The sequence below is a fragment of the Colius striatus genome, chromosome Z, assembly GCF_028858725.1.
Source record: "Colius striatus isolate bColStr4 chromosome Z, bColStr4.1.hap1, whole genome shotgun sequence".
Taxonomy (NCBI): domain Eukaryota; kingdom Metazoa; phylum Chordata; class Aves; order Coliiformes; family Coliidae; genus Colius; species Colius striatus.
This window is the reverse complement of record NC_084790.1, coordinates 19,788,651-19,860,739: the sequence shown is the minus strand read 5'-3', so window position 1 is coordinate 19,860,739 and position 72,089 is coordinate 19,788,651.

The following is a 72,089-nucleotide window of genomic DNA, read 5'->3' as shown; positions in this document are numbered from 1 at the left end:
AATTGACACACATAACAGCTGAACGTATGTGCACTGCTTTGAAATGGTGAAATTCAGACGTTCTCAACATCCTATAAACTCTTAAAGATAATAGACTAGATAAAAACAGAGATTCCAAATTTTGCAGAGCTTTGTACTGTAGGTTGTCACATCGCAATTTTAAAATCAATTTGTTGTTGAACAGGAAGCCAATGTAATTCTTTCAGAACTCAAGTTTCATACTGAGAGCTCCTTGTGCATACAAAATCACAGCATCTGTATTTTGTATGCTTAGGAAGAAATTGCATTTAGGGGAAATACTCAGAAAGTCATGCAGCAATCTAATTCTATATGCTAAGATACTAAGACAACATATGGTAGCATACACAGTAATGACATTTTGTGAACTGTAGCTCAGTAAACTAAATCTGATCTTGAAGTTCCAAGGTCATATTCTTAACTTTGTTATTTATAAAGAGTGTCACTTTAATAGTATTTCCTTTCTGAAAAGTCCAACTCATTATTGTTAGTTTCTCTGTATACACTCTCCAGGAGGAAAAAAAAAGAAAAGTAAAAGCATTAGAGGAATAAAAGCCTACCAATTGTCATTAAGCACAGTCCAAAGACCATATGGTGGGTGACTCGCACTGAGATTCAAATTGTAAAGTAGGTGAAATCTACTTAGAAAAATACTATCTAATGCTAGCTTGCTGATCAAGAAAAGACAATTTGTGAAAAATATAGAAAACAACATTATGAAATATGTTACTTGTCTGGGGCAATTTCTGTAGTTTAACACTATTTTGGTACAATTCATTTTGACATTTTTCTTTGGCTTCATTCAGGATACTCAGCTCCAGCTAAATGAAGGTGGAATATGCTCTTTCTCTGACAGGCATCTCAGCCTTGGTTAGATGAGATTTTGTTAAATCATGTTGGTGAATTCACTTTTGGTGAAACATTCACTTGACAGCATTACTGAATAAAGATTTGATTTTTTTTTTCTCTCCTTTTCTCTCTTGTGGTTTAGCCTAAAACTATTATAATAGGTTTCCCACCAAAGTGTGAAGGCAGCTTTGGTTACTTTTTGGACCAAAAGCATTACCCAAAAGTTTTTATTCAGAAAAATTAATACTGCTTTTTGATCAAATTTCTTTGTGCTGGAATCTTAATGTATATTTCCAGATGTCTTAAGTAACACTGAATGACACTGGAAAAGCTGAAACATCTGCCATAAAGCTCTTTAAGGAAATTCATTGTGATGCTGGCTCTTAAATGCTTCTCTTTTTTCAAGTTGTTAATAAGTTGGATATTTATCACACTTCAGAATGACTGCAGCAGTTTTGTTGTGCTTCAGAACACACATGTCTGTTTTTAGATAACTTATAGTGCAGCAAAGATGCAGTATTCTTCCATGTTCTTTCTAATGCTAAACAGTTCAAGTAACTATCAAAAGTATCAAACAAGCATAGACATTTATGTCACTTCCTTTCTTAATTGGTTGATATCAGTGAATCGTTTGGACTCTTGCCTTCACTTTTACTCATTCTTCACTGAAAATGTGGTCATTGATAGTTTTTGTTTTAAATCTTCTTTGAGGAGTAGGTGAAGTGTTACTTTTACTTCTTTACTTATATTATACTACACTATAGTGTAGTAAACACTTAAAAGCGAGAATAAAAATATTTTTTTAAGTTAAAGTTCTGTATGGCACTCTTAATGATACTAGAAGAAAGTGTCAATCATATAACTGAAACAACAGTGTACAGTCTAATGTAAGACAGTAGATAATTTAAGATAGAGAAAAGGCATGAACTCTTCCTTTCTTCAAGGACTTAATACAGATGAAAAATTTCTCAGTAACAGAGGTGATTAGACTTAAGAATATCATGATTCTATGATTCTATGATAAAAGATAGCAGAAGAATCAGAAGGGTGTTGGTGTTAGCTCCTTTTTTAATAGCATGAGCAAAGGGTGAAGCTGACGTTAAGAATGAGAGACTTTCTAGTAACTCAGCTTTTCCGTGGACCTCATCATATTTTTTTATCATTTCTTTCCTAAATGACATTATTAGTTATGGAAATTGGTGACGATATCGATCAGCAATTTCTTCAGGAAAAGGGTTGCAATGCATCTTTAAGTTAGCCTGCCCAGACAAAACGAAGTCATAGAATCATGCAGTCCAGCCCGCCCTGCAGAAGCAGGTCCACCTAGATCAGGTGGCATAGAAAGACCTCCAAGCAAGGAGACTCCACATCCTCCCTGGGCAGCTTGTGCCAGGGCTCCCTCACCTGAACAGTGAAATAGTTTTTTCTTATGTTTAAATTGAACTTTTTCTATTCCAGCTTCATCCCATTACCGTTTGTCCTGTCACTAGATACCATAGAAAAAAAAGGCATGTCCCAATATCCTGACATCTTCCATTTAGATATTTGTAAATATAATGAGAATCCCCCTCAATCTCCTCTTCTCCAGACTAAACAGCCCCAGTTCCCACAGCCTTTCCTCATATGAAAGATGTTCCAGTCCCCTGATCATTTTAGTGCCCCTGAGCTGTATTCATCTCCAGTTCTCTGTCCCTCTTGGGCTGAGGAGCCCAGAACTGGATACAAGACTCCAGATGAGACCTCACTAGGGCAGAGGTAAGGCGAAGGAGAACCTCCCTTGACCTGCTTGTCCCACACTTCTTTATGTATCCCAGGATGCCATTGGCCTTCTTGGCCACAAGGGAACATTGCTGGCTCATATTCAGGTTATTATCAACCAGGACTCCCAGGTCTCTCTCTGCAGAGCTACTCTCAAGCAGGTCAATCCCCAGCCTGTACTGGTGCATGGGACTGTTCCTGCCCAGGTGCAGGACTCTGCACTTGTACTTGTTGAACTTCATGAAGTTCCTCTCTGCCCAACTCTGAATCTGATCAAGATCCCAATGAATGGCAGCACAGCCTTTTGGGGAATCAGCCAGTCCTCCCAGTTTGGTGGCAACAGCCAACTTGCTGTGGGTACACTCTGTCCAGATCATTGATGAAGATGTTGAACAAGACTAGCCCTAGAACCCATCCGTGTGGAACTCCACTGGCCACAGGCTTCCAATTTGATTCTGTGCCATTGATCACCACCCTCTGGGCTCTGTCATTCAGTCAGCTCTCAATCCATCTCACCATCCACTCATCCAATCTACCCTGAGCTTTCTGATGAGGATGCTACAGGAGACAGTGTCAAAAGCCTTGCTGAAGTCAAGGTGGATGACATCTGCTGCTCTCCGTCTATCCAATCGGTTTTGCACTCATAGAAGGCTATCAGGTTGGTCAAACAGGATTTCCCCTTGGTGAATTCGCGTTGACTCCCCCTGATAACCATCTTTTCCTTCATATGTTTAGTAACAACATTCAGGATGAGTGGTTCCATCACCTTTGCAGGGATGGAGGTGATGCTAACCAGCCTGTAGTTTCCCAGACTGTCTTTCCTGCCCTTTTTGAAGGCTGGAGTGACTCGATGATTGTTCAGAAATGATGGAGAGGCTTAGCAATCACATCAGCCAGCTCCTTCAGCACTCTCGGATACATCCCATCAGGACTTATTGATTTAGGAACTTTAAGCTTGCCCAATAAGTCTTTAACCTCTTCCTCATCCACTCAGAGCAAGTCCTCTGCTGTCCAGATCATCCTTCTAGTCTTGCTGGACTGGGCTTCCTGTGCTCTGGCCTTGGCTTTAAAGATCAAAGCAAAGAAGGTATTCAGTAGTTCAGCCTTCTCTTCATCCTCTGTCACCAAGGTACGCTCTGTGTTCAGGAGCCAGCCCACATTCCCTCTAATCTTCCTTTTACTGCCAACGTGCCTGAAAAAGGCCTTATTACTTTCCTTAACTTTCCTGGCTAGATTTCTCCTTCTTAATTTCTCCTATGAAAATAAATAACATGTCCTTGTTGAAGTTTTCTGAAGGTGTGGGCCCTGCTCTTTAATTGTTGATCTGAAGGTATAGCAATGCATAGACCTCAGTGAACTAACCCTCTTGAGACAGCATATTGCAAGAGTTTCCTCTGGAATAAATATTTTCTCATGGACTAGCTTCTTTTGCTTAAATAAGTCCTCTAACCAATTACGACATCTAGTGTAGGTCTATTTTGAAAGAAAAAAAAATCAAAGCAAAGCAACGAAAATATGTTTTGTTATATTCCCATTAAATAAAATGATAAAACTGACATTGTTTTCTTTATGAACAGAGATAAAGTAATGAATGCTTTAAACTTCTTACCTGAGTTTCCTATTTATTATTAAAATCTGTGAAGTTCATTAAAGCCTATAGATTCCATCACATTTTATTCTCTGCTAACCATGTAGTATGAAGGACTGCAAAATATATTTAGAGAGGTACTAGTCAAATAATAGTGAAAATCCTATATTGAGAAGCCTGAGACATGCCAGGAGGTCATGAGGTAATGCCTGATCACATGATTCTTTTTTAGTAGTGTCTTTGATAGCCGAGACATCCTCGTTTCTATCACTCCATTTGGTAAAACAAAGGACAAGAAATTTTTAATTAATTTTGTTCTTATTCTTTGCACCTAAGTATGATGGCAGAAATTAATGACAGTAACATACTTGAAGAATCTCACTGACAAATAAATCTAGAAATACCACATGGAATTGGCATATATATTAGTGTCTTTTCTGACCTGGATGAACAGATGTAAAAACAACTGTTTAAGCAATTTTCATTCTCAGATATTTACTGAATGTTAAATCATTTCATGCTTATAGTCATAATAGTTTATACTTCTTTTCTACTGCTTTTAAAAATAGTTTCCAGGAGACTAACGGGATTACATGAAGATACATTAGGAATTCTTGTGATGGCCAGTAAAATAATTATTTTGTCATTCCTCCATTCCTACATTTCAGGCAAATATGTAACAATTACATATTTGTACATAAATCAACAGGAAAACTTAAGAGCTGAAGACTTTAGAAGAATTGAAGAAGGAATGCAAAATATTCAGCTGATACTTGTTAAAAAATGCACTCTGTCCTTCCAGCTTTCTTTGTAAAGACAGATAGTAAAATGACTGCTCTGGGATTTGTACATACTGTATACTCATGAATCAGCCTGTGATATGGAGCTTTCTGCATAACAGAAAGAGTGAAATGTTGGGAAAATAGCAGAGATCCTGTTTTATCACTTAGTGCAAAAGCAGTGCAAAAAAAGTGGAGTAGAGTCAAGGGAATACTCCAGAGAGTAGACAGAAATACAAATGCCATGCAGATGTTAGCGTAACTGACAAATTTTCCAATTTCTTTGAAGTTTGCTAATAAATATCAAGGCTAGAACATACTATTTAGTTAAAAACGCTAAATCAGATTTTATCTTCACAATTGTTAGAGACTTGAGAATAATAATAAAAAGAAGTTATTTTTTACTATGTTTACCACTGTTACTTTAATATTTTTAAACATTGTCTGATACCATTTGCTTCTATGTCCTTTATCTCCTGTCCTCACTTTGCAATGGTCATAAATCACAGAACCCTCCTATTGCTTTTCCTGGAAATCCTGTTAATGAGAATTAATGAGAAAAGATTCTGTGAATACTTGAAGCTGAATATTCTGTTTAAATTTCTGCATTGCTTGCAAGGACCTCTTTTTCTTTTCCTTCCAACTGTTTCCCTTGCCACTAATAAAGGGCACGGAGAGTTTTATCATTAAAGCAGATTAGTTATAGTATCTCTAAATTCTCTGCAAATGCATAACATCTTAAATTTAAAGCTTTTATTTTTTTATTGTTCCTATACTACTTGCATCCTGTGATATTCTGCAGAATGACTATACTACTAAATATTATTTCACATTACAAAAGAGTTTTCCATATAAATTAGTTGTGTCCTTTGATTGTACCACCAATGTACAGATATCAGGTTGTGGTGATTAATTCTCTCTCATTCTTTCCCCCTATTTCCCTCTTTATTTATGTAACAGTCATGTTCTGTCATGGGAAAGATATTGTTGTCCATGACATTTCTTTCAGATTCCTAATTTAGGAATGGACAAGCAGCAATACGTAAAAGATTGGGAAGGAGGGGGATGTTATATATCTCTAATAGATTTTTGATGGAAACTGTATCATATCCATTTGTCTATCTGGTACTTTGTAAGACACTGTCCTTCTTCCATTTCAACAGTAGATTTCAGTAATCGTTTGATGCAATCCCCAAATCTTGCTTCAGCCTGCACATTCAGTCTTGAGTTATGTGCTTGCTTTCAGCATACAAGTTCTCCAGCACTAAAACAACTGCTATAGAAAATCACCATCAACCCAGACATAATACAGAAAGTAAGTCTGAAAAGCAGACATTTTTTCCAAGATTTGTGTCTCTGCTCAGGTATGAAGTTTGATCAACAGAATTGTACCCATCTTGGAACTGTAACACCATTCATAAAAATTTAAAGTCAAACCTGACTTCATTTAATTATTTCCAATACCAATTTCTGATACACACTTAGAAAATCACTAGGCTATAATACTAGATATCTATTAGCAAATACATTAGCAGTATGGCTTTTGTGCAGTAGTGAAACCCATGATAAACAAGAAGTCAAATCTTATCCTTCTGGTTGATTACTGGTGCACATACATTCAGTGACTGTTTTCCTTGGGGAGTAACAAAAATATCAGTACTGCTAAGCAAGTAACAGGAGTGAAGGTGAAAAGTTGAAAATATTAATGCAGAGGTTTATTGGATCAGACTTTCTTCTTGTTGCTTATATGTCTAAATATATAAGGAAACTGAGCAAGGAGAACCCTGTGAAAATCCAGGCTGTATCTTATCTCTCTTGAATTTTAGAAAAAGCTTTATTGTTTCAGTTAGCTAGAAACTGTTTCAGTTAGCTATTGTTTCAGTTAACTATTATTAGCTAGAACTTTTACTTAGAAAGACTAACCAGTTTCTATCTTGACCTTTGCAGTAAATTTTAAATACAATAAAATTGCCACAGTATGTGTTTTGAAAGAACATGATAAAATGCTAATTTTTTTTAAGAAATATATCTGACTGAGGTAATAAGGATTTGAAATAAGGTGGTGAGTGTCACACAATCCATGTTTAAACACTTCGAAAATGAAAAACTATGAACAATACATTGAAAACTATGGGATCTTGGTCTCATTTTTCAGTCTGGAGTAGCAGCACAGACTGTACAAGTTTAATCTGATTTATTAGGGTATTTAATGTAATGTTTAAGTTATTGACACACATTTTATGTAATTTTTATGATATATTTACAAACCTTTGGATTGATTGTTTGGGTCATTTTGACAACTAACCAATTTAGTAGGCCAATGTGGCTTTTGATGAATCCAGACTAATGAAGTAGGTATTACTTTTCATATTAGCAAACAATAACCACATGACATTTTAATATAAATTCATATAAATTACATCACAATATGCAAATCTGTTTTGTCATTACTGATGTAGGTCTGTGAAGCCCAAAAGTACAGCAAATGCTAACATTTTGTCTCTAAGTGTTCAAAAACATAAAATAAATGAGACATGGCTATTGATTGTCTTTGGCCTACATTATCTGCACAAGAGCTATTAAGAAAGCTTTTATATCTTCCTTTCATGCCTCATTTTCTCATACTGTCTAATGAAGAGCTTCACTTAAACTATAATGTGCTAATGTCTTAAAAGTACATTTTTATGGCAATAAAAAGCTATAGTTGTGTGTTATGGACTTTTTACTGCTGTTTTTATTGCTGTGTTGCATTATATAGAATAATAACATTTTGTAGTGTGGGAGTTACTAGTTTAATTAATTTTTACTTTTAAATTATATATTGTCCACTTTAAAAGCAACCTAGAATCCTGACGTCAAAAAAATAGATTGACAGCAATAGCTCTGGATTTCAGCTTGTCACACTTAAAAGACTTTCTATGAGTAAATTGGAACTTGAAACAGTCCATCTTTTTTTCCTTTGAAGGTGTTACTAAAGTTTCCAGACACAGCTTTTTAGACTACCAATGAAATGTCCCTCTTGCACTAATAATAATTGGTTTTGGTCCTATTTTATTGCAATTCAAATATTCTGGCAGATGAAAACTGATTTTGTGGAGAACGTCTCATGGCAAGAAAAAAGGAAAGAAAATAAATAATAACTAATTTCATTTAGAAATCTGAAAATTAGTTTCAGGTATTTAGCAACCACGTGCATGCACTAAAATATTTTGTCAAAACTTACATGAAGTAGTATTCTTACTGAAGCAGGTGATAGCATTTAACCTTTGCAGACTATTTTGAAGTATTTTACTGACTATAAACTCTTGCTGTAGGCTCTTTAATTTGTCATGCTCTCTAAATACTTACTTACTAAATGCCCTTCAGTGCTGAGTTCTGAAGTTTGTTACCCATCACCTGAAGGTTTTCACTAGAATTTGCAGAACATAATCTGAAGAACTGAAGCTTTTGATATGACATAGAACATTCCTCAAAAATAAAATGCTGTAAATTCTTCGAAAAATAAGAAATGACCGGTGTTTGGAGCTACAAATAAAATCTCTTTCTGCAGATTTTATTTTGTCTTCAGAGCATGTAACATACCACTAAGTCCTGTAAGACATAAAGTAAGATATAAAACCATAATCTGGACTGTTTGGTTACAAAGGAGGTTCCCTAGGTAGCTCAGTAAAGCTTAAATTATGAATCTAAGCTTTGGGATTTTATGGTACTCACCTCTTGTGGGCATTATAAAATCCCTGTTTGTGCATCTTCCTGAGAAGATGAGGAATAAATATTTGGCATTCTAAGCCCTGCCTGGAGCAATGTGATTTCACTTGGATAAATCTAGTTTGTAAGCATGTAGATTTTAGGCTGGTGATCTCAGAACATAAATCAGTCTCGTAAATTCAAGTGAATTATATGTCCACATCCCTGAATTTGAGGAAGTCACAATTGTCTTCAAGATTAAAAAAAAAAAAAAAAAAAAAGGAGGATGAGTCACTAATGCAATTTTAACATTTTGTTGTGCATAAACTTTCTAAGTCAACAAATATGAAGTTGGCCCACATTTTTTTTTTCCAGATTTTCGTTATAATCCTTGAATGTTTTACTTTCAAGGATGATGATATATTTTACTAGATGTATCTAATGTATGTGGTTAAGCATTATGACCACAATTTTGGAAAATAAATTCAATTTGCAGCAGGACTTCAAAACTCTGTCTTTGTAGAAAACAAGTTTTATGCATGTTCAGATGTAATAAAATCATAAACTTCAGTTTTAGTCTTACAGGTTCTGTTATTGTTGAAGATATGTTTAATTTTTCAGGTTAATTTTTTATTTCTAATGAACATGAAAGGGGTAGACTCAAGTGTCCAAGATCTTGAAGCAGGCTTCATTATAGCCAAGTCATTTCTGAAAGATTTGTGTCATGATTCTTTTTTCACTCTCTGAATTCTCTCTCTCTTGTATATATTTTCTAGAGATTTTATCATTTCTTAATTAGCATCAGCTCTCAGTATGTAAAAATATTTGTAACAAAAAAAGTATTGCTAATATAAATATTAATAATTACATACAAGCAATTCTATTTAAGATATAAATCTAGCAGGAATGTAATATGCAGAAATGTTTTTAGCTCTGTTTGTTACAGGAAAATTTAGGCAAATGAAGAACAGACTAGAACTGAGCTGGAGATGAAAACCTGCAGAAGTATTAATTTAAGAAAGACCTACACTAAGAATATAGCCTGCCTGAATGAGTATTTAGTGTGCAGAAAATTTAAGCTAGAGCTATAAAACTGTGAAGTAACCCGTATGTGGATATTTACTAGTTAGGTTATGGTATCATTGAAAACACAAGCTCCTATGTAACAGACAAAGGAATAACAGACAAAGAGATAATCACTAGGCTACTGGTTAAGCTACCTGCACAAAATTCTTGTTTGGTAAGAAAAATATCGAAGATTTAATGAATTGTTTATGAATTACTTTCAAAAAGGTCTACCAATAAAAATGTTTTAAACCATGGATTAAAATTACTAATTTTTTAATTAAGAAGCTGCTCTTAAAAATAATTTTCAACATCTTAAAATGTGAGAATGTGGAAGAGTGTAGTTACTTTCCAACTTTGTAAATAAAAACCTTGGTATGATGGTAAAGATAGAAAATCTTATGTGCTTTAGACAATCATCCTGGGAACAGACTTGTGTGTAGTAATCAGGTTTATTGTCTGTCTGATGGCCAGAGCAATGGGATTTCCTAGACAAGACAAATTGTACGTACTTCTATATGTGATACTTACATGTCTGAAATTTAATATTGAGCAGGATCTGTGCTGAAACTTATTCTGCATGTGTGTGCATGGATTGTATATCTAGATATGTCATGAAAATAGAGATTACATCACTGAGAATATCTGATACTGATAAAATGTTAGTTACACTATATATTGATCAGTACTGTTAAATCTGAACAATTTTTACATTTAAAATCAAAACATTGCTTAATTCATTCATTAGCAGTATGCTCAGTACTAATGTTTTGTTCTCTACACTATTAAAACATATACAAGACTTATACAAAACATGTCCTAGAGTAACTGTATGTACAGAGTCACAGAGCTGATTCACTATAATCTCCTGCAGAGACATGAGAGGCTGAAAGTGCTGAAAGTCTGAACTTTTCATTTATTGAATTCAAGCATCAGTATTTGAAGACTTGTGTATGCTGGCAAACTTCTCTCTTGTGATGCTTACATTGAAATTATTGTCCATAATAGGAAATATTAATCTCAAAAATTATTAAGATAATGTTTTAAGAACCAATTACATTTCTGTTTATGTTTTGATAATGGAGAGCCAAAACTCTCAAATTTTACATTCGCTGTTTATTAGTCACCAACAGTTTAAGTTCTGCTCTTCCTTCCAGAAATGCTACCATTTAGATTATAAGATGAGAGAAAGCCAAGTCTGGAGAAAAAGGTGAAGGTCTTTCATTGAAAGAAGAAAAAACTTATGTTAGTATCTTAGATAGAGTCCTGATGATGAAATCTGACATACAAGAAGGTAAAGGTGATACAAGAGTATAAAGAGGCATGATCCTGAGCACTCCAAGTAGAAAAAAAAATGGATTTTCAGCTTAACTAGCGTGATAGCAGAGTATAAGATGTTAGAGTCAAGAAAGGAATTAATAAATGCAAGTATATGGTTGGACATTAAATAAACTTGAGCAATATTTAGTTACTGTGGTACCTGATGTAATAGATCAATGGAACAGTCTCAATACTGTAGTTATTACAGTGAAAAGTAAATAGGAATCTGAAATGATAGCTCTATCTGAAATAATCTTCAGCTTTTTTAGATAAATGTGATTAATTTTCAGATTTCTCTGTATACAAAATATAGGCATAAGTGCTACACTGACTGCAGCAACTAGTGTAAACCGGGGAGTCTGCTTGGAATATCATTGTTGCACATCTTAAAATTATTGAACTTCAAGACATCCCTGAGTAAGGGCTTTTGCAAAAATGCTCTGGTATCTTTCAGAGTTGTCATAGTGCGAAATATCAGAGAAGGAAACATGAAAAATACAAATCATGAATGTAAGATAAACTTATATTGTGAAGTCAACTGTTTGCCAGTATGAGCTGTGAATGAGTAGAAATTTCTGTGTGTCTTCTACCTACCTTTTCTCCAAGGATAAAATAGTACCTGCTCATGGCTGCTTTCAGTGAGCACCCCACCCTTCACCATGTCAAAGACTCAAAGAGAATTTTGTAGCATTTGTACTTTCCCTTAGCAAATTCTTAAGTAAAGATGCTATCTCTTAAAATAAAAATAAAGTACTTGTTTAGTAAGTGAAGGGGATGTAGATGGGAGGTAACCCCATCATGAGCAGGAAGGAGAGAGTTTGAAATTTTAAAAGAGCTGAGGTTAATCCTGATTTAACAGTTTGTGAAATTATGGACAAAGACAAAACACATGTGAAATAGAAGTGCATTTTTTCCTCTAACACTGGTAAAACTAAATAGTGCAAGATTAACGTGGTTGGTTGCCATTTTGTCATTACTAAGAACAATTCTAGATGGTGTTGTTTTTTCTTCCTCCAGTCTCCCTAACCCAGTGTCAGCAACATAAGAATTTTATAGTTGAAGTTTAATGCTACTTTTGTTGTGTGCAAGCTCCATAATGTAACATATTTTCCTAGGTCTTTTACTTAACACAAAGCTTCAATTGCACAGATCTGTGCTGTATCTACCTGGCATATCAATATCTTGTTGAGTGTTTGCTGCAATTTTTCAGGTTCTTCATTTCTTTATTTATATCAGAACTCACTTAGTTTTTTCCATAAGCTTTTTCAAAATGCCTGTAGTAGACCAAAAAAAAGCACTTTATCATCAGATAGTCTATTGCCTTGCAGACGTATACTGCAAGAAGCATACTGTGGTGTAACAATATAATCTATTAGAGTGGTAAAAATTTCAAAGGAGAAACAATACACTAAAAATCATTTTTATTAGATAAATCCAGGTGTCTAAAGATCCACTAGCATATGTCCCTTTCAAATGCTATCTCTGTTTTTTCAGAGATATCTTTGCTGTTTCTGTTCTCCAGAAACAAACATCCAAACAACATATGTATTATTTCTGTGGATAACTTTCTTTAAGCTTTCTCATTTCTAACAATATTAGTGTCATGTGAAATAGCAACTGGCTTTTTAGGGTAAGAAATTGTAGGTAAGGAGATACTGTGTTGAGAAAGAATTAAAACACAGTTGCTTGTAATGACTTAAAAACTGATTTACTGTTTGTAGGAAACCTTGCTTGTTCAACTATTTTCAAACATATGGTAGAATTCTTCACTTGTATTTAAACAAATCATAGTTTATGATACTCAACACCTGAAAGCCATTTGATTCTTCAATAAAAAATTCAGTGTGTGCATACAGGTAGCTGATTTAATGCTATATTTTTCTAGCCCACTGCCCTTAGGATATTTCTTGCGTCTTGTTCAAGTCATAACCTGCATTTCAGTTACACATAGAGACAGCATCTTGTCCTTTCAACTGAGATGTATACATGTACACTATGTCCTTAAGAAAGTATGCCATCTATATTTAACAAAATTAGCATGATCTTTTCTGTTCAGTGAAAGAGTGCTCAATTTAATTAAAATATTTTGATAAATCAATTAAGGTATTTGTACTTAGTTGTTGGTAACTGGGGATTTTGGACTGTGGATACTCAAAGTTCTGTTAACTGGTTAATAGCTTAATAGTGGATCTGCTGGTGATTACTGCTATTTCTACAAATGTCATCTCAATTTCTCTGTGGCAGACAATTAAAGTCAAGCCTCAACATTCCTTGATTACACTGAGAAAGTATGTTTGTGTCTGAATACTCCCTTTTAAATGAATAGGTACTCTTTAGTAAGGTAACAGATTGCCTCTCAACATTTCTAGTTGTGATAGGATGCACTTACATAACAGTATAAAAAAATATAATCTTCAACATTTTAATCTCATTCAAATGATTATCATTTGTCACATGTTTCAGTGGTAAGATATTTCTTAATTCTCAGCTGGGAAGGCACCTAAATTACTTAGAAAAAGTGTTATATTCACCATGAGGATTTCTTTATTTGCTCAGACCAGATGTTAAGCTCAGCTGTAGTCTGTTTCCAGTAATGCTATAGGAAAGTGAGGATGCATATATAGATGGAGCAATCTCTTGATAAACTCTCCTAGATTTCAGGACTGGTAGTTGAAAGATGTGAGCTGAATGTCAGTAATAGGTTTAATAAATGCATTTTTAGTAGTAAAAAGCATAGTCAGAAGAATATGGTGCTTGCTCATAAGAAATTATCTTACTTCTGAACCAGTCATGTTTTTATATCTATAAAACAAAATTAAATATGATTGGCTATTGAGGATCTGTGTTGGTGTTATTCTTTCTTCAGAAAAAAAAGAAAAGGAAAAAAAAAAACAGGGTCTAATAGTACTAGTATGCACTATCATTGACTTAAGATACCAAAACCTCTATTTTGTATCATGAATGATACAAAATCTTTTGATTCTCTTGCCCTTTTTTTTTTATTTTGTTTTGGGTTTTTTTGTTTTGTTTTGTTTTGGGTTTTTTTTTTTTTTTGTCTTTGAGTTCTTTTATTTCATTACGTTCTCCTTATACTGTGACTCTTCTCTCAGTCTGATGAATTCCAGTCACATATTAGGAAAAGATCTGGATCTTTTTCTATTTGCAAGATTTGTAGTAAGTGTGTCCAGGAACAAATGAATATTAATTAGCTTTGGACACAGTAAACTGGAAATTAGATCTCTAATATAATAAAAGCATGTATCCGGAATGGTGTTTCTATTAGTCCCATTTGTGTGGAGACATCTAAGTTAATATTTAGATGGACTGTGTAACACAGCTACTTGGAGATGAGGCCTAGAGGAAATTCTTCCTGTTACTGTTAATCCTCTAGGAAAATATGATGCCAGATAGTTTGTATCTGTGCATTGGTGTTCACAGCAACAAAGCTGGTAGAGGTTTCTACACTGAAGCTTTCTTTAGAGGGAATTAATTTTGAGAATATGTGTCAAATCTTATGAAAGAGATTGTCAAAAAATAAATAAAACCAAACATTATAGAAGTGATATTCATAGAGTTATAAAGTTACTGAAATAAGCTGCTCAACTACATACCAAGGTAATAAACCAGCATTGCAGTAACAAGTAAATCATACTTTGCAGTGAATTATCAGATCTATCATTCATAGTCATAAATTATACAGAAAATTAAGAAGTCCTTCCATGGTCTGTTTGAGTATATAAATGGCATAAGCTAGGTGAAAATGTTATAATTCTCAAGTGAAATGTATTTGAAAAACATCTCTCCTTCTGTATGTAAGCAGTCATGATTTTTAAATTAGACATTACCCCAAGCAAAGATCTTTCACACATTAGCTATGGTTATTAGTGATCAATGTTTCTCTTTTGCTTGTTTCATTTCATTTTAACTCATTGTTTTTGCTACAATTTGCCTCATTTCTGAGATGTCACTCTACATCACATTTTCAGTAGTAAAATATTTACAGAACAGTAAAAATAATTTTCTTTTGGTAAGATTAAGCCTTTTTGAAAATGTTGGTGGTCTTCAGGATAGGGTGTGTTGGGAGACGGTGTGGGGAATTGCTGTTTCTTTTTTAGTGAGAAGTACATACTAAAAAATATTACTTTTTTTTTCCCCACTTATTCTTTACTTGGTGAATAGCCCTTTCTGCTTAGTTACTGGCCCAAGATCAGGGAACATAGGAAGTTGTCTTACAGTCTTGACTAGGATTATCCTCAGTATAGAACTGCAAATTAGACTTGATATTTTCACTGTATCTTGCCCTTTCCCAGTGACACAATAATTTATGATTGATCCTACTCTAATGCCAACAAATATGCAATGAAGCTAGAATTGAGCTTAATTCTTCTTGTACCTGATATGTCAGTATGAAAGAATACATGATATTAAGAGACATTTATGTTTAGTGTATCAAACTTAAATCTTTTATCTTAAGTAGCTCTGTATGCAGAGTCCAGAAGTTGAGTTGTTGAATCTTATGAGAAGAAATATGAAAGATCTTTTCTGGCTCACTCCCAAGTCCTTGAAAATAAGATTGGGAGTTTAAATGCATCCAATTTTTGTCATTTGTGTTCTGACTCTGGAATTTTGAAATTCATTTTTTTCTTTTCTTCTGGTGTTTTCAAATAGAACTATTTTAATTATGAAAGAAACAAGATATTTTTCTTAGCTGAAGATTCCAAATGACTTTCAGGACTAAAGCAAATTTAAGGTATAAATTGGTACATAAGGTTGTAATTGTTTAGGTATGTCAGGAAGTTGAATGTGTCCAACTGTTTGAAGAATAGTCAGTTTCAGTCGTGTCAGAAAATGTGACTTCATTGCAGATATTCATACTGAAAAACTAGAATGTCTCGGAAAATAGATTGCATGTCTCACAAGACAGGGCTGAAATATTTAATATTTACATTGAAGAGCTTTGACACTCTTTTGACTTAATCTTGAGTCTTCAAAGAAAATCTAAGATATCTTAAATAACAGTGAAGCACATAGCATCAAAGTCCCAGGTGATTTTCAGTAATTAATCAAAAAAAAAAAAAAAAAAGAAAAAAATGTGGCATAGCACACAATAAAATGATGTTTTTCTTTCTCTGTCCTTTTCTGTCATCCTTCCTCAGATAAATCATATTGCCTTAAGTTCAAAGTGGGACTCTGTTACCGCTCTCTCAGTGGTAATTCAGATTGGAGGCGTTCATGCACACATTCTTGTTTAACTTCTTTCTTCCTGGTGAATTGCTGCTATCACGTTTCATATATCTGGATTAAAAGTCTTTAAAGAAATCTGTAATTTGCACAGAATTAAATTGGTATAACATTAAATTAGTAGTCATAAGTTTGCCATAACTTTGCTGAGATATTTCAATAATAAATCAATATGTCTCCACGCTACTCTTCTGCTGAGGACTGGAATAGATACGAGATGATGTACATAGCCTCCAATAGTACGTAGCAATGCTACCCTGTCATCTTCACCAAACAGAGAACATACTTGTGTTCTAGCTATTCCTGATTTTCCTGCAAAGCATAGAATATCTGGGGAATACATTGTTTCCCTTTTATTAGGTACACAGGTAATTAATATTTTTCTTCACTGTGAGGGTGACAGAGCACTATAAGATGGGTTTTTGAGTCTCCTTCTCTGGAGACATTCAAAACCTACCTCGATGAGTTCCTTTGTGACCTAGTCTAGATGGTCCTGCTCTAGGGAGATTGGACTAGATAATCTTTCAAGGTCCTTTCCAATCCTTAAGATTCCGTGATTTTCTTCTTGGAGTTGCATTTACTGCTTCTTCATTTCCTTATTAGTTGAATTTAGCCTATGACTTTTGTCAAAAATTCTACAAAATGCTTCAGAAGTAGGTATGCTTATAGGCTCCCTCGATAATATACTGTGGGTATATAATGCAGGTTGATGTAAGAGTGCCACTTAGCAGTGAATATCACACAACATAAATCCTCATAATGATTTAGCAGGAGCATCAAATGGTTTATTGAAAAGTGTGGAAATTATCTAGTGTTCCTTATTTATAACAGTAATAGAATGTTCTCCAAAATTAGTCATGAAACAATAGAAATCATTCTCTTAGCTTTCATACATTCTAAATAGATATTATTAAAAATAACTACACTTAGAAAATATCAGATTATTCATTAACCTTGCAACTATCATTTCTTATAATAAGAATGAAGTGGTTATTCTGTTGTCTTTAAAAATAGCTTCCAGGAAAAGCTTATTTGTCATATAAATTTGGACTGGGGCAAATTTTAACTGCATCATTGTATCCAGATATAGAGGCAGTGATATATAAAAATGGATGAATAACCAAAACATTTCATGTAGTGAATTGCAAGATTATGACTGTTGCCTCTTATCTTCAGAATGTTTGAAATTGCACTAAATTAGAGATAGCAGTAAAGTAATAGAAAAACATACAAGAGAATTAATTCCCAAGGAGTCAAACCAAATAAATAGGGGTTAAGTTGCCCTTATAACTTTGTACAAACTGCATGGAATTACTAAAGTGATACCTCTCAATTTATTTTTAAATTAACTGTATAAGGAAAATGTGTTTTTCAATACCTAGCAGAACTAGCCCTTAGTCTGAATTCAGTCCTGATCCTAGGCCATGAATTCTCATATTGTTCAAGAGATCTTCTCATATCTTTCCAACCAGTTATTCCTTGACTTTATGATTTAAAAACACTGATATCATTGGTCCAATTTTCAACATCAAACACAGTCTTATGGCTTTGGAAAGCTGTGAGGCAACTAAACGTAAGAAGCGGAGAGTCTTCTCACTTAAGCATTTATCTTAACGAACAGCTTAAGGACAGAAAGTCGAGAGCTCAATTTAGTATTAATTGTGAAAAAGAAACTTTGGAAACATGTAGGTGAGTTTTACAATTCCTAAATCAACCCTCTGGCATTTTTCAGCAACTTTGTGATTTAGAAATGCACAGGTTAGAATGCACCTGGAGGAAAATATATCATTACTTATCCTATTTTAAATAACTTTACTGCATGTATATATCTCAGCTTGTACAGTTTTCAGAACAAAGAATTTTTTTTCCCTGACTTTTCCAGCCTCTGAAAATGAAAGTAATCCTAAGTAATCTAAGCCTGCCCAGTTAATGTGATAAACCAACACAGAATATTTCAGTGAAAAAACTCTGTATCCGTTGAGCTATTCTTATAAGATTTATCAGTTTGGTATTCATTTTTGGTGCTAGCACTTAGCACTTTACAAATCCAAACCAGTTGAGATTGTTTCAGGTGGAGAATCCAAAACAGTAATTTTATTTTAAAAGAAAGTATGGAAGCTTATTTTCATTTCCTGAACTAAATATCTGGATCACCAGTGTCATGGTTTGACATGACAGCCTTTTGCGGTAAGGAGGAAGATGGTTCCTGTAGGATGTTGCTCGAAACTCTCCCCAGCTCTGAGCCAGACCCACTTCTGGGGCTGAGCCAATTAGACACCTCCACGATCACTTTTTAAGAAAAAGTCGGAAGAGGAGGCTTCGTCCTCCTTCTTCTTCCTGTTTCTTCCTTCTTCTATCCCTTCTACTTCTAGCTGGTGGTTGTGCAAGGTGTAGGAACAGTGAGAGAAACAACCATGTGGACTCCAAGGTCAATGATGAAAGAGAGGAGGAGGTGTGCTGGAGTAGTGACTCCCCTGCATTCTATGGAGAGAACTGGTGAAGCTGAGATTTATTTTCATTTCTTTAAAGACCCCGCATCAGTGGTAGAGACTCATTTTGATAATGAGCCCGTATCAGGGGCATAGACTCATTTTGATAAAGCTGATCCTGGATAAGGGGCAGTGATTTACTTTATTAAAGGCCCCAAGCCAGGGACAGTGACTATGGCCAGAGGAGGCCGTGTCCTGTGGGAGGGACACAACCACTTCACCGCAGACCCCGAGCCAGGAGTAGTGATTTTCTTCTTTAAAACTATGGCCGGAAGAGGCTGTGTCCCAAAGGAGGGACCCAATATCCACAGCTGTAACTGTAGGGAGGAACCCACGACAAAGCAGCTCATTAAACTTATGCCCAGAAGAGGCCTTGTCCCAAGACAGGGACCCTATGGCTACAGAAACTGCAACTGTGGCAAAGAATCCACACCAGAGACATTCACCAAGGACTGCGTCCTGTGTGAGGGAACCTGTATCAGCAGAAGCTTCAGGTGCTGGGAAAAACCCACACCTGAGAAGTTTGTTAAGGACTGTGTCCCAGGGGAGGAACACCGTGTTGGAGCAGGGGAAGAATGCTAGAAGTCATCCTCATTTGAGAAGACAGAAGCAGCAGAGCCCATCTGTGAGAGACTGACCACATTGCCCATTCCCTGCCTCCCTGAGCCGTTGAGGGGGGAGGAGGTAGAGATATCGGGAGCAGTGAGCTGGACCTGGGAAGAAAGGAGGGATGAGTGAGGGAGATCTTAAAGTGCTGGTTGGAATTTTCTCATCATCCTACTCCCTTTTTGCTTTTATTCTGTTCTATTTCCTACTTTCCCCTCTGAGTACTGGAGCCTGTTTTGCCTGGAACCATGATTGTCAGCGAGCCCTCCCTGCCCTTGTCTCAATCCACAAAAACTGTGCTTATCTTTTTACTCCCATTTTACTGGGACCTCTGACATCCTAATGAGGATGAATGGAGGCACCTGGCGAGAGAGTGTGGTGGTGCTGCTATGCTAACTGGGCCAAATCACGACAACCAGTTTCTCTCTACTTACTTTTAACTTTAAAAATGATACTGCAGCTGATTATATAAGCAGAAGGAAGAGGGTGGCTATTCACTAAATTTCAGGATTTCAATGTTGTCTGGTTTAAATAATAGTAAAAAAACTCCAACTCCTCACCTAAATAAATAAACAAAAAACCAAACCAAAACAAAAACACCATGTTTGTGGTTTTTTTTTTTAATGAATGCATGAGTGCTATAGCAATTTTGATGTTCTTCCTCAGGTAATACCATCCTGCAACACAAAGTAGACTTTGGAAACTAACTTTATCCTTACATTTGTACCAATGCCTGTCAGAATTTAACTCCTGCCATTTGTGACTACAAGATTTCTAAGGTTTCCATTATTATTTACTAACATTCACACCTGAAGTGTGAGCAATAAGCGACTTCAACCTGATAAACTTCTGATGACATTTTTCACATCGGTGGTCTTATTTATGTGTATAGTAACATCTCAGCTGCTGTTGTTTCTTATTCTTGTTCTCATATTTCTGTGTTAAATGTCATACACTTTGTCTTCTGTGTTAACAAAACACAGATACTTAGTATGTCATTATCTCTTTGAGATGCAGTTTTGTCATGGATCTAAATATTTCCAGTCCTCAGCCAATGCAGTTACTACAGAAAATTATTTTCTAATCCTTTAAGTATATGCAAAATACTCCCAAGTTGTGCTCACTTTATTTTGCTTTATTCTATTTTATTTAATCTAGAAAACATATTTGTGAGTTTTTAAAATACAGTTCTAGAGGTTCAAATTGTATTTTTAAAGCAATTACTTTTTCCTACCTTATTCTGAGAAATGTTTGCTTCAAGTGAATTGTCTTTTTATAAAAGAACTGTTTGTGATTTTTTTTTTCTTCCCTGGGAGAAAGTCAGTGAATTTTAGTTATCTCTTTTGAGAGATAAAGCAGTTAAAAACATTTAGGGACAATAGTCTCTGAGCTACCAAAGGGAGTGGAACTAGTCTTGCTGTTGTTTATATACTAGCATATCAGTGACAAACACATTTGGGTAGTATCATGCTAGGAAGTGGTGAAATCGTTTTAGATATTTATAAAGAATTCAGATGAGCTGTAGCATTTAATACAGTCACATGATCAAATTTATAACCTAAAAATATTTTTAAAAAAGACCCTGGTATCGAAGACCTGGTACATTATATGCCTTATAGCCTAAGAACAGATTTATAAATACATCAAAATTTTCAGTGAAGAAGTATGTAATATGGAGTTGCAATCTTCTGCCAAGATTGCTCTTACCTGATCTTTATTTTCATATACATGTATTAATGTGCTCACTTACTATATCACAGAATCAAGTAATCTGTGTTGGAAGGGATCTTGAAAGATTATCTAGTCCAACTCTCCCAGCAGAGCAGGACCACCTAGAGATATTTGAGTTTGATTATTATGCCAGTACTGAAAATTCAACTTTTGCTATTTATCATTGCAATGATTTTAAAAGTATATCAGCTAATAATGAAGAGATAAATACTCCATAAAAAATAAGTTTTGTGACCACTTTGTAATGTGACCATTGGTAGGTATCAGAGATATCAAAAATATTAAGAGAAATATAAAGAATATGACTTTTCCCTCAGGAAGGATGGGTGTTTTTTTCATATGATGTTAACTGACTTGGACTGTTGGAGTTCTCCAAGCTGAATGATAAGTCCTCTAATATTGTAAGACCTATTCTGATTCAAACCTACCTCCTGTCCCATAAACCCGGCCACCATCACTTTCACCTTCAAGGCACTCTGAATCTATTCTGACTCCCCAAAATACTACTTGTACTACATCTAGGTATTTATAATTTGTCTCTTTCTTACATATTTGCAAGGAAGATGCAAATTCTGGGAACTAACAGACGTTGAGTTATTGCATGTAGTGGAAGATGGTCTACTATGAGCTCCTGCAAAGCAATTTTTTACTTGGATGCATTTGCTTTGGTCTGTTTTTGCTGTTTTGGAAGTTGTTTTTGATCCAGATTTTAGACTTGGGATTTTCTTGCCTTAATAATACCACTTAGAATCATAGAATCATAGGATAGGAAGAGATTAAAGACTTTTTGGCCAAGCTTAAGGCTCACAAGTCAATGGATGTCATCCACCTTGACTTCAGAAAGGTGTATTCTCTTCCTAGTTCTTGTTACATCAATTAGAACATTGAAGTCTTGGTGATTGCTTCCAGTGGATGTTTTAGAAATTTGTAAAAACAGACATTTTCTTTAAACTATTGCTTACTGACATAAATGAGAATAAACTAGATGTTCCTAGTTACCAACAGGTGCCCGTGGATCAAATTGAGGAGCAAAACGTTGTGTGAACGATCAGCTTTTTTTAAGTTTCCGATTTGGACTACTTTCTCTGACAGCAGAAATGCACATAAATAGAAGATAGAATACTGTCATGCTAAGTCTATAATTTCTTTTTATTGATGTTACTGTAAATGATCTCTTTCTGGTGAACTAGCTAATGTGGATTTCCTTAAAATACATCTGAAGGGATGTCTTTCAACTAAGTGAAAAATAAATGTTTCATTCACACTTAGCAGAGACAGTCATAAGTGCTTAGTAGGTTTCACTTTATCAAAAGGTAGTTGGAAGAGACCGAACTGCAAAATCTACTGAGAGGAAGGAAATAGAAGTTTTAATAGCTTTACTTGGTTAAGATCTCTTTGTCTTGTTTTTGGAACAAGCAGCAAGAAAGAATACCGTAGGCAAAAAAGAAACATGCAACAGAGGAAAGAGCTTTCATCTTGAGTGTGAGAAACAGAATCAGAAAGCTCCCAGGGATAAACAACACTGAAATGAAGATCTCATCTTTCAGCATACAAATTGTCTAAAATCATGGATCAACTAAGAAAAAACACTTACTAAGATTCTGATTTTTTCTCATTTTTTTAAAAAAATTCTTCCAAATTTGTAGTTAAGAATGGAATTCTTCAAGAATGGAATTCTTCAATTTACTTCAAGAGATTGAAATTTGTGTTAAGATGGGCAGTGTTTAAAGTTTGTTAACAAGATTGTGGCAAATTATTTTAAAGTAAGGAATTAGTGTGCAGGCACCTAAAACAAGTAGGAGAATATCAGGAATCTTCATGAATACTTTTCAGCGCTAAGTTTTTCAAACACTATAATAAGAAGCCTCTGTTGTTGGGTTTTTTTCAACGACATATAGAGAAGAGGCAGCAGTAATGAAGCAGACCATGATGTTCTACATTTTCACAGCTAATATGTATGTTTCCAAACACATTAAAAGGAAAACAAAAAGTGAAGAGCAGGCAGATATATTTCTGGAAACTCTACCAGAGTGGCTGCTGGTCTTCAGCTTTATGTGAACAGAAGCTGAGATAGATTGAAGTAAAAGTAGACATTTTCTTTTGTAACATACAATTAATTTTTGTCATCTCTGTTGCCTGTGATGATGGGCATATATTGAAGTTTTTGTACCTTGCTTCAGGAATGCAGTAAGAGTAAGAACATGTGATTGAATTTTGTCACCACTTTCATAGCTCTGTTGGTTTTATTCTAATCACTGAGGCAGAATTTTGCTAAAAGTATGTACAGTCTACTAAATACAACAAATTGCACATAATGTTTATAACAAGACTCAAAGCATTAATAGTGCAAGGTGATAGATTACTGGCCACATGCACAAAAGAGTTTTTCAGTTTAAATGAACAGCAATTTGTGTTTATGTTTGTAGTGAGGAAACCTTGAGCAACCTTTTGTGAAGAAAAAATAGAGAGACTGCTAAATTATCTAAGAGCTACATTTCTCCCACGAAAGAAAAAGATTTGAAGTGTTCATATCTAGATAGACTTGCCGTTATGAACATGGAACAAAAAAATATTAAGGTGAAGTTATGTTAGGGGCTTGGACATCAATACGTTTTTCTGTTTGTTTTTTTTCTTTTTCACCATTTTGGGAACCCTAGCAGCATAGATTTCTTCTACAGGTTACAAAGATATCCTACATGTTTGTGAAGTGTCTTTTTTTTAAAATAGAGATGGTTACATTTGACTTCATGAGTGTATAACACTCCCAACCAGAGAAAACCAAAACAACTACAAAACTAAATATTCAGTTCAGTATGGACAGTTGTGATGTAAAATTTCGAATTTAAAACTGAAATAATAGTTAAAAAAAAAAAAATAGTAAAGAAATGAGTTTAAGTAGAAAAAATACAGCAAAATTAAAGACTTCACTTGGTTTTAGTCAAGGACATAAAGTTACAAAGAGATTCAGTTGGAAGATTGGCAAGGGACTTAAATTATAAGGAAAAATAGTTCAACTTTGAAAAGATCATATGCTCTTAGATACTAAGCTTTTATACCATCTAATTTCTGTCACTCATCTTTTCAGCTCCTGCCTGTATGAAGAAGTGCTAACTTTTTTTCCTGACCTTGATCTTCTTTTGGCATTTCTAAAACACCCGCCATATAATAAAGAATTCATTTCCAGCTGTAACAGTGATTTAGAATCATTAGCTTTTTGGCTGTCAGTGTGTTTTTAAGCATGCTAATTGAAATGAGAAAGAAAAGGTGATCTGGGAAAACTGTATCAGTAAACACTATAATTAAGTATAGCATATTATTTATTTTCATAGTTTAAAATTATTATCAGTTTCATTACCAGCATTTCAGATGTACTTTACTATTTACTATTGCTAGAAGAAAATATAAGATTTCATCTTAAAATATAACTATAGTCTTTTATATACAAAAAAGTTTTATTACATTACTGTAGCTAGTAGTATTATCAAGATTAATTCTTGTTTGTTTATTCCACTATTCTACCCTGAGAAAGCAGAAGTAGTGCACTTAGATGTCTTACCACAAGTACAGGCACAGTTTCATAAACAGCTTTTGCACAAGGAAGGAACCTATCTTGGAAAATGCTGTGCTGAGACAGATTTTTATTTATAACTTATCTATTTCCTTTGTGGTGTTCTGGTTGGGAAAGCATACTGTTTAATGTACAGGGTTTTTCCAGAACCAAATGTTACTGTAATTCTTTTGAGTAATCTAAATTTTTTCCCTGGCATCAGTTGTGGTGAAGTGTAAATATGACTCAACAAGATTAAAGGTTACTGGACTTCTTGTATCTACTTTCCTTAGTGGAAAAGAGCAGATAAGCCTATTTGACTATTACCATGTTAAGTATATTAATGTATTTCTTCAAAATCAGTTTCACAGGGGGCAGTTTTGCAGGGCAAGAATCAGGTACCTCCCTTTGTATTCAAGATCTCCTTTATCCCCAGACTGGTTAACTGGATGCTTTTTGATCCAAGTAGCATCTACAAGAGACTTCTGTTAAGATATTTACTTCTGCATATTAACTTGCAGAAGATGTAGCTATGAGTGTTCAGTTTCTCAGCTAGTATAGGCTAGTAGTTTTAACGTGGTCTGAGAAACTAAGCCAATTTAGATTTTACTCCTCTCTGATGCTGTGTTTTGATGTACATTTCACAGAATCACGGAATGTTAGGTGTTGGCAGGGACTTTTAGAGATCATCTAGTCCAACCTCCTTCATATTTTCAGATGCATTAAAAGTAGAGCTGAAGAATATCCCGATTTCTCAGATTCTTCATTATTTCAGTTTGATTTCTTTATTTTATATTCAGTTTTCTCTATCTGTCTTTAAGTCTTTCTTAGTTGTCTTTCTCTTTGACAGGGCAAGTGTTATCAGTAAGGGACAGACTGCTCTCTGATCGGCTAATTTAGTAGAGGGATGAAAAGCAAAAAGTGGGAGCCATAAAAGGCAGCATAGAAGCTCTGAAAGCAGAACAAAGGCAAGAGGAAGTAAAACACAATACAGTGGGAAAGATAATGAAGGCTAGACTGGTAAAAATGTTATGAAGGTGATCAGAAAGAGAGAGAAAAGTCTGAGGTTATAAAGCATGTAATGTACTTTCAGTGTGTGGATACTGCTGCACATTCCCAGTAATTAATTTAGCTGTGAATTAATCCTGTCATAAATATCTTAAATCTGAACATATTGGAGTTAAGCAAATGACAAATTAAATTATTTAACAGCATTTATCCATTGTCCTCAGCTTTTAAAAGATTGACTTTCATCAGACCACAGAAGAGTGAAGAAGGTAACCTCAAAATAGTCCATAAGTAGTCCAGAAATACAGAGGTCACAGACTTTAAGTTAAAATCTCATTGAGCTTTTGACTTCACATGCTTTTCTTGGTCAGTTTGACTACTACTTCTGTTCCATCTATAATGAGGTTAGTCAATTACCTGAGCCATTTATATTGATTTTTTCCTCAAAATAAAACCTTAATTAAAACTCTGTGAAAAAAAATCTGATTCAGGGAAACTCTCATTTTACTTTTAAGAATTTCTTCATATTTTGTAGTGTTGCAATTAAATCTTATTGTATTATTCATATACTTCAGCATATTGTTGAATTATGCCCAGTCTTTAACTGATTTAAAGAAGAATTTATATCACTCCAATTAAGTTCTGATGAGCATTTCCATGTAATGCATGAAGACAAGAACGTCCTGTTCAGGCAATAATGTGTACCAGGTTTAACTACGGTGTCTACTTTTTATAAAGCTGATTTTCCAGGTAGAAAAATTTCTATTGTATGAAACTGCAAAACGTTTTTTATGTCTATTCTGGCATCTTTATCACTATCAGTATACTTTATAATAAAATTCAGCTTACCAACTAACTGTTCAATACCAGGAAAATAAGCATGTTTTGTCCATTGCAGCAATAAGTTAAGATCCACAATCTCATGTCAGGACTTACTAAGCACATAAGTGTACCTCTTCTACTTTATTATTGCTAATATTTAATTTTACAGTTACTGGGACCTGATACATAATTATAATTGGTCTATGCTTCTCTGACTTTCAAATACTAATACTGAATGAAAATTTTAAAAGAGATTACTCAATGTAGATTTTTTGTAGTTCTGAGACAGAGACTCACTCATGTTAGTAGAAATCATGCTAATATATAGAAAGATAAACAAAGTCCTGAGAGACCTTTATATTGCAAAGCATTTTAATATTCCAGGCCTTAGATATATGCTGCATGGTCTGTAAGTTTAAGGGTGATTTACTGCTCTATTAAAGGTGTAGGCTTATCAGTTCGCAAATATATGCTACAACAACTTCCCCAACAGATTTCTCCCTACCTAGAGGAAATCCTGAAAAGCATTGCTCAAAATCTGCAATTACGGTCCTCTTTGTAATTCTTCTTGTAAAATATTCTTGTTGAAATATGCTTCGTTGTACTGTGTCTAGATAGTTCATTCTTTTCAAAGAGAACACTTAGCTGAGTTATGTTACTAATCTATGCCTCTAGCAACCATTTATACAATAAAATATCATAAAATGTAGAAATGATACAAAGGGAGATGAAGCTGTAATAGCAAAACTGTACACAATGTTGATCCTTTTGATTCTACCTGACAGGGAAAGGTTTTATTTCCAGCAGTAAAGTATAAATTAGCTCTCTGGATGGCAGGATGGTAATATTGAAGACAATTGGTGACAACAGTGAAGATTTAAGTTTGCACTTCATAATTTAACATGGTGAATTTACCAATAGGTTTTTATTATTATTCAGTAGCCCTATATATTAAAGCATTTAATTAAAGCAACTTTTTAGTTTGCTGCCTCGTGACTTGATGCTTGAGCTGATTTATTCTTTGCAAATTAAGCACTTCTCACCTTGTAATATATTTGCAGAGAGAAAAGGAATATTTTCCCATCTTGATGATAAACAATTCATCTTACCATTACTGGCCAAAGTATTATCTCCACAAGTCAATGCTTTCCAATGATATTGTGTGAAAAACCAGCACCATTGGCATAATAAGATGATGTTTTCCTAAGATAAATGTAATTAAAGAAGAAAATAGAAATATTTGGCAGTATTTCCTCCAGAATAGAGAAGAAGTGTCTTGGATGAAGCACCCTTAAGTGATAACTTCAGGATAGGTTCAATGAGGAATCTTTGTGGGGTTCTTTTTTTTAGTTTATGAGTTTATGAGTAGTTTTTGGTTTATGAGTAGTAGAAAGTACTTCCATTGAAATACAAAATATTCTCAGATCCCTGTAAATATTTCTGATAGCACAAGTATTTTTGTTCTTGTCCTTGTCTCTCTGTTCTAAAAAAAGCCCAGAGTGCTTTGTTTGCAATAAATCAGTCCCATGGCTACTACAAGCACTAAGAGAAAACTAACCTCAGAGCAAGACTAAGTGTGTTGGTAATCCATCTGAATAACCAGAAGAAAAATCATTGAAGTTGTAGAACTACTGCATAGATGGAACTGAGTGAAGAAAGAGGAGTACCATCTCATGAGCAGGGAGAGTCCATATATCTGTATGCTCAGGACAATCCTGCAAGAAGGAAAGGAGAATACACTCTCAGATGCCTCCTCACCTGTTTGGTTGTATGACCTAGACCACAAGATACTTCAGCTTAATGAATAAAGCACTTTCCACTACAGGGCAAGTCTGAGAAGGTTCAGATAAATGATAAATGTGAGGACTACTTCATCAAATGTGAGATTCCTGGAGTCTCAGGTTGCTGTCCATCTCTATGCTTCATTAAGGTAGCAGAGAAGCATTCAGGAGCCCTTTTTAAGCATTTCGAATTAACTACATTAAAACTGTAAAATGTGAATGCTTCTCTTTCCTCTGCATTTTTCTTATCCCTTTATCTTCCTTTTCTACCTCTGTGGATCTTGGCTCAACACATTGAGCCTTATTCCTGATGCTTCTTTTGGGGATATTACAAGTAAACTTGCATTTTTATCTGCTCAGATAACTTTAAAAAAAAAAAAAAATCGTCTCCTGCACTCTCTTGCCAGCCGCTCTTTCCTTTCTAATGAACCGTATCATAATTAAAATTACAAATCTACCTCACCTAAAAGCAAAAGAATTCATTTAGTTAATGCAGGACTAGGCAGATAATGTGTAATAATTACAGCTAATGTGTCACAAGAGGCAATAAATACGGATAGTAAGACATACAACAGATATTTCCAGTAATGTGAAAGCCACAGAATATATTACTTCTATCTCTTCTAGTTTGTTTCAGTATGTAAATTTATCCTTTTAAGGTTATGCAGCTGTTGTCAGATTAAAAATTTATCTGCAGGCTACCAAGATACAGCAGAATTTTCCAGCAGTAAATGTCACAGAGAGCAAACAAATAGAATTAATAAAATCAGAATATTCATTGGAAATAATATACCACTCCATATGAATCTACAGATGTCTAAAACATACACAAACACACCTACATTCATAGATGCATGCATATTTCCTTTTGTGAAGGACCAGCTGCTCTCTAGGGTGATGACGTGTCTTTAGGAAGCTGATCAGGGTCCATTTCTTCTCTGCTTATTGATTGTGGGAAAAGTATCAAGCAAAACAAAGGAGGTTTGCTTATAATTATGCATTATTATGAATTTCAAATAGAATGTTAGAATTGTATCTGAAGGAAATGGGTAAAATCCTTTGAGAGTTTTTCATGAGCATGTAATTTCATTAGAATTCATTAAATCACTGCAGAGAGAAGGAAAAAAAACCTCAAAAAAACAACCAAAACCAAACCAAACCAAAACAAAAAACTCTAGGGAGATTGTTTCTTTTATCATTTTTTTTCCTCCTTTGAATCACACACTTGAAATAATTTTCTCAGCTTTTCTGTCATCTTTCATGACGCTTCACATTGCCATTTCAGGGTAAGGCAGTGCAATCGAATCTAAAATTTCAATCAAAATATTCACAAGCTCTGATGAGATACAAATATAGTTTTATATCTAACCTCTGCACTTTACTGAATGTGGTTTGGTTTTGTTTAAAATAATGTATACATATATATATATAAAATACTGAAGGATTGGTGCAAATCAAATATCTGCATCACTAGCAAATAAGATTTTTTTCTTATATTGACATTCCAAAGGATTAACATTTACCTGCAAAAGTTCAGCTACTTCACAGAGGTTTTATGCCTTTTTTTTTCCTTCTTATTGCATTGCTGCTGTCTTCAGAGAACACTGAAATTTGAAGAAGTTTTGTATAACCTCACTACTCTTATTTTCTGTATTTTCTTTTTTGTTTTGTTTAGTTTTGAACTGAATTGTAATTCCTTTGGAAACTAAGACTGCTGCCTGAATCATAATGTTAACGGTGATTAACACTTGTGCTATGTTATGTGCAGATAACTCTTCTGTAATACTTCATCTTCTAGAAAAATAAAATTTTGTAAGTAAGTAGTCAATGAGTCCTATCTGGCTGTAGATTTAAAGTTTTTCATTTGCTACAGTGGAGAAAAACTAGCTTACATCTTTGGAATGATCTATTAATTGATATCAGAAGTTAAGGAGCAAGGGACTTGATTTCACAAGACTGATATTGTGATAGCCTTTCTTCATTTCTGTTTCATTTCCACGAATTTCTTAAGAAAACTGCAGGTGTAAAAGAGTACGAATTAAAGAAATAGCCAAGCAAAACCAGGTTTTTGGCTTGTTAGTTTCTTTGCTTTAGGGAGATATTTAAGTCTGACAAACTTTAAACTCAGCTTTTGTGCACCTCAGCATGCTACTCCCTTAAAATGAAGTCAGGATATTTTATTGTAGAGCATAAGAGCTCCAGAGAGAGTTGCTTCATTTACTGAGTCAAGCAATGAAACTGAGGAAATTCATGTGATGAAACAGCTTGGAGACAGACATAAATTTTGTTTTATCTTGCTGCAAGTATTGGCATACCCATGAGCAGTATGGTTATTGTATGAGCTGGAAAAGATGAAAATTGTTCTATCACTAATCAGAGCGCATCAAAGAAAAAAATGAAAGAAAGAAAGAAAGAAAAAAGTAACTAAAAGCTTTGGTTTTGTATTATGAATGTTTAAGAAACATTTATTTGGTAGTAATATTCGGTTGTTCCGTCAGGAAATATAGAGCCTCTGTAGAACATCTAGGATCAAATATTATGACTTTTGATTTAATCAGTGTTATAGCACTGATTAAAAAATGTAATAGTTAGAGATGAGCAAAAGATAACAGACTGAAACAGAAAAGTTTGTCTGGTAGAAGAGATGACAATTTTTATCTTCCACATTCTGAAAGAGATTTTTGTCAAAAATGTCTTTAAAGGATTTTTTTTTTTTTATTCACAAAATCATTTCAGCAGTCACTTGCTGATTAATTTTAACATAATCTTAGATGGGAAGACAGTAGTTACATACTCTCGTCTTTTATTCCTATATGGGAATATCTATAAACTGCTGAGTCTTATGTCTTCTTTTGTAACTGCAGGAAGTATTGCAATCTGTAAGTCTCTCATCCCAAATGATACAAAACTGATAGTGAAGCCCAGAAATAATATCTCCCACATCCGTGGAAATTTATTACTAAACTGGACAAAAAATATTTTGATAAAATACTTTACTCATGATAAAAGCTGATAACACATTCTCAGAGTGCTTTGCAGAATTTTGTCAAATTCTCATGGTAAAATGCAGAAACATTTTGTCATCTCTACGTGTTCTTTGAAGTGATAGACTGCAGAGTATGACATCTGTAATTAATCACGGGTATAGTTCTCCTTTGGCATTCTGGCCATCTTCTTTTTCAAGCTTTGTGAAGGATCAACAAATAGCACTTAACTTTTCAAATACAGCCACTTAGGAGCATCTCAATATCTAAAATTACTCTAAGTTAAAAACCTTGCCTCAAAACTTGAACACTTGGCTTTCTCCTGCTGCTACTGATATTATTAATAAACCTCAAGGCCTTAAGCTTTCATCTCATTTATACTTTCTCTTCTTTTCCCCTGTGAATAGTGTGTTCCAGATGAGTGCTCTTGCCTTATCAAGGCTATACCCACTGCATTCCTTCTTTATTATAACAGACTGTAGTTCAATTTCAGTAATTGCTGGAGACAGCTAGGCAGCAGGGCCTAAAATGATATGTGTGGAAGCACAATATCCTATCCATTGTCTTGTTACAAATTTATGGCTGCAGTTCTTTCAGAATCAGGGCCACATTTGTTGATGAAGTTGTTTCTTAATGTTTCTTTTTCGTTTTTTCTGCAGTGTTTTTTTGATGTTTGATTAATACTGTTATCCTATGCCACCCTAATGGTATTTCTGTAGAACATGAGTATTTCAACTGGGTCAGAAGTAAAAAGTCTCCTTTTTATTGTTGTTGTGCTTCCTGATCGGGAGTCGTTTTTTATAACTATCTCAACTTGTATTTCAACTCTTAGTCTGAGATGTCTTTCATTCTTAAGACATATCATTTTAAATTTAAGATTAAAAAGTCATGTTGAATGTTAAGAATGTGTAGTTAAGCTGTGATCCTATGAGCAGCCTTTCTGACCCAGAAGTAATTAGTTATTTCAAGTTCAAATTGTGGGTTTTTTCTACATTTATTCTTTCTGTATTCTAATTCAAGAAGAAAAAACAGTTTAAAACTTCAGATATTTTCAGCTATGAAAGCTGGATTGATCTGAGGGGCATTTACTTTACATATGAGAGACATTGTCAAGCTAATAGTAGCTTCTGGTTGTCTGTGGTATTCCATTGCAGAAATGAAAATAATTTGAATTAAATTGAAATGCCAGAATTCTCATGTCTTGAAAGTGAAATTAATGTACTTAAAATGTATCTTACAACAGCCTTCTGCTATACAACCATGATTTATGTGACAATAAATGTAGTGAAAATAAGGATGGACTCAAATTATGAAAGTGCTTGAACTCTTCTTCGTTAGTTCTAAAGCTGTAATCACATTAGTGTATGTGAGTTAATTTATTGCGTATGGATTTGAGCTGTCATTAAATCAATCACGGTTAACCTGTGATGAAAAAGATTATAGCTGCTACTCAAGCAGTGACAGCATAAATTGCAATACACAGGTTCTAAATTGGCAAGTTCCTTATTCCAAATGCAAAAAACCCCCTGGGATTATGGTACAATTATGGCATATGGCAAATATGGGATGCCTCACAAAATTCCAAATATTTTACTACCTATAATTGTTTTTTTAACTTTTTCGTAGACATAATTTAGCATAAGAAGCTAAGATAGTCATTAGACTTAGCACCAAATTAATTTGAATTAATTGTAAATATATTTTTCTTTTAGTTTGCATAGAATATTCTGGGATTACATATTCTTCACCAGGTAAGAGCTCTCTAACTTCTTCAATATTTAGAAAGCACCTGTACTAAGAATGTGAGTGAATGGGCTTTATTTTGAGGTCAATTAGTGCTAAGGGGTTTATAAGCTGATGTTCTCATTGAAAAGCTACTAAAGTCAGTTTTAAAAGTTCCTATTGACTTTGGAGGGCTCTTTCACTTTGCTTCCAGGCTTTAATTAAGTGTGCTCACTGAGACCCAGTGCAGAGGTAAAATGGATTGCAAGACAACACCTCACAGTCTGGTCACATACTGCTCCACATCTCCTTTTTCAGCTATCGCTGCTTATAAGTACCCTGGCAATTTTTCCTCATAGTCAATTTTTCTGCCTCTAAGGTGACAGAAAGTCCGAGATCAATATTTACATGCAATTAAATTCTAATAGATATCAAGTATCTTAATCCCAAGCCATTAAAGTCCACTTGCCCAGATAGTCACTGGAGTCAAAGCAATCATCTGTATTTCTGACCTGAGTATTTTTAAGGAACCCTTGTGTTTGCCTCCAGATATAAACATCCTGGGGTATCATTTTTGTAAATTAACATATATATGAGGTCCAGCCTTTTACATTCAGTCAATTTACTTCTGTTGCATTATAAGAATTAATTTTCAAAAGTTTCATTAAAACATTCATGGTGATGAAAGTCTCAGTTTTCACAACAAATGGAAATGTAGTAATTTTTACTGTTATTTAAAATACTTGATATAATAATATTCATTCTTACTGAAGGAAACATTCTGAAAAGTAGGTTTAATTCTTGAGATTAATTTTTTGCTTTTTATTTTTTTTCTTTTTCTTCTAAATATTCTTCTTCTTAAATATTTTCTTCTTAAATATTAATACATTTTCCAGTTATGATTCTGAAAAAATAATAAATTTAATATTTCTATTACTAACTATATACCAGCACATCTGTGATTTCCAAACTGCCATTATGTTTAGTATTTCCAAGCATGCTTTAGTGTGAGCATTGGCATATTCCTATATTGGTTCATAAAAGATTGAATTTATGGTGAACGTGTAGAACTATTCAGCTGCTTCTGTTACAACAGCATGCTTGGAATTTGCAAGTCCTCTTGAATATGTCAACGGGCCATCAGTAGATTTGTAATGCAGTGCAATTATTTTGTTTTCAAAGAATGATGTAAAAATTAGGTCATAGTCAGATTCTCACAGTGAAATGTTTCTGAAAGAATATATTTTAGTGTACCCTCTGCTCTTCTATGCTGTGAAAGCCTGTATAATAAAACATGATGTTTCCCTTCAGAGCTTGCATGCTGGTTGACTGGTACTAGTAACTTTAAACTTGATGAACTTTGTTGTTGGTCTCTTGAGTGTGCAGCCTAAAAATGACACAGGATCAGCATAATTTTATGGTCGGAATGGATTCAGGTCTTCCTAAAAAAATGTCAATCAAGTGTTTTGCAGAACTGAACAACTTTTATTTTGGAGGAGTAGCACAAACATTTTATTTTTCCATTCTAAAAATAAATGACCAAAGACTTCAAATTTGCATCACTATTAGTTAGTGGTCAGTGCCAGGCAACTCTGCTTGTATTGCATGAAGAAAGACTTATTAGTTCAGAAGTCATTTTTTCAAAGTTTGGGCTTCATGAAGTTGCATGTTTTTGGTCGTTGTTGTTATGTGTAAATATAATAGGTAGGTTATTTATTCTGGTGTAATACTTTCCGTTTCAGCTTTTCTCTTCCATGCATAATTGTTGTATAAAATATTCCATTTAATTATTGTTTTAAATGGATGAATGGCTTCAAGAACCATCAAGCAAAAGATTAATTTAATATAGTTGCATTCATAAAACAATACCTATGTGTGACAAAATCCAAATATGACTGAAAATAAATAAATGAGACAATAGTACAAAAAAACTTCACTTGCAAATGAAAAAAAAAAGATCAAAAATGAATCCAGATGGCAAAAATGGATTCTAATTAATCTAGAGGGAAAATAATTAATGAGACTAGTGTTTTCCTATGTGCAGATGGTTGGATTTGGATGAAATGGTAAGACTGGCACAGACGTAAAGCAGGGAACAAACAAGAAAAGAGATATCAGCTGAAATAGTAACAAAGAGGACAATGCTAAAAAACCTTACTGTGAAACTAACAGATGATACTTGTCGGTTTGGCTTTTTTGTGACTGTGCTTCTATCAAGTCACTTTCAGTGACTTTCCACTTCAATCTTCTCCTGCTTATCACCTTCTGACTATTATCAGTAAGTCAGTAAAAGTCATTATTTCTTGAATATTCACTTCCATTTCTGGTGTTTCAGACAACCTCAGTTCTTGCTAATACACCACAGGATAGTCAGTCAAAGAAGCAAAAACCGGTTAAGAAATATCATATTTCAGTAATTTGAAAATGCGTTCAAAAAAATAATTAGTGATAAGAGTATCACTTCAACAAGACTCAGAGCGTAAGTTCTCAGTGATTTCAGGGTAGATGAGGTAGAGTAAAAGAATTGGTCTCACTTTTGACCTTGTCCTGATAAGACTTAATGTTGATATTAATTTCTTTTGCTGGTAATTTAAATAATGGCAGCTTAAACCTGTCAAGTGAAGAAAGTCAATTTTTTCATCTTCTAATATAAAATACCGAGAGAGAGGTGAAGAGCAGGCCTGCTGTAGCACTTGAATGGCTATGGGCTTCAAGACTGTTGTGTTGACATGAGGGCATTGAGGGGGGAGGTGCTTTTTTTTCCTTTTTTTTTTTTTAAATACAATACAGACATTTTAGATAAGGTTTTTTACAAAAGTAAACTTTATCTGTAAGTCTCAGTCCATATGTCTGTTGTTTTCATGTGGGCTTCTCTCTGAATTCCAACTGGAACAGTTAGCATTCATCTAGTATATGGATGGTATATGTGTTTCATAAGAAAAATAAAAAATGATAGCACCTTGCATTGTAAATTTATGGAAGAGTTTAATAATGTTCTTCATTGTCGTCAGCTGTTTTAATTACAAAACATTGCTACAAGGAGATAGAGTCATGGTAATATGCATCATATGATATTTAAACACATCTACACATCTATTTTCTGCTTGTTGTATCTTCACATCTTTAATTTGTAATATAAATTTTTATAAATAATACCTTCATAAATAGTACAGCTATAAGATGTATAACATGTGTAAGATGTTATGGTTTAGGAAAAACAAAGTAAATTACCATATTCATTGCATATTTGTACTCTTTTCCTGGTGTAGTCTGTTTATGCTAAGGATCCAGAATTGACATCACTATTATTTTCATTATAAGTCTTGTTTCTAACAAACAACTGTTTGTACTTGTTTTGTTGCAACTGAATCATAGAGCCATGTTCTGAGATTTACTGTCCTTAATAGAAATTAAAATTGCTGTGAATTATAATACTTATTAAAATGTTTAATATAAAGCATGCAATATAAAATATTATAACTATGAAATATCTCCCATTCAACATATTAATATATAAGAATTCCTCAGTTTTTGTCAGCATACTCCTGATGTTGAAACTAGAAAGATTTTAACTTGCTCTTTCATCACTGTTTCTTCCATTCTTTACAGAGCCTGGCTTAAATTTTTGCTTACATCTTACCCTGTCCTGCAGAATGTTTCTTGCATTCCTGGTTATTTTTCTCTTGAATGACCTTATACATGTAGCAAGCAGGATTATATTATAGGTCATTTTTCTGCTGCAGTAAAGCTAATGTGCTAGATTTAACTAAAACACTCACTACACAGGTGCCCACACATCATTTCAATGATCGTTCCTGAAGCATCTCAGAATTACAAAAAATAAGATTGAAACAAACAATTACAATATAGACATAAGGTTATTTTACTTTCTTTAATTATGTATTTTCAATTATTGGAAATAAAGCAAAATATTGATCATCTTTGTCAAGTTTTCTTGAATTCCACAATACTGGGTGGTTTCTCTTTGTGAAACCTTCTCAATACCTCCAGGCGGGTCTTGAAGATCTCCAAGCAAGGAGACTCCACAACCTCTCTGCGCAGCCTGTTCCACTGCTCTGTCACCCTCACAGTGAAATAGTTTTTTCTTATATTTAAGTGGAACTTTTTGTGTTCCATCTTCATCCCATTACCCCTTGTCCTGTTGCCAGATGCTATAGAGAAAAAGGGATGCCTCAACCTCCTGACATGCATCATTTAGATATTTGTAAATGTTAATAAGATCTCCTCTCAGTCTCCTTGTCTCTAGGGTAAACAGCCCCAATTCCTGCAGTCTTTCCTCGTATGAAAGGTGTTCCAGTCCCCTGATCATCTTGGTGGCCCTGCGCTGGACTCTCTCCACAAGTTTTCTGTCCCTCTTGAGCTGAGGAGCCCAGAACTGGACACAGGACTCCAGACGAGGCCTCACCAGGGCAGAGGAGACAGGGAGCAGAATCTCTCTCTGCTGGCCACTCTCTTCTTGATGCATCCCAGGATGCCATTGGCCTTCTTGGCCATGAGGGCACATTACTGGCTCATGAATAGTTTATTGTCAACCAGGAGTCCCGGGTCTCGATAGAGCTGCTCTCCAGAAGGTCAGTCCCCAGCCTGTACAGGTGCATGGGGTTGTTCCTTCCCAGATGCAGGACTCAACTTGTCCTTGTTGAACCTCATGAAGTTCCTCTCTGTCCAACTTTCAAGCTGGTTGAGATCCCACTGAATTGAATGTCAGCACAGCCTTCTGAGGAATCTGCCAGTCTTCCTAGTTTGGTGTCAGCGAACTTGCTAAGGGTAACCTCAGTCCCCTCATGCAGTTCATTGATGAAGATGTTGAATAAGACTGGCCTCAGAATCCATCCCTGTGGAACTCCACTGGACACAGTTCTCCAACTTGATTCTGTGCCATAGATCACCAGAAAAATAGTTAAAACATAATTAAGACTTGAGGTAACTTGGTTAGAAATTGTGATATAACAGACTAAGGCACTTTTCAAAGAGGAATAAAGGAAACTTCAGAGTTTTTACAGTAATGTTATTTCTGGACTTCTTTTTAATAAGCTAATAGTTAGAACTTTTGAATTGAATAGTTAGTTGGAAACTTGCATATTTGGAATTGTTTTTTAAATTTTTCTCAGAACTAATGAACATCTTCGTAGGTAGAAAGATATTTTTGCAAACAAGTAGAATGTTACTGAAAACTCAACTTATACTTTTATTCCATTTTTCTTTTCTACATCATATCCTGTGATATTCCAAACAATGAAAAAATTACAACAGTGAGCAATGAAAATACAATCTTCAAAAATCTGTCTACAGTAAAAAACATCACTGGATTTTAGAATTTGACATTTCTCTTGTTTTAATACTTCTTGAAGTACTTTTTTCCTCCCAATTTTTTCATAGGCAAGACTACACAAAATTCCGAACAATCTGTGAAAGCACTCCTTGGGAAAGTAAAGGTAATTTGATCAGTTAAACTAAAGAAGGTTGCACACTTCTGAATTTGAACTGAGGAAAAATTACAATTAAATTTGAAACGGTATGTGAAAATTGCAAGAAAAAAAAAGGTAGAAACAAGCATGCCGTAGGAAGATACTTCAAAACTTTAGCTGAAATAAAAAATAAAGAAATCCAGTTTCATTGCGGAGACTACTCCTCTTAAGTTTCAGGATAGTCCTTCTTCCCAGAACGTGCAATGTTGTGTTTGGTTTCGAATATCATCCACAAACATGAACATCAGTTTCCTCATGTGAAGCCAAAGGCCAAACTCTTATTAACTGAAGTGAGATACAGATTTCAGCCACCCTCCTTGTCCATATCCTTTAGTTTTCGTGTGGGTTTTTTGTGTTCATTATTTCATTATTAATATCTTAATATTTAATTATACTTGGCCTGTAATTTTCAATGTACTGCAGGCTGACATATTCCAAAAGAGCTTTAGACAATGCTGGAAAAATCTGCAGAATCAGGAGTCTATTAAATGAAAAATTTTAATTTTGTTCTATGTTTGTATTATTAATGAAGCTATGACACCTCCATAAACGACAAAATCAAACCTATAAATAATCTTTCTCATGTATGAAGTAGCATTTTTAAAGTGCATTGACATATTGATGGTGAATTTAAGCAGCAATCTTGTTTTATAAATTATTTAGATTTTCTAAAAACCGTACCATTAATCAGATTTAGTCTACTGTAGGATAATGTAGTCCTACCATGCAAATGTATGACATGATTTTTATGTTTATATTTTACTCTGAAGTTGTTTTGAGCATTGAATCAATGTTTCCACCTGTGAAAATTGTTTGTTTTTAAACAGTAGTGAAATATAGATGTGTCTTTCATACATTTTAATCTTGTTTAGTTCATCAGAGAAAACCCCAAGCAACTGTTGATCTGAAAATCTGTTATATGCCAAGCATATGCAAAAATTTTCTGTTGGAATCAATTACTGGACTAAATGTCTGACATTCTTTATCTCATGTATGAGATAGAGAAGTGTGAACTTGGTAAAAGAATTAGAAAGCTTTCCTTTTATCTTTCTGAATCTCTAGGTGCTGGAGGAAATGCATTTATGAAATCATTAAGAAAGTTCACCATATTTAAAATTAAAATTTTGCATAGATAGAAAAACAATTGCACACGAGTAATAAAGGCAGACCTTTTTGCACATGTGGTGCCTAATGAAAATAAATTTTTTTAACCTTGAAATTAAGCCTTCCTAAAATAAAAATATATTCATGCTACTTAATTCCACCCTACAATAGCAACAATTTCATTCTGTGATTTCACACTTGATGCTATGGGATGCAAATCAATAGGCTCATGTCAGTAAATTTGTAGGTGCTAGCAAGAGGCTACTGATCACACAGTAGTATTAGCTGAAGGCAAATTCCCATGAAAAGTCTACATAAGCAATTTCTACCTTTTTCAATGGATAATGTTGTGATTATATGCAAAAGGAAAAGATTCCTAATATATGTGTCTCTTCATAAAGCAACAGTAAAGGTTTTCTCCCATGTACTATTCATTCATAGTGAGATAAAAGAAAGAACTTTTATTGTTCCAACTTTAAAATACATTTAAAATTAATGCTGATAATTTTAGTTTTCTTTTTCTTTGACTGGTAGAAAGAAGCCTGGGTTCTCTTTGGCTTTGTAAGGCAGATTTACTTGGCAATGCATGTGACTAAAAGGACCTTCAAGTGACTTAGAGGGAATCAAATAATCCAAATGTGGAATTCAGAATTTATCTCTGTGGAGAGTAAATCAAAGCTACCAACATTGAAAGGATGTTTGGTCTTACATCCATAAGGTCTGCAAACCAAAGAAAACTGCCAAAAGAACAGTCAGCGTCACTTCCACTATTTGCTGCCGTGCATCATGATAAGGATGCAGGATTGCTTTCTTCTGGTTATCACAGAAAGCTGTGGTGGGAGACCACGGAAAATCTGTCAAGCTCTGTGGCCATGCAATACCCAGAATTTATTACATCACATAAAATATGTCTGATAATAGAAGGACTTGTCTTGTAACAGTCGAAGAAATATGTCTTATGAGAACTTTTCTGGAGACTGTTAGCTCCTCACTCTCCAGTAGAGAGGGTTTTGAAGAAAAGACATAGTTATGCTTCATGTTTTGGATTCAAAGAGGGCTCAGCTTTGTAGAAAAAGAGGACAATCAAATAGTAGAAAACAAGAAAGAGTGAAGAAATATTGATAAGCTGTTATCATAGGAAAGCTGACATGGTGAAAGAAAAAATGAAGTATTGAGGCAAATGTATCAGGAATGAGATCTTTTTTGAATCTTAAATGATGAACTAGAGAAAAAAAGAATAGCTGGGGAAAAAAATGTTTCTATGTTGAGTTTAGCACAAAGCATTGCACACAGCTAGACAAATTAAAAACTGTATATGCAGAGTGCTTATAATTTTTTCTGATTGTCTCCTTAAAATCAGTGATTTGACCTTTTAAATATTCATTGTTAAAATATCGCCTGCACATAAACTGGAAGAAATTATGGTTTCAGAGAACTGTCTTCTGCAACATTCTCTGTCTTTATTCAAACAGATTGATACTTGAAAAAAGTAAAGTCAGCCTGAGTCTATGAAGAGAGCTTATAGCAGACAATGCTAAGTGTTTTGATGTTTTAAGTCCTGAAGGATACTCCTTGTGATGAAAAGAGTTATTTCTACATTTATTTTGTCCAAATGACAGAAGAAAGAAATTTTAAGTGTAGTGTTTTCACTGCATAATGGAGCTTTCTGTATTCTTTCCAGAGCATACACAATACGTTCTGCAATTGGATTCCAATTTTCTTGGTTATGTGCATTTTCTTGCAGATGTATGGTAGGCAGATCATTCCAAGATGTTGGTAGATGCTCAGAGAACAGATATTTCTCCACACACCAGCTATGTTGACATCTTTCAGGAACCTTGAATGCTGGTGTTTCTTTAAGTACAACTTGCTATACCTACCAGTGGATACTTGATCCAGGAGTACTTCTGTTCACTTTCTGAAAGAATTGCCTGAAAAAACCCCATACTTTATCCTGAATATATACAATAAGACATATATTGTTTACAGGCTGTGAATCTTAGGGGAATTTCAGCATTAAGTGCAGACTCAACTAGCTTATTTAGTAGCAGGTTAGCTTTATGCATTTAAATGCTCCAATTGGCATCTGCAGGCTTGATTGCAGTTTTACTTTTAACAAATAGTGAGCACTTTTATACATCAGAGACCAATAGATATTATTTGTGTGTAAAACTTTGCAATTAGTAGCAGTTATTATTTCAGTATATTCTTCTTGTCACATAGGTAAGGCCTAAGAAAACCTATTTATTTTCTTTGAAAGTTGATAAATTGCTAAAATAATTCATAAATGTTGTAGTTATGACACACTATTGTCCTTTTTGTACAGTGAATCTGACAACCTGTATGCTGTGAAGTGAAACAAAAAAAGTTATCCAATTATTATCACCAATATTTTGTCTTTTCAAAGCAAGACAAAGAAAGGAAGGAAAAATGAATTGTGATAGTAGTTGAAATGCCAAAATTTGTATTGCTTATCTTTACCAAAATAAGACATTAATGGCATATGCTTCTTTGAATGCAGACTTCAAATATGTAGAATCTGTGAACAGAAAAACAAAAGTTTCCTTTTTCCTGTATTCCCTTTAGCTGTCTCTGATAAAGACCCAAGAAACCTGGGATTGGTAAAACTGCTTGGAAATCAGGCTTTACTGCAGTTCTCCTACTGAAAATGTGTTTAGTGTTTTGAGGAAGTGAAATGTCTTGTTTCTTTAAGGTCTTTTGCATAGCAGTTATGTCCAGCTTCTGGAAACAGTAAGTGTTGACATATTTTGAGTCACACAAACCATATTTGAAATACAACCTGGACTCAGACTACTTAAGTATAATTTGCATCTCTAACCTTTTCTATAGAAGGAGCTGAGTTACAGTCTGAGCTCACATACAGAAACACAAATGCTTTAAGACAAGAACTTTAAAGAAAAAAAATAGAAAGAGAAAATAAAGTCTCCTGAATTCAAGAGGATTATAATGCATGGGTTTGGATTCTTTAGAAGTCTTTTGCCAGTTCAGGATCAACTTTTCTTATTTTTGTATTTTAATTTAGTTATGTCCATATTTGCCTCCTAAGTAACAATGATAGTTGTATAGCTCATACTTTTCTTGTTTTTTTCCTCCTTCTCTACATATCTGTTCTGCTGCCTAGGTATGTCACCGTCAATTTTCCCCTTCCATGTTCCTTGTTCATTATGTAACATGCTTAGGAAATCTCCTCTAATTAGTAATCTTGGCTAAAGCAGGACTTAATCGGCAGTAATAAAAGAGATACTGATTTTCTGTGATCCAGAAGCCTCCTGCAATCTGTCATTTTTGGTCATTCTTTTCAGCATCCTTTACCCTTTAAGAATTTAGAAGTTGTGTTTGCCTTTAGTTCAAACACTAAAGATGGTCAGGTCCAAAGTGTCATGGTCAATAGAGTTAAATCCAGTCAGCGGCTGATCACAAGTGGTGTCCCCCAGGGCTCAGTACTGGGACCACTCCTGTTTAACATCTTTATATGAAACATAAAAAAATCCCTCTGAATGAGGGAATACAGTGTATCCTTAGTAAGTTTGCAGATGACACCAAACTGGGTGGAAGTGTTGATCTTCTCGAGGGTAGGGAAGGTCTACACAGAGATCTAGATAGGCTGGATCACTGGGCCAGGCCTGATGCCATGAGTTTCAATAAGACCAAGTGCTGGGCCCTACATGTGAGCCACAATAACCCCCAGCAGCGCTACAGGTTTGAAGAGGAATGTCTGGAAAGCTGCCAGGGCAGAGAGGGACCTGGGAGTCTTGGTTGACAGCAGCTGAACATGAGCCAGCAGTGTGCCCAGGTGGCCAAGAAGGCCAAAGGCATCCTGGCCTGTATCAGGAACAGTGTTGTCAACAGGAGTAGGGAGGTGAGCCCTGTATCCGGCTTTGGTGAGGCCAATTTTAGGCCCTTCTCTTTAAGAAGGACATTGAGGTGCTGGAGAGCATCCAGAGGCAGACTGCCAAGCTAGCAAAAGGATTTGGAGCATGTCTCATGTGAGGAATGGCTGAGGGATCTGGGACTGTTCAGCCTGGAGAAAAGAAGGCTCAGGGGAGACCTTATTGCTGTCTATACCTGAAAGGAAGTTAGAGCAAGGCAGGAGCTGGTCTGTTCTCCCTGCTGATAAGCTATAGAACAAAAGAAAATAGCCTCAACTTGCACCAGGGCAGGTTCAGGGTAGATATGAGGAGGAATTTCTTTACTGAAAGGGTTGTCAGGCATTGGAACAGGCTGCTCAGGGAGGTGCTGGAGTCACTGTCCCTGGAGGTGTTTAAGAGATAATTGGATGTCACACTTAGGGAAATGGTCTAGTGGTTGATAGGATTAAGACAAAGGCTGGACTCCGTGATTACAAAGGTCTCTTCCAGTTGAAACGATTCTATGATTCTGACACAGAGAATTGTACATAAACTATATGTTATTCACAGTGTATTTATTCTGTGCTCACTTTTCCCCCCGAAGTCATAAAATACATACTTGGTATATTCATATTCTTCAACTGAATAAAATATTAGTTTTGATTTTCTTCCTCTCTTAGAAATATATATATATATATATGTTTTTGAGACTCTGTTGACAGTTCTCTGGTGCTTCTGAAGGCAAGTTCAGATAAGCTGGAATCAGTAGTCATTGAGAAAGTAACATCTACAACAGAAATATTGGTGTAAACTTTAGAGTCAAAAAAAACCCACCATAACTTTCTGTAGTGCATCTTCTATTAGATACACTTGAGATGAGACATGAAATTTGTGTTTAAATGTTCCCAGTGACTTGGTGACTCAAAAGACATTAGTTAGGCACTGAAGTCTCGCATGAATCTTGCATTGTTGCTGTACACGTGGAAGCCAAGTAGGAAGAGGTTCTTTTAATTAGAATTAGATGAGTCTTGGAAAATGTTAACTGAGCATCAGGTGTCTTTCAGGATCTCTTAGAGCATTGTAACTGGAGAAGAGGAAATCTTAAATAATGACCCTTTTTTTTCCATCAGATTTCAGGAATTTGGTGGAATTTACTATTTATTTACTTCAAAACAGCAAGAAAATTTCCACATCTGGTCATACAGAAGAAAGCACAGGCATTAGATTTAGTTCATAGCTAGGATTCAGACCACAACCTTTTTCAAAATTTTTGTTATTTAATATATTGGATCATCATCTCATACAATACAGTCTTTGTAATAAAGAATCATAGAGTATTTACTGTATAAAAAAAAAATCCTTTGGCAGATGTTGTAATGGTGATGTTTTTTGATACTCTATACCTCTGGCATGGTAAGTCTTACATGGAATATGAGAATAGGAAGTAATCTTATATTTCTTATATATATGTTCATAGCCAGCATGGGTTCATGAGGGGAATGTCACCAATCTAGTTGACCAAGGGAAGCCAGCGGTTGTGGTGAGTTTGGATTTTACCAAAGCTTTTAAACAATATTCTTCTGAATAAAAATGACCAGCACAGTGCTAGATAAGTTCATTATATGTTGTGTGAGGAACTGATTGACAAATGGGGCTCAAAGGGCTCCAGAAAACAGGGTTGTATCAGACTGGTAGCCAGTCACCACTAGGTCCTCATGGCTCAAAATTAGGGCTGGTGCTCTTTAATACTTTTATAGATGACACAGGAATCAAATATTCATTAAGGAAGTTTGCCAGTGATACTCAATCAGGAAGAACTGTGGGCTCTCTTGAGAGTAGAAAATTCTGGATAGATTAGAGAGCTGGTTATTCACCAATGAAATGAAAATCAACAAGAGCAAACGCCCAATTCTCCAACTAGAATGGGGAAATCCTGTTTATACATTCAAACTAGTGGATGAGAGGCTGGAGAGCAGCCCCATAGAAAGATATCTGAGGGTGTGGGTTGATGTCATGTTGAATATGAGTCTAAAGTGTGTCCTGGAAGCCAAAAGGACCAAGCATGTCCTGAGATGCACCAAGCACAGCACAGCTAGCCAGTCAAGGGAGGAGATTGTCCGACCATCACTACATTGGTGTGGCCCCATCTCAAGTCCTGGGTGCAGTTTTGTGCACCTCAGTATAAGAAGGACATCAAACTGTTAAGAGTGTGTCTAGAGTGGAGTGACCAAGGTGGTGAAGACCTCAAGGGCAAGACTTAGGAGGAGTGACTGAAGTCACGTGATTTGTTGGTCATGAAGAAGGATGAGAGGAGACCTCATCACAGTCTACACCTTCCTCAAGGCGGGGAGCGGAGGGGAAGGTGCTCATCTCCTCTATCTGGCAACTAATAATAAAACAAAAGGAAATTAAATGAAGCTGCCTCAGGGGAAGTTCAGATTGGACACTAGGCAAAGGTTCTTCTCTGAGAGGTTGGTCAGTCACTGGAGCAGGGTCCCTAGGGAAGTGGTCATGGCATCAAGCCTGTCAGAGTTCAAGGAGTGTCTGAATAATGCTTTTAGCCACATGACTTAGCTTTAGTTAGTCCTGCAAAGAGCAGAAATTGAACTTGATCCTTTTGGATTTCTCCCAACTTGAAAAGAAATATAACCTCTAGAACCTCAAATGTAATGTGCTAAGTTGAAGCTATGTACTCTCAAATAAAATGGGAGATGTTGAGGAAGTACGACCAGTTCTGCGTGTGTTTGGTTCAACCTCAGTAGAGCTCTAAATGTTGATACTCATAAAAAGGTGACAGAATGCACTAGTGCTGGAGATCCTCCAGGATATAGTAATTTAAACTAAGAAGGTTGTTTAAGTATGATAGATATGGAAGTTCAAACAATATAATAACAAACAGTAAACACGTCCTGGTTTGGTTTTTTTTCAGATTTTTATTAGCATGCAAAGGATGTCTTGTGTAGAATGAACACACCAAACATTCATCTAAACTTTTATTCAAGCGGTGTCTTTGAAGCAAAGTCTTCCCAAGCCAGTATGTTTTATGAAAAACATGTATGGGTCTAGAGTATGTCAAATATATATTGCAGCAAGGTTACTGTATTAAATTATGTTAGCTATATTGACCTTCTATCTCCATTGAAGCTGGTATTATTTTATCCAATTCAGATATTAAAATTATAATATGGAAAATTGTTGCTATCGATACCAAAAGTACCCTTGCTACCAACCCCTTTTTCCACTCTTACCTGACACTGCTGCTATGGGCTTTGATATATTCCCAGTCAGAGTACTTGTCTAAATATAGTCAGTAGGCAGTTTGCCACATTACTGCAAAATAGTACTTAATGGAATATGATGCCTGTGCCTAATTGTGATATTTAAATTTTTAAAAAGAATAAAAGCACAAATTTCTGCAAGAAGGCGTCTCTTCTTCTTTAAATAGAATAATTCCTTTACTGAGCTAGCAGAAGTGCAGCATTTGGTCCTCAAATCTGTTCTCTTGCACCTCACAGTTTCTATAGCATTTATTTTGCACTCTTTTCAGTAGCAAGTGTTTCTTCTGGGAATATCCTGTGAGATGCAACATGCAACTATATGGAAAGATTTTTTTCTTTTTTTTTTCTTTTTTTTTTGAACTTGTGGGAAAAATATACTCATTAGCAAAGGATACAACTTAAATAAAGTATGTGTGGAGTAAAGTGAATGCCAAATCCATTTACTTTTCTGGAAAGGTCAAATTATCTTCTAATGATTTCCCAATGCAAATAGCTAATATAACTTTTCCAGACCCATTTAGGGAAGAGATCTGGATTTTTTATGAAGAACTGGCTTGCATACTTATGAGTGTCTCAATGACAAGTTGCTGATATTTCACTAACTTAGAAAAAAAAAAAACCCACAAAAAAATATAAATAGGGATTTGTTCTCAGAATGAAGTTAGCAGCAGCATTTCACACCAGTTTTAAAATAACTGAGAGCAACTGAATTTAGTACTGTTAGACGTGTGTCTCTATCACTAAGGCTTGTGATTGGTATGACCTACATCAAGAAAAGATGTTAGACAACTCACATTCAACTTCTATGACATTATCTGACTATTTTCATATATTACCCTACTGTACACTACATGTTGATTGGTGTAAATGAAAGTCTACTACAGCACATACAGGCTCAATTCAACATAGTTTTATCTGCAAATTCTCCAATTCCTTTTGCAAATTTACTTAATTTCCTAGTTGCAGTGGTATGTCATGTAAATAAATTCTTTTTCTACTCTGCGTTGAAAAAAAGCAGTTTTGTTTGCTTCAAATTTTATTCATCTTGGAGTTTTTTGAAAATCCCTTAGATCTAATCTTATGATAATGAATGTGCCTTAGTTCTAACCTTATGATTATTGTATGTTAGAATCTGGAACTGTTAACTTTCCAACAGATATAACAACTGATAGCATAACAAGAGATTTTTGTAACTACAAACAAGTCTTAATTAAAATTATAGCGAAGTTTTCTGGTGTTATTATTCATAATTAGCTTCCTAAATCAAATATCTTAGTCATTTTCAGAGTTCTTTAATTCTTTAAATGACTTTTTCAATCTCATGTCGTATTAGGCTCCACAAAAATGAGGGTATCTTTTTTTTTGAGTGTAAATACACTGAATTGCATTTTAGTGATGTAGAAGAGACTAACTTAGTATAAAAGCAACCCAGTCAAATTTTTTCCTTTTTTCCCTTCATTGGTATAATATTCAAAACAGTTTTACATTGTTTTTGGTATGCTTAGAATTTATTTTTTAAGACATAAAAAAAAATTGTTTATAGATAAATGATAAATTGGTGTAGGACTTTGCTACCTATATGTACTTGTGTAAATGTAAACAATAATTGAAGCATTTTCTTTAGGATAAAGAAATGGAAGTTAAAACAGTAAAGTGAAAACAAAAAGGAAAGGATAAAAGCACTTGCCGAAGAAAAAGCATAGAATCATATAATGGTGGGTATTGGAAGGGACCTTTAGAGATCATCTAGTCCAATCCCCCTGCAAAAACATGTTCACCTAGATCAAGTCACACAGGAACATGTCCAGGTGGGTCTTGAAGACCTCCAAGGAAGGAGAATCCACAACCCCCTTGGGCAGTCTGTTCCATATTTGCCTCAATAACTATAATTCTTGGAAATTAGAAGGATAGATTGCAATACTTCTGAGCCCTTTCCAATCAAATTAAAAATCTTACACTGAATCCTTACATGGCTCAAGAAACAACTGTGTTTAAAGCTTTCTGTCAAACACAGTGAATAATTTTTTTTTTTAAATGTAATATGGCATATTACATATGATGGCTTAGAAAGCTCTACAGTAAAATTTTTCTGTTCTGTTAAATGGTCCCATTAAATATTTTTCCTTTATTTCATGTATGCCATTTATGTATCTAAGGAAGATAGACTTGCCTAGATGAATATATTCATGAGACTTTAGCATTTGTACAATTCAACAAAAGACTAAATTTCAAAACCTGTAAGAGGAAATGATAAAGACTGTAGCTAAAAAGGAAAACTATTGTCCATTCTTATATCTCAGTAAAATTCTTTTCTGAATTTAGAAGAAACTTTCAAGGAAAATTTTCAAGTGAAAAAGGAAAAAGATGTTTCATATCTTTAGAAGTAATCACCCTCAAAAATGTTATGGAATTAAAAAAAACATAACCTTTCCCCCTTGGTATATTTCATACACAGATAAGATGTCTTCACAACAGAATGTTGTGATTCAATGCTCTTAAAGGTGTTTCCAACCTTAATGATTCTATGATTCTCCAGCGGCGCAGGGGATGAGGGATGGGGGTTATAGACAATTCATCACAGACAGACTTTGCTGCTGCTTCTTTTCGGCTGAAGGCCTCCTCACACTTCCCTCTGCTACTGTGTGGGGTACCTCCCACAGCAGACAGTCCCTCACAAACTTCTCCAGTGTGGGTCCTTCCCATGGGCTACAGTTTCTCATGAACTACGCCAGCATGGGGCCTCCCACGGGGGCAGCTCCTCATATCCTGCCCTAACGTGGGTCATCCACTGGCAGAACAATCCTTCAGGCACTGACTGCTCCAGTCTGAGTCCCTCACAGCGTTACAAATCTTGACAGCAAACCTGCTCTGGTGTTGGCTCCTCTCTCAAGACTTCGGGGTCCTGCCAGGAACTTGCTCCAGGGTGCTTCCCATTAAGTCACAGCCTCCCTTAGGCATCCACTCCCTCTGGCATTGGTCCTCCACAGTTCTCTTTGAACTGCAGGACAGCTGCCTCACCAGACGACACAGGGGAATTTTTCTTTCAGGGCCTAAGCATCTCCTCCCCCTCCTTCTTCATTGAACTTGGTATCTGCAGAGATGTTGTCCCATTCTCACTCCCTATTGCTGCTGCAGCTGCTGTTAGCAACTGTGAAGCAACTTCTTCCCCTTCTCAAGTATATTATTCACAGAGGCGTTACCTTCATCACTAGTTGGCCAGGCCTTGGTCAGCAGTGAGTTCATCTTAGAACTGACTGGCACTGGCCCTATCAGCTACAGGGAAAGCTTCTGGCAGCACTTTGTTTAAAGAAGCCACCCCTGTAGCCCCTTGCTACCAAAACCTGAACTAGACAAAACCACTACAATATGTGAAGTCACACACTCACAAAATAGTAAAAAATTATGAAGTATAAATCCTTTAATTTTAAATCTATCGTTCAGTCTGATTTGTTCATGTGATAATTTCAGTGCTTAATGGCAGGGAGCAACACTTAGAAGTAAGTGCTAAGGAATACAACTCAAGTTAATGAAATATCAGAAACTTCAATCTGTAGATGTTATAATTGGCAGTAAAATCAATGAAACACAATGCTCTGAAACCCAAAGAAACTCTAGATGATGGTTTTAGTATTTTTTGTTGTTTTTTCTTCTTTTTTCCGAGATAAGATGAACAAAGAGGAAACACCCTGTACGTTACATTTACAGGATTTTTCTAAAAGAATATTGCATACTTGGGAGGAGAAAGTTTATCTTTTAAGACTTTCCATATCAAGCTTTGTGACTTTTAACTGGTTTTCTCTTGTTTTGACTTTATAAAGGAGTTGTTAACAAACCTTCCTCTTTTTTTAATCCAGAGACAACTTTTTTCAGATTTTTTTGCATTATCAGACCACAAGAAGCAGAGAGAGACTTGGCTGTCGAAGGAAAGGGGAAAAAAAATAGTTAACTCACAAGGTCTCTTTGTGTATCACTGACCTCTTTTGTCAGGAAGACTACAAGACTTTTGATGGATGGTTGAGTTTCATTGTCTTTCATGAGACCATTAAAAATGTTAATGTAAACCTTTTCAGATGTCTCAGAGAGTAAGTCAGTAGAAGTAGGAGGGTGATAAGGTGTGAGAGAGGGGAGAGAGAAAGGTTAAGTTTGTTTGTTAAATGCCAAGTTGTAAGCAGCTCGCTTTTTCTCAACAAATATGGCAATTCTGGCATTCTCAACAATTCTGGCATTTACTTATGTAGAACACAGAAGAACAAAGCACTTAATGTATGTATTTGTGCTAATCAATAAAGGACTGTCCTTTCTTGCTCTACACATAGTGTTCAAGCCAACAGGTATACTGCAAATTGGAAACTACAATTTCTTTTCCTAATATGTTTTACTGTTCATCTTCCCATCTCTCTTTTATTTGTAAACAGACTGATTATTGAAATTTTAATATTTGTTAACTGAAACATTTGGAAAAAAGTAGTCAGAAGATATACACCCATTTTAAATACCATATAGTGTTGTAGTAAAACTGATGAAACAAAGGATTTACTGGAGGAATGGTTCTACTGGTGATTATATCAATTTGACTTTCCACTCCACTATCGTTAAGTGGTTATCAAATGGTGTACCACTGTGAAACTACTGAAATAAGTAGGACTAGTCATATGGGAGTAACTTTGATTACCCAAGATCCTTCCCAGAGGTTATTTCTTTCCTCTCATCCACATGTAATGGTATATGCTGCTGAAGCATAAAGGAGAATTTATGAAGTTCTGTACACTGTTAACTGTGAGCTGATAGGAGACATGCTTGCTCTTCTTTTCCCTGTTATCATACAAACATAGAATCATAGAATGGCAGGGATTGGAAAGAACCTTTAGAGATTATCTAATTGAACACCCTTGTTAAAGCAGGTTCACCTAGATCAGGTCGCATAGGAATATGTCCAGGAAAGTCTTGAAGACCTCCAAGGAAGGAGACGCCACAACCACTCCGGGCAGCCTGTGCCAGGGCTCCCTCACCCTCACAGTAAAATAGTTTTTTCTTATATTTAAGTGGAACTTTTTGTGTTCCATCTTCATCCCATTACCCCTTGTCCTGTAGCTAACTACTATAGAAAAAAAAGGAATATCCCAACCTCCTGACACCCACCCTTTAGATATTTATAAATGTTAATAAGATCACCCTTCAGTCTCCTTGTCTCTAGACTAAACAGCCCCAGTTCCCGCAGCCTTTCCTTGTATGAAAGATATTCTAGTCCCCTGATCATCTTAGTGGCCCTGCGCTGGACTCTCTCCAGAAGTTCCCTGTCCCTCTTGAGCTGAGGAGCCCAGAACTGGACACAGGACTTCAGATGAGGCCTCACTAGGGCAGAGTAGAGAGGGATAAGAACCTCCCTTGACCTGCTGGCCACATTCTTTTTGATGCATCTCAGAATGCCATTGGCTTTCTTGGCCATGAGGGCACATTGCTGGCTCATGTTTACCTTATTATCAATCAGGACTCCCAGGTCTCCCTCTGCAGAGCTGCTCTTCAGCAGTTCAACCCCCAGCCTGTACTGGTGCATGGGGTTGTTCCTTCCCAGATGCAGGACTCTACACTTGTCCTTGTTGAACTTCATGAAGTTCCTCTCTGCCCAGCTCTCAAGCTGGCCAAAATCCCACTGAGTAGCGGAACAGCCTTCTGGGGAATTAGCCAGTCCTCCCAGTTTGTTGTCATCAGCGAACCTGCTGAGGATACACTCTGTCCCCTCATCCAGGTCATTGATGAAGATATTGAACAAGATTATCCCCAGAACTGATTCCTATGGAGCTCCACTGGCCACAGGCCTCTAACTCAATTCTGTGCCATTGATCACCACTCTCCAGGCTTTGTCATTCAGCCAGCTCTCGATCCACCTCACTGTTCACCTATCCAAGCCACACTGCTTGAGCTTTCTGATGAGGATTTTATGGGAGACAGTGTCAAAAGCCTTGCTGAAGTCAAGGTAGATGACATCCACTGCTCTCCCCTCATCTGTCCATCCAGTTATGCACTCATAGAAGGCTATCAGGTTGGTCAAACAGCGTTTCCCCTTGGTGAAGTCATGTTGACCCTTGATAACCATCTTTTCCTTCATATGTTCAGTGATAACATTCAGGGTGAGTTATTCCATCACCTCTCCAGGGAGGTGAGGATGACCGGCCTGTAGTTTCCTGGGTCATCCTTCCTGCCCTTTTTGAAGACTGGCGTGACATTGGCATTTCTCCCGTCCTCAGGCACCTCACCTGTCCTCCATGAGTGTTCAAAAATGATACAGAGAGGCTTAGCAATTACATCAGCCAGCTCTCTCAGCACTCTAGGATGCATCCCATCCACATTCTCCAGCCCTGGCCATCATGGTGACTCTACCCTGAAATCTCTCCTGTGCCAGAAGACCCTGAACTCTTCATATGGTCTCACTTATGCTGAGAAGTAGGACAGGTTCTTTGCCTGGCCCTGCTGCTGTGCCTGTGCAGGGAGAGATCCAGGTGCAAGGGCTTCTTTGTTTCCCAAGAGCACTACTACCTCCAGGGAACTTGCTGTTCCTCGGGGCATTTTGTGCAGGGCTGCTTCTTCTCTGTCATCCCTAACCTGTCCTGCTGCAGGAGTGAGCCCTTTCCAGAGCTTTGGGAAATCTATGAGCTCTGTTTCAGCCCAGTTTTCGAGCCAGTCCAAATTCCTCTAAATAACAGTGTTGCCTTCCAATCTGCTGCCCCTTCCTCTCAATCTGGTACCCTGATGGCAGTGATATTTGCTGGCAGTGCCTTCTGTGCCATCATGCAGGTGATGATGAGGGCACTAGGCTGCTTTGGCCACAGTATTAATCCCTGAGAGATGTCACTGTTAACTAGTTGCTATTAGTACTTTGAAACACTGACCTCACCTCATTGAACCCATCTTACCAGATAGTTTTCTTCTCATCTTGTCATACCTATATCCAGGCTAGACTTCCTCATGGCTAGAAATCTATGGGTGATCATGTCAAAGACCTTGCTTAAGTCAAGGCACACAACATGTGCTGCTGTCATCTACACACCCTGCCAGTCACCTGATCAACGAAGCTGGTCAAGGATGCACTTCACAGATTTCCACAACAGCACTGTGGCCTGTCTTCCAGAACAAAACTTTGCACCATATGTGAGCAAAGCAATCCCAGTTTAATCTTAACAAAAGTGATTGTTAGGTATTTCATAGACTGCAGCACATGGTAGAAATCAGAGTAAGAATTCATCTCTTGACCAGTTTTATACTTAAATGTGACTCCTTTTTTATGTTTTATTTGGTTTTGTGTAAGCAAAAAAAATATTTTTATAAAATCACAGACACATTTCTTAGGTAAAGTATTATGAAATAAGTTAAGTTGAAACAAATCCTGCTCTCTCAAGCTTCAGGAAGTAAACCAGCACTAGAAAAGTTCATATACCACACAAGGTGCTGTTAGGTTAGTTGAGACTGACTGGTCTCAGTTGCTTTGCCCCAAAGCCTATTAAATTGCTTTCTACTTGTGCAGGATTTAGAAATAATGCCAAATGTAAGAGAGTCTAAATGTGGGATTTCTGTAAATGGCATATATATATGCTGTGAAAGAAATGTGTTCATTGTGTATTGTGTTTTCCATTAAAATACATCTTTCTTTTTTATTACTTTGTTTATCCATTAAAGGGCAATAAGCGTCACCTCACTTTGGATTTCATTATTGGGATTTTATGTTTTCCTATCCATAAACACATCAATGCTTAGAGGTTCAGCAGGATAAGTTTTGGTAGCTGTGATCCTTATCTCTAAATTCTGTTACTGGAGAGTGTAAATAGAAGGATAAGAAAAATATACAATATCTTTGCTGAAGGATGATTGGTGGTCAGTGAAAAATGGGGAAACATTGCCTGTGTTTTCTTCAGTCCTTACTCTGTTAGAGCCTAATACATTTGGTTGGATGAAAAAATGCTGCAGCCTCTCCAAGGCTACTTATGTTCCTCTTGAAAGCAATTAACTGCTGCTGTCAGACTTGAGTTCCCAGAAGGACCGGTGCAGTGGAATTTTATTAATGATGTTCTGCGTTAAAATGTGTAACGGATTGTGCTGTTTCATTAAATACAAAATCTTTCTGTCGATAAAGGCATATATTTCTGTAGTAAGTTGATACTGAGGGTAAACACTGAATGTCTCTTCAGTTTTTGTGTATCAAATGTGAATATATACAAACTATGCATTTCTAAATGCAAACCCTTAACTTTTTAAAATTGCATGTAAATGTTTGATTAGTGAAAACAAAACTAGTCATTCATTTCACATATGCATAATCAGAAGCTCTCCAGTGTTGAGCTTTGTGTAAATGTATGTGAATTAAGCATTTTCTGTATTAAGTTGTTCCTTTTTTCTGTTGCTTAACATTTCGCTCCAAAAGAGAACTCAAGTTCCTGAATCTCTTTCGTCTTCTTTACTACACCATACCAGACAATACCAGGCTTATGGTATCATCTATGCAGTCTCCTATGCAGACTGCACTGTCCTAGAAACAAGTGGTAGCCTTTACTTCTCTCAATCACTTGGACCCAGTAAAAACTATCAAATGAACAAGTGGTTCATTCTCTACTGAGTTGAATTCTGAAGGCTAAGGCTACCAACCAAGTTGCAGTTTTCCATTTCAGTATCCTCTTAATATTTATTCAAAGATTAGGTTTAAATATATCAAAAGCATCAAAGAATTTTGGGCAAACACTGAATGTGATATCTATATCTTGTTTGATTATGAGAATACACATCTCTGGATTGGAAAGCTTTATATGATATGAATGATGAACAATAAATTCCTATGCCCTCCATGGAGTGAGTCCAGATGCTATGTTGGAGTACCATTGTTCAGTACTAGAGAAGACAAGATTTGGAAAACAGTGACATTTAATTCTCTCAGCATAGCAAACTGCCCAGTTGCATGGGATATTTTCAAGATGCAGTTGGAAAAGTTGCTAGGAGTCTTATCCAGACTCCCTTTCCCACGACTGGCTGGACCAGATAATCTTTTGAGGTCCCTTCTAATCTGGATTGGTCTATGCCTCTATGATTCTGTGACTTGCCTTCGAGAGCTAAGTTTGAGGATTTGTCATGGCTTGACATGACAGCCTTTTCTGGTAAGGGGGAAGGGACTGTAAAGATGGCTCCTGTAAGTAGTTGCTTGAAACTCTTCCCAGCTCTGAGCCAGACCCACTTCTGGGGCTGAGCCAATTAGACACCTCCATGATCACTTTTTAAGAAAAAGTCAGAAGAGGAGGCTTCTTCCTCCTTCTTCTTCCTTTTTCTTCCTTCTTCTGTCCCTTCTTCTGCTTCTGGCTGGTGGTGGTGCAAAGATAGGAACAATGAGAGAAACAATCATGTGGACTCCAAGGTCAGTGATGAAAGAGAGGAGGAGGTGTGCTGGAGTAGTGACTCCCTTGTATTCCACAGAGAGGACTGATGAAGCTGAGTTTTATTTTCATTTCTTTAAAGACCCCACATCAGCGATAAAGACTCATTTTGATAATGACCCGGGACCAGGGGCAGTGATTCACTTCATTAAAGGCCCCGAGACAGGAGCAGTGATTTTCTTTTTTAAAATTATGGCTGGAAAAGGCCATGTCCTGAAGGATGAACCCTTTATCACTATGGTCAGAGCAAGCCCTGTCCTGAGGAAGAGACCCAATATCTACAACGGTAACTTTGTGAAGGAACCCACAACAAAGCAGCTCATTAAACGTATGTCCAGAAGAGGTCTTGTCCTGACAGAGGGATCCTGTAACTGCAGAAACTGCAACCATGGTGAAGAATCCACGCCTGAGATATTCACCAAGGACTGTGTCCCGTGTGAGGGGCCCTGTATTGGCAGAAGCCGCAGCTGTTGGGAACAACTCACACCAGAGAAGTTCCTTAAGGACTGTGACCTGAGGGACAGACCCTGTGTTGGAGCAGGGGAAGAATATCAAGAGTCGTCCTCATCTGAGAAGACAGAAGCAGCAGAGCCCATCTGTGAGAGACTGACCACATCCCCCACTCCCACCCCCTCTGAGCTGTTGAGGGGGAAGGAGGTAGAGATATCAGAAGCAGTGAGCTGGGCCTGGGAAGAAAGGAGGGATGGGGGAGGGAGATCTTAAAGTGCTGGTTGGAATTTTCTCATCATCCTACTCCCTTTTTGTTTTTATTCCGTTCTGTTTCTTGTAGAATAGACTTTCCTACTTTCCTCTCTAAGTCAAGCACTGGAGTCTGTTTTGCCCAGAACCGTAATTGGCAGTAAGCCCACCCTGCCCTTGTCTTAATCCACAACAACCTTCCTTATCTTTTTACTCCCATTTTGCTGGGGCCTCCACCATCCTAATGAGAGTGGGGGTGAATGGAGGCACTGAGAGAAAGACTGTCGTGGTGCTGCTGTGCTAGCTGGACCAAACCACAACAGGATTAGAGCAGGAGGAAGCAAGAGTGAGACGGGCATTTAAAAAACATGGAGAAGAGAATCTACACAGACAGATGCAGATAAATTCAAATTCACCCCAAAAGTCCATTCATCTGTATAATTCAGTAAGTGAGTTATAGTGAAGACCAGTGTGTGTATCTGATAGACTACTTTGAAAAATTGCATTGAAATACTGTACTAAAATCATCATCTTAGAGTATGTAAATTCTGGGGTAGCACAATGAAAGAGTTATTGTCCTAAAATTTTGTAATTTGCCTTTTCAGTGGACAGTCATAACTTCTAATGATTTTCCCTTGAAAACTGGAGAGAAATGAGTACACTCATGACAAGTATAAATAGTCACTAGATGATAATTGTTTACCTGTGACAAACTGCTTTTAGTGATGATGTGTTTTTTTGGAAATGAAAAGAAGAAATTCTATTTTCTTTAATTATTTTTTTTTCCAAGGAAGCAATTAAGTAGTCCCACTAATTCATAAATGGTTCTGTATATCTGCTAGCCTTGTTGGATCAGAATCAGAGAGTTATAACACTTTATATGGTCAACTCTTGATGCAAGGCTTCCAGGAACAAATGAAGCGCAGATGTGTGCTGCAGCAAATACTAGGTGCATTCATTAGTCAATGAATATGAATGTCACATCCCTTCAAAACCATGCAAATGGCAAAGGTATACCTTATGTGGTGTACTTTATTACAAACGTTCAAATATTTTTAGATATTTTCAATCAACATGTCAGGGCCAAATGGGAATGCGTATGTATGATAAAATACAGGCTGCAGCTTCAGTTTTATAAGTTCTTTCATTAGCATTTCTGTTGGAACAGTTTTAAACATTATCCAGTGAATTCAGCAGAATTAGTGTAATAATAAACTGCTGAAATCTCTCTGTCATTTTTAACAACTCAGTCTTCGTCTTTTTCCTTCGTTATTAATCATGAATAAAGACTACATACCTGTGTTTTACAATCTGAATTTCTTAGAAGCAGTAAGTTTTGCATAATGTGTTAAAATAGATATCAGTGTAGAGGACCAGTAAGATGCATTGAATGAAGACTCCAGGAGCCAAATACAAGAACATTGTGCCAAATACAAGAACAATGTGAGAAATGCATTGAGGATGCCAGCACATGTGGGAACAATCTAATTATCAAATAAAACATGTTGCAATGCTAACTCAGCGTGTTCTCTTTGCAGCAGAGATATTACCTCAGCAGTACAATCTGAGAAGGAAAACTCCTGGAGGACTGGACAGGTCATCTACAAATTTCAGTATGAGTCTTTCTTTTCCTTCCTTCCTTCCTTCCTTCCTTCCTTCCTTCCTTCCTTCCTTCCTTCCTTCCTTCCTTCCTTCCTTCCTTCCTCTTTCTCTATTTCAGTTTGAGTCTTTCTTTTCCTTCCTTCCTTCCTTCCTTCCTTCCTTCCTTCCTTCCTTCCTTCCTTCCTTCCTCTTTCTCTATCCCTCTCTCTCTAAACCTCTTTGGAACTAAATTATGGGTATGAAAAAGAATTCTCTTTATTTCTGAATCCACAAATAAGAGTAATACCAAAGGAAAGTTTAATAATAAAAATGAATACCTGGTAGGATTAGAGTGATTCACCATATGATCTGTGACTGTGTCTCCTGTATTACTAGGAAACTACTATTTTGTATCAGCTGTTAGAGTAATATCAATTTTCTTGAGCTTTTCCACTTGTCTTTAAAGACTGACAGAATACAGGATGTCATCAGATTTCAAAGATGTGATCTGTAGAACATCATACAATAAATTTCTCCTCATTGGTTGTAATCTATAGTTTGCCATATTGAAATATTCCTGAGATGAATTTGGTTTAACGCTATCTCCACATTTTTTTACAGAATCTACTTAGCATTTTCTGTGTAAACAGTATGATAATGGTGTTTTCCACTAGAAAAATTAGTTTCTATTATACTCTCCAGCATCATAATTGCAGCCTTGATAAGAAAGTGTTGACTTTATGGTTGGTTGTAAAGTTTACCTTTGAGGACCTGGGCCTATCTGCAGTATATTGTTGAGACTTAGATGCCACACTGATTGTAAATCCCTTGTTATTAAAAAAGACAAAAGCCTCTACAATATGTCACCGTGGAAACTGATTATTTTAATTAAATTGGAAGTTCTTGAATCACAAATTCATCCTGCTTTTCTTTATCAAAGATGTTCAGAGGACTCTGAATTGAGATCTGAGTGCCTTCAGTATTTTTTGTAGTGAAAAACCATACTTCATATTTAATGTAGTTTGACCTTCTGTTTAGATTTGTTCTGGATAATACTGGGTTTTGCCATTAAGCTGAGAAATCATTCCAGGACTCCATGTGCCATTAGGCACTATAAAAATTTCTTGCTTGTATTTTAAAATTCTCTGATTTCATCCCGTTCCTGCAAGTGTTCTAATTTGCCTGTGACATGAACAAGTTTTGCTCATTTTCACAAATAATGACTATAAAAGCTAGGACTATTACATTATCTGTGACTTTCTGCTTATCTTCAGCTTGCAGGTAGCTGTATTCCTTGTAAAAGATGTAATGGTGTAAATATTTACATATTTTCTGAGTTTTGTTTGGTTTTTTAAACAGAGTGAGAAAATTTTATAATGTTTTCTTATAGAGGAAGGAAGAATAAAGACACAAGCAATATCAAAGAAATATATTACTTGGAGAGCTAGTAAGTATAGTCTGGCAATCAGGAAACCTTGCCCTTAAGAAGTTAACTTGAAGATAAGAATATGCTAGACCAGGTTCCTAGTTATAAAAAGTGGAAGGAGCCAATTTAGTGGTGTATTGTATCTGAGACAGGGTCAGTTTTCCCAATAGCACTCATCACAGTGCTATGCTTTCTATTGATAGCTAGAAAGATCTTGATAAAACACCAGTGTTTTGGCTACTGCTGAGCAGGGTTTGCACAGTATCAAGGCTGTGTCTCCAAAATTCCCCCCTTACCAGTAGGCTGTAGGGGGCAAGATCTTGGGAGAAGGCATAGCCCCAGTGTCATGGTTTGACATGACAGCCTTTTCTGGTATGGGGGAAGGGGCTGCAAAGATGGCTCCTGCAAGAAGTTGCTCACAACTCTCCCCAGCTCAGAAAAGGCTCACTTCTGGGGCTGAGCCAATTAGACGCCTCCACGATCACTTTTTAAGAAGAAGCAGGAAGGGGAGGTGTCTTCCTCCATCTTCTTTCCTTCTTCTGCCCCTTCTTCTCTTCTTCTGGCTGGTGGTGGTGCAAGGAGTAGGAACAGTGAGAGAAACAACCATGCGGACTCCAAGGTCAGTGATGAAAGGGAGGAGGTGTACTGTAGCAGAGACTCCCCTGCATTCTATGGAGAGAACTGGTGAAGCTGAGATTTATTTTCATTTCTTTAAAGACCCCACATCAGCGGGAGAGACTCATTTTGCTAAAACTGACCCCGGACCAGGGGCAGCGATTCACTTCATTAAAGAAGTGAAGAAGAGAAGTTTGTTAAGGACTGTGTTCCGGGGGAGGAACCCCGTGTTGGAGCAGGGGAAGAATGCCAGGAGTCATCCTCATCTGAGAAGACAGAAGCGGCAGAGCCCATCTGTGAGAGACTGACCACATCCCCCACTCCCTGCCCCCCTGAGCTGTTGGGGGGGGAGGAGGTAGAGATATCGGGAGCAGTGAGCTGGGCCCGGGAAGAAAGGAGGGATGGGGGAGGGAGATCTTAAAGTGCTGGTTGTAATTTTCTCATCATCCTACTCCCTCTTTGCTTTTATTCTGTTCTGTTTTCTTGTAGAATAAACTTTCCTACTTTCCTCTCTAAGTCGAGTACTAGAGTCTGTTTTGCCCAGAACCATAATTGGCAGTGAGCCCTCCCTGCCCTTGTCTCAATCCACAACAATCTTGCTTATCTTTTTACTCCCATTTCACTGGGTCCTCCGCCATCTTAACGAGGGTGGGGGTGAATGGGGGCATCGAGCGAGAAACTGTCGTGGTGCTGTTGTGCTAGCTGGGCCAAACCACGACACCCAGAAAAGCCACCTAGCAAAGAAGCACCACAGTAGTCTCTTGCTCGGTGCCTACCATTCACCCCCACCCTCATTAGGATGGCAGAGGCCCCAGCAAAATGGGAGGAAAAAGATAAACAAGGTTGTTGTGGATTGAGAAAAGGGCAGGGAGGGCTCACTGTCAATTATGGTTCCAGGCAAAAGAGACTCCAGTACTTGATTTAGAGAGTAAATTAGGAACGTTTATTCTACTACCTACAAGAAATAGAATAGAACAAAACTAAAAACAGAGTAGGATGATTGAAAAAATTACAACCAGCACTTTAAGATCTCCCTCCCCCATCCCTCCTTTCTTCCTGGGCCCAGCTCACTGCTCCTACCCTATCTCTACCTCCACCCTCACACGGCTCAGGGGAGCAGGGAATGGGGGATATGGTCAGTCCCCCACACATGGGCTCTGCTGCTTCTGTCTTCTCAGATGAGGACGACTCCTGGCATTCTTCCGCTACTCCGATATGGTGTCCCTCCTACGGGACACGGTCCTTAACGAACTTCTCTGGTATGAGTTCTTCCCAGCAGCTACAGCTTCTGCCAATACAGGGTCCCTCACATGGGATGCAGTCCTTAATGAATACCTCTGGTATGGATTCTTCTCCACAGTTGCAGCTTCTGCAGATACAGAGTCTCCTTCTTGAGACATATGCTCTTCTGGGGATAATTTTAATGAGCTTTTCTGTCGTGGATTCTTCCCTACAGTTACAGCTTCTTTGGAGTCCCTTTCACGGGACACAGCCTTCTCTGGCCATAGTCACTGTCCCTGGCACAGGATCTTTAGCAAAATGGATCTCTGCCCTTGTTTTAGCAAAATGCAAACAAATTACTGCTTCACCAGTCCTCTCCGTAGAATGCAGGGGAGTCTCTGCTCCAGCACATCTCCTCCTCTCTTCCCTCACTGACCTTGGAGTCTGCATGGTTGCTTCTCTCTCTCTTTCCATTCCAAAAAAACCACACCAACAAAAAAACCCCAGCACTAAATAATCAGATAATCTAATTCATCTGATTACTTCAAAGCATTGAAAGAAATTCTTCCTGTCAGGTTTGCTGTGGAGCTAAATGGATATAACTCACTCAAATAGCTCCAAAGTGTGGCATTTACACAGAGCGATATGAAAATGAAATGAAAATTAAAAGCCTTAAAACTAAACCACAAAGTGAGAAATCTATCCTTTTGTGATTTATATATTGTTTAACTAGAATTATATCTAGAAATAGTCTTAAGTAGTGGATTATAATAGCTTTTTGAACTCAGAATTTTTAGTTTAATAAAACTAGATAAATTCCTTATATTAATTTCTATTGATATACACATATTTGAGATACATTAAATATTTATGTTAAATGGACTTCTAAAAATTAAAAGTTAACTTCTAGCACTTAAAATTTTAGTAATTTTTTCTTTTTTTCTGAGAAAGTGTGGAACTTATTTTCCATTACAAGTTATTATCCTGAGATAATAACATCCTGAGGAAAAAAAAAAAAACAAAACTCTTTAAACTCTAAAGCAATATTTTCATTCTGAAATTACTTTTGCTTTCATGTGTTTTGTATGAACATGGCAGTAATGTATATTCCTTGCATAAATATATACTAGTGCAAGTTTCTGCTACTTGTGTTTTATCTGGTAAAATGAACTGCAAAATATAAAGACTATATAGTAGTCATGCAATGCAGGAAAGACCTAAGGATGTGATTTTTAATACTGCTAGAGTGGGAGAAAAAGTTACTTCCAAATGTATAGAAGTTATTTAAAAAGATTTAAAAATACCATCTGTTTGTATCTGCCACTCTGGTATGGCCTTCTCTTCTGGTGTTATCCTTTATAGTATACATTATCTGTAGCACAGTTGCTGTAAAATATATTTTGTTTCCTGTTCATCTTTGAATAGAAGGTATGTAGTATGTGATACATATTCTTTCAGAAGTTCATTCCCATAATACATTGTCATATAATTAGCTTGCTTTGGCTGTAACAGGGTTCACACTGAAAAAACTAGGCAGCCTTAATCCTGTCATTGCATCTTCTCTTGCATCTTCTGGCTACCTTGGATCTTCCTAGATAGTGCTTTTCCTCTATGGCTGTCTTGTCATGTGAATATCAGTTAGCTGCAACAAAAGTACTGTTATGCCTTTTGGAAATGAATAGGACTAGAATTGAAGGTTGACTGCCATATCATAAATAGCCCACATATATATGATTATTCTTCAATATATTGCATTCTCATTTTCTTTGCAGGAAAGTATGGATTTGCATTAATTCAGTATTTGTTGTTTCATTTTGAGGTATAACAGTTGCAATTAAAATTCCTAGAACTACGTAAAACTTCATTTTTCTGGTAATCAAAAATGTCAGTGACAATTGGGAATAAAAATGGTCACTGAATACACTAGTGCATCATGGAACTACCATATTTCTTGTCTTACGTTCAATTATTGTCACTTTTTCATGTTTCCTCATTTTAATCTGTTTGTTGCCAGTTCATTCTGCTGAAAGTAATGGGTGATTCTTCAGATAGAAAAAACTTTTCAGTTGTCATGGTTTAGAATCATAGAATGTTAGGGATTGGAAGTGACCTTTAGAGATCATTTAGTCCAGGCCCCCTGCAGAAGCAGGTCCACCTAGATCAGGTCTCAAAGGAACACATCCAGGCAGATCTTGAAGACCTCCAAGGAAGGAGACTCCACAACCCCTCTGGGCAGCCTGTGCCAGGGCTCCCTCATCCTCACAGTGAAATAACTTTTTCTTATGTTTAAATGAAACCTTTTGTGTTCCAACTTCATCCCATTACCCCTTGTCCTGTTGCCAGATACCACAGAAAAAAGGGGATGGCCCAACCTTCTGACACTTATCGGTTAGATATTTGTAAGTATTGAGATTCCCCCCTCAGTCTCTTCTTCCCTTGACTAAACAGCCCCAGTTCCTGCAGCCTTTCCTCATAAGGAAGATGCTCCAGTTCCCTGATCATCTTGGTGACCATGCGCTGGCATCTGTCCAGAATTTCCCTGTCCCTCTTGAGCTGAGAAGCCCAGAACTGGACACAGGACTCCAGATGAGGCCTCATCAGGGCAGAGGAGATGCGGAGCAGAACTTCCCTCAACCTGCTGGTCACACTCTTCTTGATGCATCCCAGGATGTCATTGGCCTTCTTGGCCACGAGGCCACGTTTCTGGCTCGTGTTCAGTTTATTGTCAAACAGGACTCCCAGGTCTCCCTGCAGAGCTGCTCTCCAGCAGGTCAATCCCCAGTCTGTACTGGTGTATGGGGTTGTTCCTTCCCAGATGCAGGCATCTGCATTTCTCCTTGTTGAACCTCATGAGGTTCCTCTCTGACCAACTCTCAAGCCGGTCGAGATCCCACTGAATGGCAGCACAGCCTCTGGGGAATCAGCCAGTCCTCCCAGTTTGGTGTCAGCAGCCAACTTGCTGTGGGTACACTCTGTCCAGGTCGTTGGTACACTCTGTCCAGGTCTGGCCTCCGAACCCATCCCTGTGGAACTCCACTGGCCACAGGCCTCCAATTCGATTCTGTGCCATTGATCACCATCCTCTGGGCTCTCTCATTCAGCCAGCTCTCGATCCACCTCACTGTCATAGAATCATAGAATCATAGAATGGTAGGGGTTGGATGGGACCTTTAGAGATCATCTAGTCCAACTCCCCTGCAGAAGCAGGTTCACCTAGATCAGGTCGCATAGCAACATGTCCAGGAGGGTCTTGAAGACCTCCAAGGAAGGAGACTCCAAAACCCCCTTGGGCAGCCTGTGCCACTGCTCTGTCCACTCATCTAATGCACATTGCCTGAGCTTTCTGATGAGGATGTTATGGGAGACAGTGTCAAAAGCCTTGCTGAAGTCAAAGTGGATGACATCTGCTGCTGTCCCCTCATCTAACCAGCCAGTTATGCCCTCACAGAAGGCTATTAGGTTGGTCAAACAGTACCAGAGACTTGAGAATTCCTGAAGGGCTGAGAGGGCTTAACTGATGCTTATAGTCTTGGATAAAACAGACCAAGCTACTCAGCCTGGGTAAGAAAACAGCAAATAATTTAATCCACCACCAGCCAAAACATAACCATAAACCCTCAAAACATAACAAAAAGAAAACAACACAGGCGATGAAGAGCACAACCAGCCCTTTAAAACCACCTTTGCCCCACCCTTCTCATCTTCCCAGGCTCAGAGCCCTGATCCAGATGTCTTTTTCTCTTCCCTCACCCAACGGGCTCAGGGGGCAGAGAACTGGGGTTTCAGTCAGTCTATTCCTGATGGCATCTGCCATTTGCCTTTCCTCAAGGCAGACGGAGGAAAGACAGACTGGCTCCTCGCCAGTCCTCCCTGCTCCAGCACAGGGTCCCTCATACATCTGGCAGCCCTGCATGGGCTACTCTGACGTGCATTCATCCCAAAGGCTGCAGCTCCTCTCTGCGTCTTGTATGAGTCTTCTCTGCGGCGCACAGGCTCTCCAGCATGGTCTGCACCATGGCCGGCTCCCTACACAGCCTCCAACCCATCTGGGTGCACTCACACAGGGCTGCTGGTGGCTCTCAATCCTGACATTGCCCTCCATGGGTTGCAGGCGTACAGCCTGCATTCTCGCCACGGGTGTCTGGTTTGGTGCTCCTCCTTCTTTCCTCCTCTGACTGTGGGGTCTGCATAGTCACCTCCATCTTGTACCACTCTTATACCTCCTCCCAAGCACTTCAAATTCCCATCCTTAAATAGTGATGGCAGAGGCACCAGACTGGCCCAGGTGGGCCTGGGGTGGGTCTGAATTCAAGAGCTGGGGGAAAATCTGAGAACTCTGTACCAGGTCTGCACTGCAGCCCCATCCCCCTGTTACTAAGCAAAAGTAGCTCCTTGCTAAACCATGACAACAGTGAAATCTTATGGCTTTTTAAGACATTCAGAGAAATGAAAATGTACATTGGATCACAATCCTTCTGTACTTTTTCTGGTTTTAACATCCTGTTGTATCTACAAGGATTTCCAATACAAACAGAATTTGTGACTTGATTTGACTTGAGAGCAGTGACACTTTTCTGCATGTTAATCTTCTCTTACTGGCTTACTTATTTTTTTCTTTTTCCTTCCTTCCTCTTTTTTAAAGTCAGATTATGTTATTAATTTTTCAGACTGTGCTTTTAATTTACTGGTACTTATTTTAATATTATTCTAGAAAGTAGTACACTATACATTCTGTACAAAGGTTTAAACGCCCACAAAGATTATGTATATTAGCTCTTTTTTGTGATTTTTTGGGGATTTTTTTTCGGTTTTCAGACCAATAGGTGTTTGGTGATAAATCTATTTTAGCAAGAATGTTAAAGAGTGTGGATTCATATATTTGTTCTCATATTTTGCAAAAGGTTCACAGACTGCATTCCTGTTCTTGTAAGTTCTTTGTTGCTAGCTGGAAAGTTATCTTGAGTCACTTTGTATATTCAAAACATTTGTCTAGCAGTGCTTGTCTCACTCCTCTGCAGGATGTACCTGAAGAGAGATTACTCACACTCCAAGCTACCTGATTATGACCTCATCCATCTTCCAGTTGGAATAGTCATAGGTGGGCATGGAAAAAAAAAATTATGTTACTTATTAACAGGTATATATGTTAAGTTGAGCTTCTGCAGTTGATTTTCCCGTTCTAGGGATGAAAATAATACTCAGGATGCTCATTCTTTTTTTATCTCCCATTTGTTCTAATTATGCTTTCTAATCTCAGCCTTCACGAGCCTCCAGATTCTTGTACACATCTCAGCCTTACCTGATGCTCTTTTCTCCAGATACATTGCTTATCATCTTCTCTCCCTGAATTCTTCATGTGTATCTCCCTTCTAATCTCTGTTCCTATTCATTCATGGTAGTTTGTGGCAAACTACTACTTTATGCTTTATGTGATTGATAGCAATGACCAAACTTTTCTTTCTTCAGTCTTTTGTTTCTGTCTCCCTAATTCATCCATTACTAATTGTCCTGAAGAAGGTAATTCAGATGACTCCATTCTTTTTATCTGTGCTTCTAGACATCTATAAAATCTTTTTACTAGAAAGAAAGTCACAGTCTTTCTGTACACTGTTGACTGTTTAAGAAATCCTGCAACATTTCATTATCACTGACTACATAAAGGCTTCAGTTTAGTTTTAAAAACATAGAGAGTGCTCTATAGCTTTCATGGTAAATAAATGCATTCCCAGTACATTACAATGTTTAGAAACTATTAATTAATGAGTTAATACTGATCTGCACTAGGCAGGATTCTGGCCCCGATGAGATGGCTTAAAATTAAACATCCTTGGAAATGTGTACCTGTAGCTCTATCAATATAATTTTGCTCAGAACATTTATCAAATCTCACAATCTGTTCTGATTTCAACTATAAAATCTAACACCTAGTCAAATGGCCTAGTAGATCACATATCCTGAACTAGATTTACAGAAGACCTTTGCTTAGAATTTCAGAGAGTGATTAGCCTGTTAGATTTTGTGTAGATCCTGCTACTATTATCAGTAATTCCCTAGTCTGTTGCAGAATCAATATCTTTTCACAGGTATAGAAAGTAGCTAAGTGCCTAACTAAAGGCTGTAAATGGCACTGTAATTTTCTTGGACCTTGATCACTATTCACACAGCAATCACCATGTTTCTTTTTATCACTGTCAACTCTAATTTTCAAGGCTGCATAGATTCATTGTTACTGGTATGTAATGTACTATGTACAAGTCCGTGTATGCACTTAATGAAAAAGTGGATGATGGATTTTCTCTCTCAATGCCATGCTCAGTTAATGTAACAAAAACTCTGTGAGTACACATATCCTTCACATAGTGCTGTCTTCAAGTAACTTCTTTCCAAAACTGATGTTCCTGTCATTCTTCAGTCTGTAGCTAGTTGCAATGAAGTGGTGGGCACATTCTGTTTTCTACTGCTTTAGCAAAAACTGTAACTTTGGTCATAGCCATATATGAAGGTATAACTGGTTGCCTAGATGAGAGGAAAGCAGCGGATGTCATCTACCTTGACTTCAGCAAGGCTTTAGACACCATCTCCTATAATATTCTCATAGGAAAGCTCAGGCAACATGCGTAGGATGAGTGAATGGTGAGGTGGATCAAGAGCTGGCTGAATGATAAAATCCAGAGAGTGCTAATCAATGGAGACGAGTCAGGATGGACCCCTGTGGCTGGTGGGGTTCCACGGGGATTGGTTCTGGGACCAGTCTTATTCAACACCTTTATCAGCAATCTGGATGAGGGAACAGAGTGTATCCTCAGCAAGTTGACTGCTGACACCAAACTGGGAGGACTAGCTGATTCTCCAGAAGGCTGTGCTGCCGTTCAATGGGATCTTGAATAGCTTGAAAACTGGGCAGAGATGAACCTCATGAAGTTCAATAAGGACAAGTGCAGAGTCCTACACCTGGGAAGGAACAACCGCCTGCATCAGTACAGGCTGGGGGTGACCTGCTGGAGAGTAGCTCTGTGGAGATGAACTTGGGAGTTCTGATGGGCAGCAAACTAAACACAAGCCAGCAATGTGCCCTCGTGGCCAAGAAGGCCAATGGCATCCAGGTATACATCAAGAAGAGTGTGCCCAGCAAGCCAAAGGAGGTTCTGCTCGCCCTCTGCCTTGATGAGGTCTCATCTGGAGTGCTGTGTTTTGGACTCTCCAGCTTAAAGGAACTACTTCTAGAGTCCAGCATAGGGCCACCAAGATAACCAGGGGACTGGAGCATCTTCCTTGTGAGAAAAAGTTGAGGGATCTGGGACTATTCAGTCTAGAGAAAAGGAAACTGAGAGGAGACCTCATTAATACAAGTGTTTAAAAGTTGTGCATGAGGAAGATGGGGCAACGTTTTTTTTCTGTAATGTCCAGTGATAGGTAATGGACAAAAGCTGAAACACAAGAAGTTCCACTTAAGCATACGGAAAAACTTCTTTACTGTGAGGATGAAGGAGCCCTGGCCCAGGCTGCCCAGGGAGGGTGAGGAGTCTCCTTCTCTGGAGGTCTTCAGGACCCACCTGGATGCATTCCTGTGTGACCTGATGTAGGCAGACCCACTTGAGCACAGAGTTGGACTAGACAATCTGTAAAGGTTCCTTCCAATCCCTACCACTCTAAGATCACTGAGAAGCTATTAGGGGAAGTTTGCAGTTGCAAGTCAGAGTATATCTGTGATTAACTGTTCAGCAGGCTGACTAAACAACTGAGAACTAGCTCAAGCAAAATCATCTAGAGCACTGGATTCATCTCAGTCTGTTCCAACAAACTACATACTTGAATTCTAGTCATCTATCTCCACTTCTTCATGTCAAGAAATTTAAAAGTCTTCAGTATTTTGCATACAAGGTTCTTAATCCTCTTTGCAGACCAGCTGGATAGGGATACATTAATTACTGTACAGTAGTTCAAAATGTTTTGAATGAGAGGTATGTTCAAAAAAGACTTTTCTAGTATGTCAGTATACTCAATGCACTAAACTAGCCAGCATAGTGATAATAATTGGAAATTAACAGTTTTCTGGAGGAAAAGATATTACAAATTTCATTTATGGGAATTCTGTTTTTATTTACATTCCCTGGTTTATGTTCAGTCTTATAACATATACAGTTAGCTCATATTTTCTTTTTCTGTTTTATCTAGAGAGCACTTTCAAATTACTATTTTTGGAAACATTTTTTCTAGTTAGTTTCAAATAAGATTTTTCTTCTATATTGTGTAGCACAGAATAAAGACTCTCATCTAGCATTTTAAATCTGCCTTGATTAAAAACTTTGGGGATCTTTTTCTGACTAGTTAATGAGCCCTGAAAATCTTTACTTTATTTATGGGTACACTATACTGTATCCATTTCTGTCAAAGAGAATTTTGTGATTTATACCTAAAATTGGATTTAAGCACTGTTGTGGTTTTGCCCAGACAGCCATGAAGCACCATGTCAGTCTTTTGCTCACTGCCCCCCAATCCATCCCCACCCTCATTAGGATGGTGAAGGCCCCAGAAAAATGGAAGGGAAGAAAATAACCAAGGACCTTGTGGATTGAGACAAGGGCAGGGAGGGCTCACTGCCAATTGTGGTTTCGGGCAGAACAAACTCCACTACTTGACTTAGAGAGGAAAGTAAGGAAGGTTTATTCTACTGCCTACAAGAAACCGAATAGAACAAAAACCAAAAAAAGAGCACAATGATGAGAAAAATAAAACAAACATCTCTCTCCCCTATCCCTCCTTCCCAGCCCAGCTTACTATTCCTGATATCTCTACCTCCTCCATGCTCAGTGGCTCTGTGGGGTAGGGAATGGGGGATGTGGTCAGTCTCTCACAGATGGGCTCTGCCACTTCTCAGATGAGGATGACTCCTGGCATTCTTCCCCTGCTCCAACACTGGGTCCCTCCCATAGGACACAGTCCTTAATGAACTTCTCTGGTGTGGGTTCTTTGCAGCAGCTACAGCTTCTGCAAATACAGAGTCCCTCACATGATCCATGATGTCTTCTGGGAATAGGTACTGCCCCCGATGCAGGATCTTTTATAAAGTGCAAACAAATCTCTGCTTCAACAGGCCTCTCCACAGGATTCATGGGGGTCTCGGCTCCAGCACATCTCCTCTTCTCTTCCCTCACTGACCTCACTGTCCACATGGTTACTTTCTTTCTCTTCCAACTCCTTACACCACCACCAGACAGAAATGAAGAATAGAACAAGAAGGAAGAGAATTAACCTCCTCTTCCATCTTCTTCTTCTTCAAAAGTGATTGTGGAGGTGCCTAATTGGCTCAGCCCCAGAAGTAGGTCTGACTCAGAGCTGGAGACAGTTTCGAGCAACTTCTTACTGGAGCCATCTTTATAGCCGCTTCCCCATTACCAGAAATAGCTCCACATAAAACCTTGACAAGCATCTTTCCTGAACATAAATTAGATATTTCCTTCAGACAGGAAACTATTGAAGTGAAATACAAATAAGGAAAATAAAACATTAACAAAGAAGTGTTGATTTGAATAACAGCAGCCATTGTCTTTTCATTCATTTGAATCAAGTTTGAATCAAGCTAACTTACAGCCTTACAGTGTGTATAACATAATTTCATATGTGCCTTACTGCATTTTTTCAATGAACGTCCCAATTTTTTTTCAATTCTTGGCTGTTGTGGACGATTTATATTCAGGAGCCACTAGGTGCATACTCCTTGCAATAGAACTTAATCAGAATCAGGAGTAGTTAAGAATCAAAATATTGATTTGTAAGTGAAGAAGTCCTCAGAAACTTTCATTCTTTGAAGTTTCAGGAAATTGGCAGATTAAAAAAATTTAGGTTAGGATAAATAAACAAGCATCCAAACCCTCAATACTGGTTCAAATTAAATTTCATTTGAAACTCATGAGGGCTTGGATGCTTGTAACAGCTGGACTAGTGACAGATTGAATATTTGATACTCTGTCTTTCATCAAGATTTTAAAACATTCCCTATTATGTTTTGAAAGTTTAACTAACAAGAAAATTTCTCTACCACTGGCAACCCTCTCCATTTCCATGTGTCTTACAACGAAAGTAACCTTTGAGCCAAGGATTACACAAATTCCTGACTACTACTTTGTTAATAAAATGCAGTAATGAGTCATGGATAGTCATTAGTCAGAATTAGTAATCAGAAAATACCTAATGTAGTGAAGATGAAGTGTCTGCAGTTGTGACTAGCTTCCTTCTGTAAAACAAACTAACAAATAATGAAGCTTTCTACATAGTTTTGCTGGTCTCCTTTATCTCTTTAGATGATAGTCAGCTAACAGTTTTAACTTCTCTTATGCAGTGATATTAACTCATGCTAAATAACATCTTCCAATTATTCCAGTTAAGATTATATAAGTATTTT